Source organism: Trachypithecus francoisi, unplaced genomic scaffold (assembly GCF_009764315.1).
Source record: "Trachypithecus francoisi isolate TF-2019V2 unplaced genomic scaffold, Tfra_2.0 Lachesis_group2, whole genome shotgun sequence".
NCBI classification, from domain to species: domain Eukaryota; kingdom Metazoa; phylum Chordata; class Mammalia; order Primates; family Cercopithecidae; genus Trachypithecus; species Trachypithecus francoisi.
The window spans coordinates 158,252,220-158,322,414 of NW_022681465.1; the positions used below are offsets into that span (position 1 = coordinate 158,252,220).

A 70,195-nucleotide genomic window follows, 5' to 3' on the forward strand; every position below is an offset into this window, starting at 1 on the left:
CCACACTGTCTTCCACAATGATTGAACTAATTTACACTCCCATCAGCAGTGTAAAAGTGTTCTATTTCTCCACAGCCTCGCCAGCATCTGTTGTTTCCTGACTTTTTTTTTTTTTTTTTTTTTTGAGACGGAGTCTCGCTCTAGCCCGGGCTGGAGTGCAGTGGCCGGATCTCAGCTCACTGCAAGCTCCGCCTCCCGGGTTTACGCCATTCTCCTGCCTCAGCCTCCGGAGTAGCTGGGACTACAGGCGCCCGCCACCTCGCCCGGCTAGTTTTTTTGTATTTTTTTAGTAGAGACGGGGTTTCACCGTGTTAGCCAGGATGGTCTCGATCTCCTGACCTCGTGATCCGCCCGTCTCAGCCTCCCAAAGTGCTGGGATTACAGGCTTGAGCCACCGCGCCCGGCCGTTTCCTGACTTTTTAATAATCACCATTCTAACTGGTGTGAGGGGCTTGTCATTTTTACAGTTGAATGCAAAGACTTTTATAAGAAACTGATGAAGGCTGGATGTCTCATTTGCATAAGGCACACATTTCTGGTACCTCCACCCCCATCCTCCTAGTGCTCATGTGGGCCCTTAACTTGAGTTTCTCCATATTGCTTTGTTCCACTTCCTGAGCATGCGTTAGGGGATGGAATTTTCCATTGTGGGGAGGTAGGACTTTTAAGAGATGTTTAGGTCATTAGGGCAGAGCCCTCATGAATGGCTTAATGCCATTATCTTGTTATTTTGGGAAATGGGTTGCCTTCCTCTTTCTTTCTCTCTCTCTTTCTTTGCCCTTCTGCCAAGTGATACTCTTCCACTATGGGATGATACACAAGAAGGCCCTCACCAGATGGCAGCATCTTAATATCAAACTTCGCAACCTCTAGAAATGTATGCCAATAAATTTCTGTTTATTATAAATTACTCAGTTTGTGGTATTGTTATAGCAGTACAAAATGAATGAAAACGTGGATGTAAATAATAATTTTCTGAATTGATTTTTTCAACACCCCAGGGAGCTGGTGTTTACAGCAGCCACATCCTGAACTTCTTTCCATGATATTATGTAAGATCACAGCCTTTCAGCTGGGCACAGTGGCTCACGCCTGTAATCCCAGCACTTTGCGAGGCTGACGTGGGCAGATCACCTGAGGTCAGGAGTTCAAGACCAGCCTGACCAACATGGAGAAACCCTGTCTCTACTAAAAATACAAAATTAGCTGAGCAAGGTAGCACATGCCTGTAATCCCAGCTACTCGGGAGGCTGAGGCAGAAGAATCACTTGAAGCTGGGAGGCAGAGGTTGTGGTGAGCCAAGATTGCACCATTGCACTCCAGCCTGGGCAACAGAGTGAGACTCTGTCTCAAAAAAAAAAAAAAAAAAGATCACAGCCTTTCTCTGAGCCTACTGCTCCAGTATTAGTTGGGTGCTTGTGAAAAATACAGGTGCCAGCCCCACCCCAGAAGTATTAATGGAGAATCTCCAGGGGTTAGGGGCTAGGCACCCCCACGTGCACACCCCAGCAGCCATGCAGGTGATTCTCAGGTGCACCACATTTTGCAGTAAGGTATCATCACCTTTCCATTTCTATGCTTTAAGCTGGAAATTTCTTGGGCTGGTTTTTCCTTTAAGACACCCTATGTCTCTTAAGACCTCAGTAGCTTTATTTCCCCAGAAGGCTTTTTTTTTTTTCCCTTTTTTTTTTAAAGACAAGGTCTCAATACTATGCAGCCATAAAAAAGAATGAGTTCATGTCCTTTGCAAGGACATGGATGAAGCTGGAAACCATCATTCTCAGCAAACTATCGCAAGGACAGAAAACTAAACACCACATGTTCTCACTCATAGATGAGAATTGAACAATGAGAACACTTGGACACAGGGCGGGGAACATCACACCTTGGGGCCTGTCGGCAGGTTGGGGACTAGGGGAGGGATAGCATTAGGAGAAATACCTAATGTAAATGATGAGTTAATGGATGCAGCAAAGCAACATGGCACATGTATACCTATATATCAAAACTGCACGTTGTGTACATGTACCCTAGAACTTAAACTATTAAAAAAAAAAAAAAAAGACAAGGTCTCATACAGGCTGGAGTGCAGTGGTGCGATCACAGCTCACTGTAGTCTTGACCTTCTGGGGCTCAGGTGATCCACCCAGGGCTCAAGTGATCCTCCCACTTCAGCTTCCCGAGTAGCTGGGACTACAGTTGCACACCACCATGCCTGGCTATTTTTTTTTTTTTTGTATTTTTTGTAGAGACAAGGTCTCTTTATATTTCCCAGGCTGGTCTCAAACTCCTGGGTTCAAGCAATCCTCCCACCTCGGCCTCCCAAAGTTCTGGGATTACAGGAGTGAGCCACCATGCCTGGCCTCCCCAGAAGGCTTTGTAAAGAAGCCTGTTGCATAATCCCTGAAAAATGCAGCATGTTTATATACCTTTTGAGGCTTGTGGAGAGGTTATATGGCCCAGGGCCTTATGACTGGGCAGGATGACACTGAAGCCACACCAGGTAGGGAGGAAGCAAAGCTGGATTCTCTTCCTCTTCAGATTTACTGTGTACAGAATTGGGAAGTTTATGTTTGGGGTGTAGGGAGACAAGGGGTGGGGTCCTTGGCTGTGGTGATGGGGAGGAGCCTTTAGCACAGTTAAGGGGAAGCAAATATTTCCTCAGGGGTGAAGAGGAGCTGGGGAGGGGTGAGTGGGGGAGTCATGGAAGAACCTGTTTTGTAACAAGTTGGGTGGCAGGCTGCTAGGTTTAGATTTAACCTGAAACTTTTGGACTTTGAGAGGCATCTGAGGCTGTTGCTGCCTCTGACTACGCTGGCTCTGGCAGGAAAGGCTGCATCTGTGGCTTGGCGAAACAGTGGCATTAGAAAAAGGTGGGACTCGGCCGGGCGCGGTGGCTCAAGCCTGTAATCCCAGCACTTGGGAGGCCGAGACGGGCGGATCACGAGGTCAGGAGATCGAGACCATCCTGGCTAACATGGTGAAACCCGTCTCTACTAAAAAAATACAAAAAACTAGCCGGGCGACATGGCGGGCGCCTGTAGTCCCAGCTGCTTGGGAGGCTGAGGCAGGAGAATGGCATAAACCCGGGAGGCGGAGCTTGCAGTGAGCTGAGACCCGGCCACTGCACTCCAGCCTGGGCGGCAGAGCGAGACTCCGTCTCAAAAAAAAAAAAAAAAAAAAAAAAAAAAAAAAAAAAAAGAAAAAGGTGGGACTTAATGAGTTTTAGGAAAGCTGTGATATTTCCAGAGAAAATCCTGATGGTCAGACTACCCCTCCCCACACAGACTCTCTTCCAGCAGGAAAGGCTAGAGAGTAGGTCATGGGGGGTATGAAAGGATGGGGTGAGGACAAAGGCAGGGACACTTGCAGGCTCATTGGCCAACCTGGGTATTAATTTATTGTGTACCTACCTGTCAATGCCCATGTCAGAGAGAAAGTCCTTCCTGGCAACCAGGACAGAGGAGGAGGTGTTGGTGTGGGGCCAATGAGGAAGCAAGTCCCCTCCAGATTCAGAAGGAGGCTAGAGAAATAAGAGCCCATAGGCAGTGTGGTCTCAGCCAGGCCAGGTGCTTGGTCTGACACCAGGCCTCAGTCAGCCAGGAGAACCAGTCCTCATTCAGGTGCATGTATGTGTGCATGTGATGGGGCTGGGGCAGCTGTGGGATAGTGCAATGTTAGAGTTGTTGTAGCCCTAGGTAGAGGAATGTGGCTTCTGTTATGTTATTGCTTGGAAGGATAGGCGGTAGGGAAATAAATACTCCATTTTTTGTTTGTTTGTTTGTTTTGTTTGTTTGAGCCAGAGTCTTGCTCTGTCACCCAGGCTAGATCACAGTGGTACGATCATGGCTCACTGCAGCCTTAATCTCCTGGATTTAAGTAATCCACCCACTTCAGCCTCCTGAGTAGCTGGGACTACAGGTGTTCACCACCATAACTGGCTATTTTTTTTTTTTCATAGAGACAGGGTCTCACTATGTTTCCCAGGCTGGTCTTGAACTCCTGGACTTAAGCAATCTTCCTGCCTCAGACTCCCAAAGTGCTGGGTTTACAGGTGGGAGCTACTGCAGCTGGCCAAAGTTGTGGTTTTTGCAGTCTTTTGTGATCATTCTTGTAATTAGGTGTACGTGTAGCAGAACCTTCCCTTGACAGCCCTCCCTGTGTCTACTTGTAGGGGTTTTTTGTTGTTGTTGTTTGCGTGTTTTTTTTGTTAACACAAATGACTCCATTTTCATTCCAACACCTTCACACATTTTATAAGTCATTGAAGGGACTCAGTGCGATCTTGATTCTCCTAACGGTTACATTTTATTACAGGGGAAGGATGTAGGTTAAAATCAGCCAAGCAGGGAGATGCATAGGGCAGAGTCAAGGAGGGTTCCAAACACAGAGCTTCCATTGTCCTTTCCTGACGGAGGCATATGGAGGGTGTGCATTCCTCCTGGTGATGATGTGTGGCAGTACACATAGAATCTTGCCAACCAGGAAAATTCACCTGAGCCTTGGGACTTAGAGTTTTTACTGGGGCTCCTTGGTCAAATGCCCACAGGGCTGACATCGTCTCCATTCTCCGGAGATCCAGCTGAGTGTGCTTGACTCAAAGTCCTCACCCTGAATCACATTTTAGTTTATCCGATGTGGCCAACCCCACCCTAAATCACATTGTTTGTTTATCTGGTGTGGCCAGCCTCCGCCCTAAATATCCTCCTATCCAGTATGATATTGCAAGGGTTTACAGATTACCTTCTGGAAGCTGAGGGCAAAGGTCAGGCCTCTCCTTGGGCAAGGTTAAATTATTTACTCCACAGACAGATTAAACAGGCCCCAGCCCACGCCAAGGCTGTGAGTCCATTGTTTCTCACAGATTGACAACCCAAGAGGCAAGGCATGATTGCTAGCTGTCCCTAAGGTGTGTGATGTGGTTTGGATATGTGTCTCCTCCAAATCTCATGTTGGAATGTGAGCCCCAGTGTTGGAGGTGGGGCCTGGTGGGAGGTGTTTGGCTCATGGGGCAGATCCTTCGTGAATGGCTTGGTGCCCTCCCCAAGGTAATGAGCGAGTTCATGCTCTGTTAGTTCATGCTAGAGCTGGTTGTTTGAAGGAATCTGGGACCTCCTCCTTCTCTCTCTTGCTCCTGCTCTTGCCACATGTTGTACCTGCTTCTTCTTGGCTTTCTGCCGTGATTGGAAGCTTCCTCATTAGGAGTCACTCGCAGCCTTCACCAGAAGCTGAGCAGATGCCTGCACCATGCTTTTTGTGCAGCCTGCAGAAGAACCATGAGCCAATTAAACCTCTTTTCTTTAGAAATTACCCAGCCTCAGATATTTCTTCATGGCAACACAAACACGGACTAACACAATGTGCAACCTGCACAGGGGGGTGATAAGCCCCTCCACGTCAGTCACCTGCCTTTATGCCACACATCATTCATCATCTATTCAGTTATTTCTTTTTTTTTTTTTGAGACGGAGTCTCGCTCAGTCGCCCAAGCTGGAGTGCAGTGGCCGGATCGGTTCTCAGCTCACTGCAAGCTCCGCCTCCCGGGTTCACGCTATTCTCCTGCCTCAGCCTCCCGAGTAGCTGGGACTACAGGCGCCCGCCACCTCGCCCGGCTAGTTTTTTGTACTTTTTAGTAGAGACGGGGTTTCACCGTGTTAGCCAGGATGGTCTCGATCTCCTGACCTTGTGATCCGCCCGCCTCAGCCTCCCAAAGTGCTGGGATTACAGGCTTGAGCCACCACGCCCGGCCTCAGTTATTTCTTATCTCACCATTTACTAATACCTAAGATGTGGCAGCCACTCTGGAAAGGACACAAGCATGGACAAAGCAGAGCCAGTCCTGGCCTCACGTCCTCACTTTAGTGAGAAAGCCAGAGCAAACCAATGATGAAATACTTTTCTTTTTGAGATGCGGTTTCGCTCTTGTTGCCCAGGCTTTAGTGTTGATGGCGTGATCTTGGCTCATTGCAACCTCTACCTCCCGAGTTCAAGTGATTCTTCTGCCTCAGCCTCCCAAGTAGCTGGGATTACAGGCATGTGCCACTACACCTGACTAATTTTGTATTTTTAGTAGAGATGGCATTTTTCCATGTTGGTCAGGCTGGTCTCGAACTCCTGACCTCAGGTGATTCATCTGCCTCAGCCTCCCAAAGTGGTGGGATTACAGGCATGAGCCACCATGCCCGGCTTGAAATACTTATAAATTGCTACAAGCTATGAAGGAAACAGAAGGCTGAGCTCAGAATAAGGAAGGAGAGGAGAAAAGAACCTGTGTTAGATTTTGTGGCAGGGAAGGTAAATTCAAGAAGGTCCCATTTAAGCAGAGGCCAGAGAATGAGAAGGCACCAGCCATCTGGGAAGAACATGCCCAGGAAAGGGGCACATGGGCCTGGCTGCCCTGCCTCCTACAGACTGAAAGCAGAAACACAGCCCTTTCCTTGTGGCTGACATAGTCTGGTCAGGATCCAAGGCTTTGCAAGCCGTGCATGGCCAGGGTCTCAGCCCTACACATCCCCTGTGCTGATACAGTGTGTAAGCCACACAACCCTACACAGCAGGTTTGGACAGACAGTGCCCGAAAGCCAGCACCCTGTGCAGCTCTACCAGACTGGCACCAAGATGGCAGGCCATTTTAATTACATCTGGCCTCATCCACATTTTATTTTTATTTTTTAATTTTTCATGCTCCCTGTCCCTGCATTGGTCCACATTTTAAATAATAAAAAACAAAGTGGTGCCCATTAGCAAAGGCCATGGTGACAGAAACTGGGACATTCTTCAGTCCCAGCCACATAGCATAAATGCAAGCCAAGTGGAAGAGACAGCTCCATTTTTGGCTTAAGGAAAAACTGCTTGGGTCCACTCACTGGTGGGGCCTGGAGAAGGGGTTCCATGTCCCTTCCAATACAAAGGGATCCCAGCCTAATTTTTTCCTGCTTTTCTTTAATCTTTATCAGGGACCAGAGTATGCTGAACAAAGGGGGAAGCCCTTGCCTTCTCAAGTCAGAGTTTTCTGGTGGGATTCCAGCCCCAGGCCAGTTCTCCTTACAATACCCACTCCCTATCACAGCCATGTGCACAGGCACACACAGTCCCTCTCAGAGAACATCACAGGTACCAGCACTGGGCCAGAGTTTGCCATACAATAATAATGAGATCTGCACTTACCCCAAATTGCAATCTGTCTTATGCAGCAAGAATCCCTGCCTCTTTCCTGATTGTTTGATTTTAATACCACACTCGGCCTCCTTTAAAAGTTGGAGGCCTCCATTGAAAGTTAGAGGCCAGGTGTGGGGGCTCATGCCTATAATCCCAGCACTTTGGAAAGCCAAGATGGGTGGATTGCTTGAGCTTACAAGTTTGAGACTAGCCTGGGCAACATGGCAAAGCCCCATCTCTACAAAAAATACAAAAATTACCTGGGTGTGGTGGGACCTGCAGTCCCAGGTACTTGGGAGGCTGAGGTGGGAGGATGGCTTGAGTCCAGGAGGCAGAAGTTGCAGTGGGCCAAGATCATGCCACTACACTCCAGCCTGGGCAATAGATCCAGACCTTGTCTCAAAATATTTATTTATTTATTTAGAGATAGAATTTTGCTCTTGTCACCCAGGCTGGAGTGCAATGGTGTCCGGTCATAATATTTTTTTTTTTTTTTTTTTTTTTTGAGACGGAGTCTGGCTCTGTCGCCCAGGCTGGAGTGCAGTGGCCGGATCTCAGCTCACTGCAAGCTCCGCCTCCCGGGTTTACGCCATTCTCCTGCCTCAGCCTCCCGAGTAGCTGGGACTACAGGCGCCTGCCACCACGCCCGGCTAGTCATAAATATTTTTTTAGAAGTTAGAAAGCAGGAAGAATAAAAGAAAAAGGCCTACTGGGTGCAGTGGCTCATGCCTATAATCCCAGCACTTTGGGAGGCTGAGGCAGGTGGATCACCTGAGGTCAGGAATTCCAGACCAGCCTGGCCAACATAGTGAAAGCCTGTCTCTACTAAAAATACAAAGTTTGCTGGGCATGGTGGCATGCGCCTATAAGCCCAGCTACTTGGGAGGCTGAGGCAGGAGAATTACTTGAACCTGGGAGGCAGAGTTTGCAGTGAGCCGAGATCACTCTACTGTACTCTAGCCTGGGTGACTGAGTGAGACGAGACTCTGCATTAAGAAAAAAAAAGTGGGGGGCGGGCACAGTGGCTCACACCTGTAATCCCAGCACTTTGGGGAGGCCGAGGTGGGTGGATCATGAGGTCAGGAGATCGAGACCATCCTGACTAACATGGTGAAACCCTGTCTCTACTAAAAATACAAAAACTAGTCAGGCGTGGTGGCATGCGCCTGTAGTCTCAGCTACTTGGGAGGCTGAGGCAGGAGAATCGCTTGAACCTGGGAGGTGGAAGTTGCAGTGAGCTGAGATCACGCCATTGCACTCCAGCCTGGGTGACCCCGTCTCAAAAAAAAAAAAAAAAAAAAAAAAGAAAAGCGATTCAAAATAGGAAAAAACAAATCGTTCAAATGATTCTCCTACCTCAGCCTCCCGAATAGCTGGGATTACAGGTGCTCCTTACAACCTTGCCATTTGCCTTAGCTTATCCAGGCTGTTTTGGCAAAATGCCATAGACCGGGTGGCTTACAAACAATAAAGTGATTTCTCACAGTTCTGGAGGCTGGAAGTTCAAGATCAATGTACTAGAAGATTCAGTGTGTGTTGTGGGCTTGCTCTCTGGTTCATAGATGGCACTTTATTTTTCTTTTTTTTTTGAGACGAAGTCTTGCTCTGTCGCCGGGGCTGGAGTGCAGTGGCCGGATCTCAGCTCACTGCAAGCTCCGCCTCCCGGGTTTACACCATTCTTCTGCCTCAGCCTCTCGAGTAGCTGGGACTACAGACGCCCGCCACCTCACCCGGCTAGTTTTTTTTTTTGTATTTTTTAGTAGAGACGGGGTTTCACAGTGTTCGCCAGGATGGTCTCGATCTCCTGACCTCGTGATCCGCCCGTCTCGGCCTCCCAAAGTGCTGGGATTACAGGCTTGAGCCACCGCGCCCGGCCTATTTTTCTTTTTTCAATTTTTCTTTTAGATTCAGGGGTTACATGTGCAGATTTGTTACAAGGGTATATTGCATGGTGCTGAGGTTTGGGGTATGATTGAATCTGTCATCCAGGTATTGAGCATAGTACACAACAGGTAGTTTTTCAACCCTTACCCCCCCCACCTTGTAGTCCACAGTGCCTATTGTTCCCATATCTATGTCCATGTGTACCCAATGTTTAGCTCCCGCTTATAAGTGAGAACACACAGTATTTAGTTTTCTGTTCCCACATTATTTTGCTTAGAATAATGGCCTCTAGCTGCATCCTTGTTGCTGCAAAGGACATGGTTTCATTATTTTTTATGACTGTGTAGTATTCCGTCATATATATGTATCACATTTTCTTTATTCCATCCACCACTGATGGGCACCTGGGTTGACTCCATGTCTCCCGCTATTGTGAATCACGCTGTGACAAACGTACATGTGCATGTATCTTTTTGGTAGAATGATTTGTTTTCTTTTTTTGAGATGAAGTCTCACTCTGTTGCCCAAGCTGCAGTGCAGTGGCACGATCTCGGCTCGCTGCAACCTCCACCTCCCGGGTTCAAGAGATTCTCCTGCCTCAGCCTCCCGAGTAGCTGAGACTACAGGCATGCACCACCACGCCTGGCTAATTTTTGTATTTTTAGTAGAGATGGGGTTTCACTATGTTAGCTAGGCTAGTCTTGAACTCCTGACCTCGTAAACCATCCGCCTCGGCCTCCCAAAATGTCGGGATTACAGGCGTGAGCCACCACGCCCAGCCATGATTTATTTACCTTTGGGTGGAATGGTAGTTCTATTTGTAGTTCTTTGAGAAATATCCAAACTGCTCTCCACACTGGTAGAACTAATTTACGTTCCCACTAGCAGTGTATAAGCATCCCCTTTTCTCCGCAGCCTCTCCAACATCTATTTTTTAACTTTTATTTTATTTTTGTTTATTTTTTAATTTAATTTAATTTAATTTAATTTAATTTTTTTGAGACGGAGTCTGGCTCTGTCGCCCAGGCTGGAGTGCGGTGGCCGGATCTCAGCTCACTGCAAGCTCCGCCTCCCGGGTTTACGCCATTCTCCTGCCTCCGCCTCTCAAGTAGCTGGGACTACAGGCGCCCGCCTCGTCGCCCGGCTAGTTTTTTGTGTTCTTTTTTTTTTTTTGAGACGGAGTCTCGCTCTGTCGCCCAGGCTGGAGTGCAGTGGCCGGATCTCAGCTCACTGCAAGCTCCGCCTCCCGGGTTTACGCCATTCTCTCGCCTCAGCCTCCCGAGTAGCTGGGACTACAGGCGCCCGCCATCTCGCCCGGCTAATTTTTTGTATTTTTTTAGTAGAGACGGGGTTTCACCGTGTTAGCCAGGATGGTCTCGATCTCCTGACCTCGTGATCCGCCCGTCTCGGCCTCCCAAAGTGCTGGGATTACAGGCTTGAGCCACCGCGCCCGGCCTTGTGTTCTTTAGTAGAGACGGGGTTTCACCCTATTAGCCAAGATGGTCTCGATCTCCTGACCTTGTGATCCGCCCGTCTCGGCCTCCCAAAGTGCTGGGATTACAGGCTTGAGCCACCGCGCCCGGCCACAATGATGGTCTTAGCGTGGGTTCCCAGCAGCAGATCAAGGGGGGTGGAATAGGTTTATGATTCTTATCGCATATAGCCTAATTGCTTTTCAGAAGGATTGTATCACTTTACACATGTCCTGATGAACCTCATATGACTTTCTTAAAGCTGAAAAAAGTTCGTTCTTTTTTTTCTTTCTTTCTTTTTTGAGACGGAGTCTCACTCTGTCGCTCAGGCTGGAGTGCAATGGCGGGATCCCGGCTCATTGCAACTCCGCCTCCCAGGTTCACACCATTCTCCTGCCTCAGCCTCCTGAGTAGCTGGGACTACAGGCGTCCGCCACCATGCCCAGGTAATTTCTTCTGTATTGTTTAGTGGAGACGGGGTTTCACCGTGTTAACCAGGATTGTCTTGATCGCCTGACCTTGTGATCTGCCCACCTCGGCCTCCCAAAGTGCTGGGATTACAGGCATGAGCCACCGCGCCCGGCCTGCTCTTTTTATAATCAAGGTATTATGTCCTCATTAAAGCATATTTGGAGGCTTTTTATAATCAAGGTATTATGTCCTCATTAAAGCATATTTAAAAATCATAGTTATGATGTTGGAACTTCTTGGAATTGTTTTAGACTAGATTTAGGACACCTCATGTTTTGGGATATGCAGGAGAACATTATTGATTGTGTTTATCTTGGGATGGTTTCTGTCCTGTTTCCCCAAGTGATTACTGCTGCCACTCAGAACCTGGAGGCCTGGCTGGGTCCTTCCCTGGATGCTGAGTGTCAGGGCACAATGCCAGAGATCCTTGACCACAAATATGCCATCTTGATTCTTCCTACTCAAACTCTAGTCTGAGGAGTTCGCTGGAAAATGATCGGAAGGCTAGGTTTTATGACAATGCAACTTTATAATCCAATTAATTGATGCTGATTACAAGCAGAGTATTTTCTCTTTAAAAATTAATTTACATAAGTTACTCCCATTTCTGCCTTCATGAACTTCATCTTCAAGCTCTGGTACTTGGCATAGACAATGCTAACAAACCACACAGAAATCCAGGCTCTGAAAACAGAAGAGTTGGGAGTGTTTCAACCTATGTTCTTGAAAGGGTAATTGGCTGCTTTCCACTTTGATAAATATCTACAGTAGAAACCCTAAGGCTGTAAGTTAGAGACAAGAAAAAAACCAAAAACTCCCTAAAATGAAACAGTCTTACATTGGTAACCCGTTCCAATATTAACAATAAAAGAAAAATCTCATTTTTCCCTGGATGCTTTACATTGTTCTACTTGAAGGTGTTTGGACGAACAGAGGCAAGATGGCGCACTTCCGGGTTCTTCATCCCCCCCCCCAACTTTTCCCGCGCGTGCGAAAATGCAGCCGACACCCGGGACGGTGCAGACCAACTGGGCATGCGCCAGGTGACGTCAATCTGAAGAGACCAAGATTTACCTGGTCGCACCTGCGGAACGCCCCCGGACACGCCCGTGCCCCGCCTATCGCCCTCCCACTCCCAGAAAAGCCGCTCCGGACCAGTGCCACGCGCGGACTTCCCAGCTTCCCCACTGCGGTCGGGACTGCCGGAACTCCGTCCGAGGGCAGCATGGAGAACTCTGTGGCCTCAGTTGCCGGAGGCCAACAGACCTCTCCTTACCCACCTTCTTCCCCTGAAGCTAGGTGACCAAAATAAACTTGCAGTTTTGCTCCTACCCTTGCCTAGTCGCTGGTTCCTTTGCGCCCGCTCTAGTGGTCTTAGAAAAACAAGTCAGAAGGGAGGAGAGGAACTGAGTTAGCATCTGGAAGAAAACAATTCAAACTGGACTAGGCAAAATAGGAATCCGTTGGCTCAGGCAGCTGGTAAGTATAGGTTGTAGGCTCAGGAATGGCTAGATTCAGGACCTCATCTCTGCCTTTCTCTTATGGGCTGACTTCATTTTCAGGGAAAGTCTTCGTTTCGGTAGCCCCAGGAATTCTCATCTGGTCTCATTGGTCCATCCCTGTGGGGCGGGGCTGGGTTGGGGGCGGGGAGGCAGGGGCAGGAGAGGTATACAGGGCTCTAATTGGTCAGGCTGGGCCATGAGGCCACTCCCAGGAAGGCTTTGGAGTCAGAGATGGAGTCAGCTCCATGAAAGTTTGCTGACGGTAAGGAGAGGGAAACAGAGAAAAACTGACGTTGGGATTGTCCTGTCCTCACAAACCTCCTTCTCCACCCATCAAGATTTGACTGTCTTCACCAGGGACTTGCTCTAGCTGGGTCAAGCTCAAGTAGGGTTATTGAAGTGGCATAGGGAAACCTACACATAACAAGAACAGGGGAGCACTCAAGGAACAAGGGCCCACAGCCACTCTCTGCAACAGCTGCTCCATTCTCTGCTCTGTGAAATGCCCTCGTTAGTTTCCCAACGCGGACAGGGATGCCAGACCCAGGTCTACCCAAGCGCCTTGAAAGCTCCCGCATTTTCCCCTCTGCCGTACTCATCTCTGGGTTTCTCAGTTCAGATTTGCAAGAGAGGATCTGATTGACCTGGCTTGGGTCAGGGGCCCAACCCCGGCCCAATCAGCTGTGGCAGATGGAGTGGAGATGGAGGGGATTCCCCTCTCCCTCAGCGTTGTGGTGGGTCAATGGATTCTAGTGATTATGGGACCTGCAGATCTCAGCTGATTTTCTCTTTAAAAAAAATTACTAGTACTATTTCTTGAGACAGGAACTCGCTCTGTGGTCCAGGCTGGAGCGCAGTGGTGGAATGCTAGCTCACTGCACCTCAAACTTCTGGCCTCAAGCCATCCTACCTCCTTGGCCTCCCAAACAGTTGGGATTACCCACGTGTGCCTCCAAGCCTGGCCCAGTTACTGAGTGCCTACTCTTTTTTTTTTTTGAGGCAGAGTTTCACTCTTGTTGCCCAGGCTGGAGTGCGATGGCAAGATCTCGGTTCACTGCAACCTCCGCCTCTCGGATTCAAGCAATTCTCCTGCCTCAGCTTAACCAGTAGCTGGGATTACAGGCATGTGCCACCACGCCTGGCCAATTTTTGTATTTTTAGTAGAGACAGGATTTCTCCATGTTGGTCAGGCTGGTCTCGAACTTCCGACCTCAGGTGATCCGCCCTCCTCGGCCTCCAAAAGTACTGGGATCACAGGAGTGAGCCACCGCACCAGGCCAAGTGCCTACTCTTTATGTGTTCCATTTTAAACTTACACCAATACTCTGAAGCTGAGGCTCTGAGAGGCCAGCCTTCTTGCACGGGGTCACGCAGCCAGTAAGTGCATGGTTAATCCGAAACTAGCACCTAGGGGAGCTGGTGAAGGGGCCCAGTGTAGCAGAGGCCATGGAAAACTCTCCCCAGGTTGTTTTTTGTTTGTTTGTTTTTTGAGACAGTCTCACTCTGTTACCCGGGCTGGAGTGCAGTGGCTCGATCTCAGCTCACTGCAACCTCCTCCTTCCACGTTCAAGCGATTCTCATGCCTCAGCCTCCTGAGTAGCTGGGACTGCAGGCGTACGCCACTGTGCCCGGCTAATTTTCGTATTTTTAGTAGAGACAGGGTTTTGCCATGTTGCCCAGGCTGGTCTCGAACTCTGTGGGGAGAAGATAGAGAGATCAGCCTGTTACTGTGTCTATATAGAAGGAAGTAGACATAAGAGACTCCATTTAGTTGTGTATTTGAAATGCTGTTAATCTGTGACCCTACCCCCAACCTTGTCCTTGTAAGAAATATGCGCTGTGGTGACTCAAGGTTTAATGGATATTGGGCTGTGCAGGATGTGTCTTTGTTAAACAAGTACCTGAAGGCAGCTTGCTGGTTAAAAATCCTGCCCGTCCCTGGGCAATGGAACATCTCCAGGTAAAACCCATTGTGTGCTTTGTTTACTGAGCAAGGAGAAAACCGCCTTTAGGAATAAGGTGGGGCTTGCTGGAGCAATACTGCTAAAAGGTTTATGGAGATGTTCGCATATGCATCTCAAGGCACAGCATTTTCCTTTAAACTTATTCATGTTACAAGGATTTTTGGTCGTATGTCTTACTGCTGATTTCCTCCCTACAATGATCCTATTGTCCAGCCACTCCCTTATCTTTTTGATGGTAATTATCAATAAATACTAAGGGAACTCAGAGGCTGGTGTGGGTCCTCTGTAAGCTGAGCACCGGTCCCCTGGGCCCCGCTTTTCTTTCTCTATACTTTGTCTCTGTGTCTTACTCCTTTTCTCAAGCCTCTTGTTCCACCTAACGAGAAACACCCACAAGTGTGGAGGGACAGGCCACCCCTTCAGAACTCCTGGCCTCAAGTAATCTGCCCGCCTCGGCCTCCCAAAGTGCTAGGATTACAGGCATGAGCCACTGCACCCGGCCCAGACTGGTTCTTGAAAGCAGAATTGAGAGGTGGCTCTGGAGGGGAGGAAGCTCTTCGAAATTTGCTTCCAGCCTCAAAACTGGGCTGCACTAGCATCTGTTCCTAGCCCAGTGAGGTTCTTGGAGACCCGCCTTGTCCCACCCGGCCTCCCTGAGTTCTTGTCCTCCCCCTGCCCACCAGTCTCTGTGTGTGGGGTGGGGACCACCAGGCTGGGAAGCCCAGAGTCCCCAGGCAACTCCTGGGCCTGGGAGGGTCATAGAATCCGTCCTACACTCCCTAGGATCTTGAAGGGGGCTCTTCCTTACATTCCCAGTCACCCCTCCCCCAGCCCCTACATAGGGCCTGGGCACCCTGTCTGCACCCCACTTCCACTCTGTATCAGCTGCCCTCTTCCTCAGCACCCTATCCCACTGGAACAACTTTTCTAACTCGAGTCGCCACGTTCACACTTAATCTGCCGCCTCTTTCCAGCAGCCAGTCCTGATTGCCTCCTCCCCAGCCCCAGTTGCCTACTGCTTTAGCTAGTGTCGCTGCTGGCTGTGAGGAGTGTCCTGATTCTGTAACCCGGCACCTCCTCCACAGGGCCCTAGACGCCTCAGGCATTCGAGGACGTTTGTTGATCAAAGGCGAAGGGTGTGCAGAAGCTTCGTCCGTCTACGAATTAATTCTCGAAACCTGCTTCAAGTGGGCCTCGCGCGGAACACTGGGGACACTCAGTGGTAAACGAGACCACTCGCTTAGGCCTAGCAGGGAGAAGGTGACCGTTCACTCAACACATACTAACTGGGTCCCACAAGAGCACAGGCCCCGGCTGGTCGCGGGTTCCCCGGGGTGCCCTCAGCCGGCCGGCCCGCCAGAACCGGCGTGATTTCCTCGCGCCGAGAGACCCAGCAGGAGCCTCGCAAAACCCAATTCACGTTTTATTTTATTATTTTGCCTCTCAAATGCATGGAAATTGGCTGTTAGTAGCTTTGCTACAGGAGAAAATCGCTAATCTGCGGTGCAAAATCGGCACACTGGGGTTTTCTCAGCGATTATCTAGACGCCATGCGGGCGGGTCGGAGGCGCCAGACACATTGTATCCGGGGCGCGGAGCTCTGGAGCAACAGTCGCCGCTGCTACTCAGTATCTGCGCGCCCCCAGCGCCCAGTGTCCGCGCTGGGCCTGAGACTGACCTCGGGGGATGGGGCCCACCCGGGCTTTGATGGGGGGCCGGGAGTCACTTCGTCCACCCAGGCAAGGCTCGAGTCCAGCGCCGGCCACATCAACTCCCGGGGGATCTAGCAGCGCGGAGGCCAACCAGGAGGCCCAGAAGCCCCGCGCGTCTTCCATTAGCGCAGGGACCTCCGGGCCACCGCTCAGAGAATCGGAAGGCCTCCTCCCCCTTCCCGAGCGCTGCCACTGGGGCCGAGGTTTCCAGCAAGAACCCGCGTGTCCCTGCGCACGCACACACGGTGCACACGTCAGTCCGGCGCCTCCCCATGCCCGGGCTCACGCAGGTCCTCCCGCGCGCCCGCAACGCGCCCGCAGGCTCCTGTGTCTGATGCCGGGGCCGCGGGGCCCGGAAGGGTAAGAACGCGACTAGCGAGTGGGATGGTGACCCAGGCCCGGCCCGGACGCTGTCCCGGGCGGGGCCTGGGGGCGGAGCGCGCCGGGCCTGGCGCGCAGTAGGGGAGGCGGGTCCGCGCCGCCGCCGTCCGCGCCGCCCCGCCCTCGGCCCCGCCGCTTGCTCGGCTCCGCTCCCTGCCTCCGCGCCGCAGCCCCCGCTGTAGCCGCCTCCAAGCCCGCCGCCACCGCCTCTGAGGTAGGCGCAGCGGAAAAGGACCCCGGCTCCCTTGCGCCCTGGACGGCGGGAGCCGGGCCCCTGGGGAACTGAGAGGGAGGCGCTGAGGGAGGAGCGGGCGAGGGGCCTCGGGAGTCCGGCCCCGGGGAGGGAGCCCGAGCGGCCAGTGCGGGCCTGGCTGGTTAGCAGGTGGGCAGAGAAGGCCGCGCAGGCGGGCGCCGAACGGGTCCGGGCTGGGGACCGCGAGGCCGAGGGTCCGGAGACGCTTGCGGCTGGCGGTGAGAGGCGGCCCGAGCTTGCGGGCGGAAGGGCAGGGGCGGCCGCGTGGAGGCCCGGCGGGCCGCGCGTCTAGGTGACCTTCCCCGGCGGCGCCCTCTGGCCCTGGATCCCACCAGCGTGGATCCGGCGGGGACCCGTTCGCCGCCCACGCTCGCTGGACCAGGCCAACAGGCGGGTGCCGGCCACGCTGCAGCCGCGGGGATGAGCTCACGTGACGACCGTGGCCCTGCGTCCCCAGGCCCACGGGTCGTGGCCGGCCCACGCCCGCAGAAGCTGGCGCCCGGCACCGTCCGCCTGTGCCAGAGCCTTCTAGGGCGGAACCCTCCGGCCGAGAGTCGACTTAGGCCATAGAGGCCGGAGCTCCGGCCTGGGCTGGAGGTTTGGCCTCGGAAAAGGAGGCCCCACGGCGAAGGATGTGGCCTTCTTGGCCTTAGGAGTGATTCCTGGTTCGGTTGTTCATTCATTTGCCAAACGCGGCAGTGCATTTGGGAAACTGTTTCGGAGCCTGACGTTGGATCAGAGGCCCGCAGTCCTAGTCATTTGTACAAGGTCACACAGCTGGGAAGACCGCAAACCTTCGTTTTCTCATCTGTAGGATGGGAACAATTATACCTCTCCTTCGTTGAGTTTTGGGGAAGAATAAAATGAATTAATTAACATGAAACCTTTAGAACAGTGCCGGTATGGAGAAGGGCTAAGTAGAAACCCTGGCACCCTTGGGGCTTTTTGGGTGAATCCAGCCCATCCCCTGCAGACCATTTTGCTACTACACGTGGCGTTGTGGAAAGGGTTCAATAAATGTAGCTCCTGTTTTCAAGCATTTTTGTGCTATTATTGACAAGCATTTGTATACCAGGTATTGAGTAACTTTCACGTTAATTTATGAAAGTCTTGTAAGTTTACAGATGGACATTGTCAAGCTCGAGCAGTAAGTTTGCATGTGGAGACCTTGAATGCAGGAGCAGACCCTGATTTAGAGGCCCGATCCGCCCGGGGTCCCTGTCCCCTTGACTGGCCTCTCCTCTCCTGGGGAGATAAGGGAAAGGGCTCTTCTGTTGCCTAAACTTCTCCATTGAGGCAGGGGAAGGCCAGGGCAGACTACCGAGGGCCTGCCTTCATTCTGCCCACCCCAGCTCTGGACCGACTCAGCTCTTAAGGGTCAGACTGAGGCACTGAGGCCTTGTGCTGCTTTGTCTTCAGTGCCTGGCGTGATGCTGCCTGGCACACAGTAGGTGCTTGAGAACGGTCTGTAGGGGTAAATGCACTCTTGTATCAGAATTCACCCACCTTTATTGACAGAGTTTTACTATTCCAGTACATGGTACATAGTAGGTGCTTATTAGGTATTTGTGGAATTTTTGAATGGGCATATGAAGGGCTGCAGGCCCAGACCATAGTCCTTTGATCCTGAACGTTTTTTCTTTTTCTTTTTTTTGAGACGGGGTCTTGCTCTGTTGCCGGAGTGCAGTGGCACCATATTGGCTCATGGCAGCTTCTATCTCCTGGGCTCAATCAATCCTCCCACCACAGCCTCCCAGAGTATCTGGGATCCTAGGCACACACTACCACGCCTGTCTAATTTTTGTATTATTAGTAGAGTGGGGTTTCACCATGTTGGCCAGGCCGATCTCAAACTTCTGGCCTCAAGCAATCCACCTGCCTCAGCCTCCCAAAGTGCTGGGATTACAGGTGTGAGCCACCACGCCCGGTCCTGGACATCCTTTTGAGGGACACAGACATCTCACTTGTGGAAAACAGCCTCACCTAGCAGAGAGTCACAGATATTTAAAGAACTGTAACAGTCTGTATAGTCTCTTGAAGTAAGTGCTTTAAACACATTGTCTTCATTCTCTGGTTTTCCAAGTCCCGAGGGAAACTTGTTGAACTGGTGTTTCTGGGCTTGCAGGGAGGGTGACGTGGGTGATTGGGATTCTACAGAAGGGGTTGGGTCTGTTACCCCTTCCTTCGTGATGGGTGGATGGACAGCTTATGCTGGGGTTGTCCTGAGTAGGGTGCCTGCCTCTGGGTAGTAGGGACTATTCATTGTTGATTATTTAGTTTTATTTCTGCTATTCTAGAATGGGGCTGTAGGCAGGGGTTATTTGTAGCACAGAAAGTGGGGGACCATACAGGGATGAGGTGCCTGTGAGCCCCTGGCCTTGCTGAACACTAGGCGGGTGTGGACAGTGAACTCCATGCTGGGGTGGTGAAGGGCATCCACCATCTACCCTTACCAGGAAGATGCTCCTGAAGCACTGAAGTCCACTTCGCCCTTGATGGAATTTCCCATGGTGCAGTGTCTTCAGTGGTAGTGACTGGGAGAGGAGCATGTATGGCTGAGGACCAGCCCAAGCCTGGAGGCAGCGCCTCCCAGTGCTCCAAGATTCTGTAGTCTGCGGCTTTGGGTTTTCCATGGACTCCTGTGGTAGCCACTGAGAAAAGGTGACCAGTGGGCTTCTCAGCTGGGTCTGGGCACATACCTCCATTTTACCGTGTACTCAGGGGATTTGGGATGAGTGGGACTTGAAGTTATTTACTCAGAACTGTGCTGCAAAGAGCACTGGAGAGTAGCTTGGGCCCACACTACAGGTCTAATGAGCCACAGGGTCTGTCTCATACAGGTCAAGTCACTTTCTTGTGCATCAGTTTCTCTGTCTCTGTTTTTTTTTTTTTGAGATGGAGTCTCACTCTGTCGCCCAGGCTGGAGTGCAGTGGCATGATCTTGGCTCCCTGCAGTCTCCATCTCTCGAGTTCAAGCAATTCTCTGCCTCACGCTCCTGAGTAACTGGGATTACAGGTGCCTGCCACCATGCCCGGCTAATTTTTTTGTATTTTTTAGTGGAGACGGGGTTTCACCATCTTGGCCAGGTTGGTCTTGAACTCCTGACCTCGTGATCCATCTGCCTCGGCCTCCTAAAGTACTGGGATTGCTGGTGTGAGCCACTGTGCCTGGCCCAGTCTTGCTGCTATAAAAGTATGATTGTCATCATCACAGTGATTGCTGATTGAGGGCTTGCTCAGCACCTTTCTGGGGGCTCAATGAACGTTCTGTGATGTTGAGTTCACCACCCTATACCCTGGGAGAGAGGTAATGTGTTTCCATTTCACAGGTCAGCAAACGAGCACAGAGAAGTGAGGTAACCACTCTGAGGTAACACAGCCTGGCAGGAGTGGAGTTGGGATTGAAGGCCTGATCTGAATGGTGGTGCTCTCACATTGCAGTTGCCCTCCCAGGGACCCTTGCAAGGTGCTAATAGATGTGAATGCTTTTTGGAAAGTCAAAATTGGTGTTCAGATGAGAGACATTATTATTCTTCCACACCAATCAGAGTGAACTTGTGCATGACTGAGTGTGGGCCAACTGGCAGTGGACAATGGAGTCACCTCTATTTCTTGCAAGGACAGTGGTGCTGAGTGTCTATTATAAGGGTCAGTTTTCCCTGGGATCTGGTGGGAGGCGTTCTTCCAGGACCTGGTCAGCTAAACAATGCCTCATTATGGACATGAAGGACTCTGGACCCTGTGGTTCAGGGTGACCTTTTGAACATGCTCAGCAGCCATTATTATAATAAATACACAAAATGAAAATGTGTGATAAAATACTGTGTGTGTTCCCTGCTTACCATGCACCAGCCACTGTACCAAGTGTATATTAACGAGCTAATTCAGTCCTCGCGGTGTCACCAATCCAGGCTGTCTTTCTCCATATTAGAGCTGAAGAAAAAGGAGTGGAGAGGTTGCGACTTGCCCAAGCTCACATATCTAGAAAGTGGTAGGATGGGTTAGAACTCAGATCTATTTGATTCCCGAGGCTACCTGCCCAAGCACTGTCTGTCTTAAGCCTACCTGGTCAGGCCAAGCAGTGAGGCTGCAGGGAACTTGAGGTGCCTGAGGTCAGGCAGGAGCCCCGAGTGTGCCTGGGATCCAGACCATAGTGTACTGGCTGCCAACCCAGGCCATCTCCCCTTGATAGGTGTGTGGGCAGGCTGCCCTGAGTCAGCAACCTTCTCCTGAGCCTAGGAGCTCAGCATGGAACTCAGCTGTGCTGGTGGTGGCCCAGCTGCCAGGGTGTTTGAAAATAGAAGCTACCCCTGGAAAGCTCTACTGCCCACTGCACGACTGTTGTGGGAGGATGGAGGGGAGAACAGCTGCATTGGGTACACAGACTTGCTACCAGAGCACAGGGCCATCGGCCTTTGCCAGCATCCTGGAGTTCGAACCAGGAACTGTTCCCCTGGGCTGTTTCTTCCTGGCAAGAAAGAGAAAGTGCTGGAGTGTATGTGTGTGTGTGCATGTGTATGAGCGAGCTGCTGACTGTGTTCGCCCCCACGTTGGCTTTTAGAGCTAGGGTTGCCTTCTGCTGGGGAAGTTGCTTTTCCTGGTCCTCAGGGCTAGGAAGAGGTGCTGTTGGTGTGATCCCTGGCTGGTCTGATACCCTCCTATAGGCTGGCCTAGTTCTGCCCTGACAAACCACCTAGAATGGTGTTGGTGAAACAGCGGGACCAGAGACTTTTCCATAGTTTTCTCTTCCTCAGCAGAATCATAAGATGATGGCAATGATGGTGATGATGATTGTGATTGCTCTGTTGGTTAGGGTCCTTGCAGGGATCTGGTGCACACTTACACTTGGTAATCCAAAAGAGTTTAAGGAAGACATCATTTGCAAAGCCGTGGACAGGGTGTCAGGTCTGGTCTGTCACCCTGAGGCCTACAAGAGAGGGAGCTTCTTGGCAGGAGCTGTGGCCTTGGGTAGAGGAAGGTGGCCATTACCTATCTGAGGCCCAGCAGGGAGGGAGACTCGGGGTGACTGCTCCGACTTCATTCTTCCCTAAACTCTCATCTTCTGCAAGTACCTCACATTGATAGGCTAAGCCCAATCCTAAACCCACGGATAGCAGTCCATAATGATCAGTTCTGGGGGCACAGAGCAGGGTGAAAGGGAGGAGAATGGATCTGGAGGGGCAGACAGAGTATCCAGTGTAGTGGATTATGGTTACCACTGCCATTTGTCGAACACTTAACCCCATGCCAGATACTTCTGCTGTTCTGTGTGTTTCACTTATTTCTTGTAACACCTTCCTTAGGCCTAAGGCCTTTCCTTCCAGCTGTTCTTAGCTGAGTCTTGGAGACCCATGGGCACCCTGCTCCCTGTATCAACCATTGCAGTAGTTGTTGGCTCTCCCGGGATGCAAAGCTCGCCTGCCTGCATCCTTCTATTGTTACTATTTATTTCTGTATATTTTTTATTTAAAAGAGACAGAGTCTGACTATATTGCCCAGGCTGGTCTCGAACTCCTGCATTCAGGCGATCCTCCTGCTTTGGCCTCCCAGAGTGTGGGATTAGAGGCATGAGCCACCATGCCCGGCACATGCCTGAATCCTCTTGAGGGAGCCTCTGCAGAGAAAAGAGCATATTTCTACCAGATGGGGGCCTAGTAGGTGCTTAGTGCAGGGACCACCCTGAGCTGCTGCTTCTCAGTGGCACCTGGGGCAGCCCTGCCTGTTAGGCACAGGCTGAGAGGTAGGGCAGGAGGAGTTCCACCTCCTCTGGCAGGCTCTTCTTGGACAAGTGCCTCCGGTGATTCTTGTGCACACTGAAGTTAGGGAGCTCCGCCCTGCTCATGATTTCTGGCAAAGTGGCCAAGCCACTAGTGGTCACCTGGGAGTGAAATGTGCCCCAACGTATCTTGCCTGATAGCTCTTCTATCTCAGTGTAGTTTAAATCTGTTCTTGCAATCTGTATGGACACTCGAGGTAGCCTTCTGGCATCGCTACTGTAGCAGCCTTGGAACATGACTTGGGACACAACACAGCTCAATTTCAGGCACAGTGGTTGGCTTTTAAAATGCTTTTTTTTTTTTTTTTGAGAGGGAGTCTAGCTCTGTCACCCACGCTGGAGTGCAGTAGCACGATCTCGGCTCACTGCAACCTTTGCGTCCGGGTTCAAGTGAGTCTCATGCCTCAGCCTCCCAAATAGCTGGGATTACAGGCACTTACCACCATATCTGGCTAATTTTGTATTAAAATTCTTTATCCTTAAACAAATTATCAGTATACACAAACAGTTTAAATATTGAAGCAGAACAAAAAAATGAAAATTCGATTTGAAGTCCATTCCTAAAACTTCTTCTCCAGAAGCATATCTAAGCCAGCCCCAATTTGCAGATTGGCTTGTATCCTTCCACATGCTTTCCCATCCATTCATGAACATAGAAAGATGTGTGAAAGGTTTTCCTCCAATTACACGGAATTACAAATTTTCTGACTTTTTTCATTTAACTGTATCTTAGCTGTCTTTCAATGCCACCACATATATCCACTTTATTCTTTTTTTTTTTTTTTGGTGAGACAGTCTTTCTCTGTCATCCAGGCTGGAGTGCAGTGGCATGATCTTGGCTCACTGCAACCTCTGCCTCCTGGTTTAAGCTCGTGCCTCAGCCTCTCAAGTAGCTGGCATTACAGGTGTGCACCATCACACCTGGCTGATTTTTTTTTTTGTATTTTTAGTACAGATGGGGTTTTGCCATGTTGGCCAGGCCGATCTTGAACTCCTGGCCTTAAGTGATCCACCCACCTCAGCCTCCCAAAGTGCTGGGATTACAGGCATGAGCCACCCACCTTATACTTTTTGATTACCATGTGGTACGCCTTAGTTTGCAAGTATAGTACCTTAATTTCTTTTTCATTCGTTTTCCCTTTGATGGACTTCTAGTTTGCTTCTGGGTTGTGTGTTACCAATACTGCTACAGTGAGCATCCTGATGTACATGTCTTCGAGTGCCTTAGTTGCTACGGTGGAACAGCTTCCTAGGAGTGGAATTACCACTAGGGTTAAGGCTGGGTTAATTGCTTTCCAAAAAGAGTGTACCTGTAGTACTCCCACTTGGCATGAACGAGAGTGACTGTTCTCCACACCCTCACTGACACTGGATATTATTTATGTTTTTGCCAGTCTGCTGGTTAAGTGAGCTTCTGAAACACAGATGTGGCAGTCACTCAACAGTGGCTCTTGGTGGCCCTTAGAATAAAATCCATGCATGGTATTGAGGTCAGAAGCAACCAGTGCTTCTGAAGGTACTTGGTCTCCTCAACCTGAGTTCAGCTCTCCTTAGGCCGAGGTGGGAGCAGGCAGAGAGAGTGGGGGTCATTGCTAGTTGAGGGTCTCCCCAACTCCCCCACTCTTGGTGGTGCTGCAACAGTGGCACTGCAGAGGGAGCTCTTACTTCCTGGTTGCATTATAATGAGTTCCTATTGTCAGATTCCAAGTTTCAACTTTTTCCCCCACTAGTCAGTAATACTTTGATGCTCATTTCTCATTCACTCATCAAACACATTTATATTGAATGCCTATTATATGCCAGCCAGGCCTTAGCATCTTTATATACATAGCTTTTTCCATATTTTGGGGTGCTTTGAGTTCAAAGGTGTGATTTGGGGGTAGGTGTATGAGGTAGGGTGGGGTGGGGGCACGGTGAGCAGAGCAGCTGTCATTGCCATGCAGCTGATGAGCCGGGAAGGATGTGTACCCCCAAGACAGAGGTTACGTAAGTATTATGCAGCCTGCGCTGGGTGATAGATACACTATCCTTCCCTCTGAGCTTCCAGTATGGGCCAGATTTTCATTCCTCAGCTGGAATGGGGCTTGCATAATTTGTTCAAGGTCAGCCAAGGAAAGGTTGGGTAGGTAGACTGGCAGGCTGTGGAGGGGAACCAGGGACTCCTGTATCCTGGCGTGGCTTGCTGGTCCTTCTCAAAGTCTTCAGTGACTGCAGGCAGGTCTGCTCAGCCTGGCCCTACCCATCCCTGTCTTTCCTACCAACCAGTGGGAACGAAGCCCCCAGGCTCTGCCCTGAAGCCATCAGTCAGGCAGAGAGGCCTGTGGTTTTGTCTCCCCCAGGACGCCCTCTGACTTCTGTCTCTCCAGAGCTAGTCGCTTTGCTGATGTCAGACTGCCCTGCTTCATATGCAGCCTCTAGAGGCTTGGCTTGTGAAGGCCCCTGGGGAGTGGATGCTGCAGAGACAGCTGTGTGTCAGTAGCCAACTATACAGACTCCGATTTGGAGCAGATCTGGGTGGAAGGAGTGACTGGGAGGGGTGGGGGCCAGGGTTCAGCCTTCAAGTCAGCGCCCTGGCAGGGTGTTAAGTGAAAGCAGTTTGCCCACTTTTCTTTCCTCCAGTCATTGCCTTAGAAAACGAATGCAGATTATCTCTGAAATGGGTTCAAGAGCTGTGTAAAAATGGGCATTTTGGGGGTGCTGTTTGTAGCTATAAGAAAGCTGAACTTCTTAGGGAGTGGCCAAACTGGCTCAGGCCTTTCTTAGTTCCGTCAGATCAGTGCAGCAGGGGATGGGCTGAAGTGCACAAAAAGCAGGAGGGGGAGCTACCACTAGCTGGCAGTTGGGGGCCTTTAGTGAAGGGGCGAGTCATCCTTTTGCTGTCCTCGGTGGTGTCACTTCAGGCCCAGGAGTGGACTTGACTCCATTCAGCCAGCGGTTTCTGTGCATCTTCCCTGCCAGGTGCTGTGCTGGGGAGAATGCTTACCTGGGGGTCCAGAATGGGGGAGATTATGCTTCATTGTCTGTGTTCAAGGAGATGGGGAAGAGAGCATGACACACAGAAGAGAAAGCCAGCATCCAGCATCCAGTGTGTTTACAGTGAGGTGTTGGATAGTTCACTTGCATGCTGCTGGTACCAACTACGTGGTTGTTGTGGGACTCCACAGCCCCAAAAGAGCTTGGCCATGTTGGAGCTCCCAGAGGCCCCAGGAGGGGTCCGGTCTGCTCTTCTGAGCTCTGCTGTCTGAGTCCCTTGTCCTTGGGTGGTAATCTCCTTAGTGGCCTTGTACTTTAGGCTGATGTTTGCTGTGGGTGGGGTGTTTTTTGACAGGTGGCTGTGCTTGTTGGGTTTTGGGGATTAGCGATGAGAGAAGGCATTTGGGGAACATTAAGTGGATGAGTGTTCTGCCTTTATCCTGAGCGGGGACCAGTCCAGATGTGAAGGCTACTGTGTCTGGGAGGCATCTCTTCTGTGGGGTCGGGAGAGTCATGGGGAAGGCTCTGGCTCCTAAGGTCCAGGGAGGTCTTAGCTGACCCACAGATATTACCACGGGGCTGCTTCTCGTCCTGCCTCCCTAGCCCCAACCCCGAGCTGAGTTTGTAGCCTAGCTGGGAGGGATAGCACTGAAGGAGGGTGCTTGATTCAGTGATGGTTTGTTAACCCTGTCCGGTGGAGAATGTTCTGGCCATTTGCTGTTATGTTCTGTGTCTGCCTGGGGTTACATTGCCTCAGCTTTCAATCCAGAGTTGTTCTCCTAGGAAGGGGTCAGGCAAAGGATATTTCTTGAGGATCTGGTGGATGGTTTCCTGGTCTATCCCAGGGGAATGTACCTACAGGGTTAGTTTGGGAGGGAGGAACAGGTGGGAAGAGGGGAGCCCCCAGACTTGAAAGAGCCAGTGGCGGGCAGTGTAAAATGGTTCTTCCCCCCTCATCGCTCTTCCGTGATCCTAATGTGGGCTGACCTGTCCATGGTTCCAGCCTGATCATGTGCAAGAAATAACACAGCAGCGACAAAAATAGGACAGAGTAAACAGCTCGCTGCTCTTCTGTCTCTGCTGTGACACAAAAGTGAGCTGGGATAAAATTAACAAAAGCATCTGGAAAAAGTAAAGTAGGACCTGGACCACAACTTCACAATTTAAAATTGTAGAAGTTATACTGTTTCTTTTGCAAGGTACTCAGTGAGTCTGTGGCCTCCTGCAATGCCTTTGAAATTGAAGCTTTGGCCAATAATGCAACTTCCATTTGTTATATTGTTCCCCCAGGATCACTTGAACCACTTTTTTTTTTAGTAGGCTCCCTCCCACTTACCAGGAGCAAGTCATACATGTGTTTACTTGTGTGAGTATATATACAAGTAACTTCAGATGGTGTATATGCAGATGCATTTTGATAATTTAGGTATACTGTGTTTTAAAACAAATGGAATGGTCCTTCTGGTTGAGACTAATGATTCTGGGAATGGAGAAGGTGCAGGAGATGAGAGTTTCTCATGCTTGACCCCCTCTGCTCATGGGCAGAGCACACTGTACATTCCCAGATGAGGATATTAATCCTGTGTACACGGCATATACAGCATGCTAAAGCAAAGCCTTCCAGGAATGCAGTGTGGTCCTCAGGGCAAAGACTATTTGAGTTACTCTCCTTCCTTGAGCACTGAGGTGCTTAATAAATGTTTGTTGATTGACTTAGTGATATGCAGCAATCCCAAGTAGTCCTTTGATGGTTGGTTTTGAAAATAAAGTTACACTGGAGCTTAAAAAAATGTTTGTTTAAATTAATTTATTTGTAGGATGTATTTGGGTTTTTTCCACGTGAAGAGCTGCCAAATTGGTTAGGTTTTACTGGATTTTCTATGAGAAATAGGAAGTGGGTTCCCATAAAGTCCAAAAGTTTTGTGAAAAGTTGGTCCCATCCTGGCATATAGTAGGTACTCTATAAATATTTGTTGAATGAATGAAATCAGAGCCACATGGAAAATGATGTTCCCATGAAAAGCTCTTATTTCTGTTCGGTGCATTTAATGTCCTAGTAGCTGGCATTTTGTAAGAGGATATGTTTTATTGGCAACAGTCCTACAATTCAGTAAAGTCATTGGCTCATGGGAATGTGTCTTTGACAGTTTATTCATTAAGCAAATATTTCCTGACTCCTACTCTGTTCTGGACCTGGGCTCAGTCCTGGGGATGCTGAGGAGGAGAGGTCTAAATTGTTGATCCTCTGTCAACAAAGACTCATTGAGTGTCTCAAGCTCTGGCCACAAAATGAAGTACAAGACAGCAAGGGCTTCTTGGCCCATCTGGGAGGATAAGCTACCTGGAAGTTTTAGTGCTAGGTGATTTTTATTGGTTGCTAATTACATCTAATAATTGTTATTGATGGAAAGCTAATTTCCCTAATTACCAATGCATTTATTCTGGTGATTCTTTTATCGTAGCAGAAGATGGCTGTGCCACCCACGTATGCCGATCTTGGCAAATCTGCCAGGGATGTCTTCACCAAGGGCTATGGTGAGTGTTGCAGAGAGGGGGTGCCTTTCAGCTCCCAAACTGAGTTGGCACGTTTGAGACTTTACCGATAACTGTTTAGGAGACCTGGGTAGGTCAGCTGTTCTGAACTTTCACGTGAAGGAAAAAAGAAGCTTTCATTTGTGTGGCAAATGAAGCAGTTTTGGTTGTGCCCCCAGTTGGACAGGCTCCTGCATTGATTGATGCTGTCAAGTGGGTATTCCTGTTTTCTCTTTCAAGTGTGGAGCAGCCCTGTGGAAGCTGCTACAGTGGAGCGCGGCTTCTATATTTAGCCTGTGCTTAGGCACATGCCCACGAGGCCTGATGACTGTGTCTCTGCCAGCTGTCAGGCATCTTCTTCTCAGACCCTGCTGGGAGTGCAGGTGGGACCCAGGTGGGCCTGTGCCCATTCTGTCTGCTGCTGTTCCATGGCAGCTGAACTCCCCCCATGAGCAGCAGCAGAGACTGGGTGCCCTCAGCCCGTGTGGCAGTAGTGTGCTTCTTCTAAAAAAGCATTTCGAAGCAACCGTGAGGGAGGCAGAGGTGCTGTTCTCTAGATAGTTATTTAACCTATTAACAGTTGTCTTCTTCTTTCTTTAGGATTTGGCTTAATAAAGCTTGATTTGAAAACAAAATCTGAGAATGGATTGGTAAGTTGTCCAACCTATATGGAACATGAGTATTTATTTATTTTTATTTTATTTTATTTATTTATTTTTGAGATGGAGTTGCGCTGTTGTCACCCAGGCTCGAGTGCAATGGCATGATCTCAGCCCACCGCAACCTCCACCTCCTGGGTTCAAGCGATTCTCCTCTCTCAGCCTACCGAGTAGCTGGGATTATAGGCGCATGCCACCATGCCTGGCTAACTTTGTATTTTCAGTAGAGACGGGGTTTCTACATGTTGGTCAGTCTGGTCTTGAACTCCCAACTTCAGATGATCCGCCCGCCTTGGCCTCCCAAAGTGCTGGAATTATAGGCATGAGCCACCACACCTGGCTTATTTCTATTTTGAGAAAAGATTTTAGATTCAGGCTGTACGTGTCCAGGTTTGTTACATGGATGTATTGTGTAACAGTGAGGTTTGGGCTTCTAGTGTACCCATTACCCAAATGGTGACCATTGTATGGAACATGGGAATTTGTTGTAGATCAATAAATAACTGTCATGACCTGGCCGACAAAGCCAAAAGAAGGTACTTTTTTTTTTTTTTTTTAGTTCTGGCAGTTTGTGGTTTTCACGTTCAGTCCATTTTCTACATGATGGGTGGTCCAGGGGAACCATGCCAATAGAGCCCCAGTTCAGCAGCGGGTAATACTCAGAGGAGAAGAGGGCAGGTCTCAGTTTCAGTTTTCCTTGTGCTTCTTATTTTCAAGTTCACCTGTGTTCAACCACATAAGTGTTTTTTTTTTTTTTGAGACGGAGTCTCGCTCTGTCGCCCAGGCTGGAGTGCAGTGGCCGGATCTCAGCTCACTGCAAGCTCTGCCTCCCGGGTTTCCGCCATTCTCCCGCCTCAGCCTCCCGAGTAGCTGGGACTACAAGCGCCCACCACCTTGCCCGGCTAGTTTTTTATATATTTTTTTTTGGTAGAGACGGGGTTTCACCGGGTTAGCCAGGATGGTCTCGATCTCCTGACCTTGTGATACGCCCGTCTTGGCCTCCCAAAGTGCTGGGATTACAGGCTTGAGCCACCGCGCCCGGCCCCACATAGGTGTTTTTAAAGTAATCTTAGTAGTCCCTTTTAAATTGTGTGTGCAGTAATTGTTGGAAGGAAGAAGCTTTGGGTTTGAGTTACTGCTGTGTCAGCTTTAGCTCGGTGCTTTTTGTCTGTACCGGGCTGGAGCCAGGATGGAGGGGAGATGCTTTCCTGTCCAGACTGAGGAGTTACAGGGAGGAAGGAAGCTGTCTGCTGACAACGAATTCCCCATAAGATTTCTTTACATAGCAGGCTCCTTTACTCCCATCTGTACTTGAAATATCTATTTGAATTGTCGAGTTAGCCTTGGCCCCGCCACATTCAGGGTCTTGCCTCTTGCAGAAAGGCAAGTGTAGTGTTTAGGAGTGGAGTGAAGCCAAGTGAGTGCTGTGGTGCAGGCTGTGACTCTCTCTCTCCTTTGAAGGAATTTACAAGCTCAGGCTCAGCCAACACTGAGACCACCAAAGTAACGGGCAGTCTGGAAACCAAGTACAGATGGGCTGAGTACGGCCTGACGTTCACAGAGAAATGGAACACCGACAATACACTAGGCACCGAGATTACTGTGGAGGACCAGGTAATGGCTGCCGCGAAAGAGCGGATTTGCTGATTCACATCCGCCGGCCCACCTTGTGACTAAACCTACTGGCAACTTTCTTTTCTGTTCAGCTTGCACGTGGACTGAAGCTGACCTTCGATTCATCCTTCTCACCTAACACTGGGTAAGATTCTCATCTGTTTTCTCCACGAGGATGTCCTCTCATGTTGCAGGTGGTGGAAGCCCTTTGTGACAAAATGTTTTAGAGGCTGATAGCACCTAAAATATGGCCTCCAAGACCTGGCGATTTAAGTCCTCTGGTTTTTTTTTTTTTTTTTTGAGCCGGAGTCTGGCTCTGTCGCCCAGGCTGGAGTGCAGTGGCCGAATCTCAGCTCACTGCAAGCTCCGCCTCCCGGGTTCACGCCATTCTCCTGCCTCAGCCTCCCGAGTAGCTGGGACTACAGGCGCCCGCCTCGTCGCCCGGCTAGTTTTTTGTATTTTTAAGTAGAGACAGGGTTTCACCGTATTAGCCAGGATGGTCTCGATCTCCTGACCTCGTGATCCGCCCGTCTCGGCCTCCCAAAGTACTGGGATTACAGGCTTGAGCCACCGCGCCTGGCCAAGTCCTCTGGTTTTAATTTGGTCCCGGGGTCGTACCCACATCTATGCATTAACAGACTGTGCTATAATAAGCACTTCCTAATTCAGAGTTGGTGTTTACCCAACAAATGTTTTCTAAGTGCCGCCTGTGCTTGGCCCTGCGCCCATCTGGAGATCTAAGGATGCCCAGGCCATGATTGTTACTACCCCCAAGGAGCTCACTTTCTAATAGAGGATTCAGAGCAGTGTTTAGCAGTGTTTCGTAATAAGATTCTGCATTTTGTTAGTGTTCTCCTGGCTTCAGCCATGGAGGCTGCAGGATTTCTGGTTCAGTAATAGCCATTTCATGTGAGTTAGGCTGTTGGTGATATAAGTGGCCATGGCCAAATGGGAGTGGGTGACATTTGGAAGCAGGGCCTAACTGGTCACTGTCGCCAGCCTCATTTCTTCAGGTGTGGAAGTCCTTCTCCCAACTTTTTGCTTAGGGACACTGAGACCCTGTGGGTGTAACTGCAAGGTGGCTCCTGAGGCTGTACTTTCTCCAGGCCTTCCGGCCACAGATGTATTAGGCTTGTTACTTCTTAACCCATCAGTTGGCAAGATAGCATGGCGGTCTGCCTCAATTCCTGGGTGCTTTTCAAAGTACCTAGAAGGAATTACTCCCTTTTCGAATACACCCTTGTTTTTTTCCATTCATATTGGTGGGTCTTCTAAACCTGGGGAAGACTGTTTTATAACTGATGATGGGATCAAGGGCATGTACTGAATTTCAGTTTTCAAAAATCATGACCTGGGCGTGGTGGCTCACGCCTGTAATTCCAACACTTTGGGAGGCTGAGGCAGGCAAATCACCTGAGGTCGGAAGTTTGAGACCAGCCTGACCAAAGTGGAGAAACTCTGTCTCTACTAAACATAAAAATTAGCTGGGCATGGTGGGCGCATGCCTGTAAGCCCAGCTACTTGGGAGGCTGAGGCAGGAGAATTGCTTGAACCTGGGAGGCAGAGGTTGCCGTGAGCCTAGATGGCGCCATTGCATTGCAGCCTGGGCAAGAAGAGTGAAACTCCATCTCAAAAAAAAAAAGGGTCGGATGCAGTGGCTCATGCCTGTAATCCTAACACTTTGGGAGGCTGAGGTGGGTGGATTGCTTGAGGTCAGGAGTTTGAGACCAGCCTGGGCAACATGGCAAAACCCCATCTCTAATAAAAATAAAAAATTAGCCAGGCATGGTGGTGCAAGCCTGTAGTCCCAGCTACTTGGGATGTTGACGCACGAGAATTGCTTGAACCCAGGAGACAGAGGTTGCAGTGAATTGAGATCGCACCACTGCACTCCAGCCTGGGCTACAGAGAGAGACTGTGTCTCCAAAAAAAAAACTGTGGTAAGATATACATATAAAACTTAACATCTTGGCCGGGTGCGGTGGCTCAAGCCTGTAATCCCAGCACTTTGGGAGGCCGAGACGGGCGGATCACGAGGTCAGGAGATCGAGACCATTCTGGCTAACACGGTGAAACCCCGTCTCTACTAAAAAAATACAAAAAATGTAGCCGGGCGAGGTGGCGGGCACCTGTAGTCCCAGCTACTCCGGAGGCTGAGGCAGGAGAATGGCGTAAACCCGGGAGGCGGAGCTTGCAGTGAGCTGAGATCCGGCCACTGCACTCCAGCCCGGGCTACAGAGCGAGACTCCGTCTCAAAAAAAAAAAAAAACATCTTTAAGTGGTGTAGTTAAATGGCATTATGAATTTTTCAGTTTTGCCATTTCATATGTATTGTTTTTTTCTTCCTTTTTTCCTTTCCAACAAATATTTATTAGAGGGAGGATCTACCAAGTCCAGACCTGTGCTGGGTGTGTGGTCCACACAAGTGACTGGGCACACAGGGTTCCTGCCCTCTGGAGATGTCTTCTTATAGCCTGGCTACAGATGATCTGAAGAGACCATTGTTAAGGGGCTGATTTACTCTCATTCCTCCCCTCTGCTGTAGTTTGTTCTGTAAGACCACTGCCTTCTTGCAGTGCTGTGTACTTTCCCCCCAGGAACTCTGCCATGATATCAGGGAGAGGTTATCCAGAAAGATCCTGGGATAGGATGAGGGGCTGGAGGATGTGCCCACATGCTTGAATTTGCTGCCTTGGACTTTGCCTGCTGCCCTGGGATAGCACACTTTGGAATTTGTAGGTAATTTCCTTCCCATTACCTTAGGGAGCTTTGCAGAGGTCTCCAGGCCCTGCAGTATAAAACGCAAAGGAAAGTTTATTTGCTTTTTTTTTGGGGGTGTAGGGGGGACGGAGTCTTGCTCTGTTGCCCAGGCTGGAGTGCAGTGGTGTGATCTTGGCTCACTGCAACCTCCTCCTCCTGGGTTCAAGTGATTCTTCTGCCTCAGCCTCCCAAGTAGTTGGGACTACAGACATGGGCCACCACACCTGGCTAATTTTTGTATTTTTAGTGGAGACGGGGGTTTCGCCATATTGGCTAGGCTGGTCTCGAACTTCTGACCTCGTAATCTGCCTGCCTTGACCTTCCAAAGTGCTGGGTAGGTTCACGTGTTTCTTCTGCCTCAGCCTCCCGAGTAGCTGGGATTACAGGAATGCGCCACCACAGCCAGCTAATTTTGTATTTTTAGTAGAGACGGGGTTTCTTCATGTTGGTCTTGAACTCCTGACTTCAGGTGATGTGCTTGCCTCAGCCTCCCAAAGTGCTGGGATTACAGGTGTGAGCCACCGCACCCATGCTTTTTTTAAAAAAATTTACTTTTTATTTCAAAGTAATTTTTTTTTTTTTTTTTTTGAGACAGAGTCTCGCTCTGTCGCCCAGGCTGGAGTGCAGTGGCCGGATCTCAGCTCACTGCAAGCTCCGCCTCCCGGGTTTACGCCATTCTCCTGCCTCAGCCTCCCGAGTAGCTGGGACTACAGGCGCTGCCACCTCGCCCGGCTAGTTTTTGTATTTTTTAGTAGCGACGGGGTTTCACCGTGTTCACCAGGATGGTCTCGAACTCCTGACCTCGTGATCCGCCCGTCTCGGCCTCCCAAAGTGCTGGGATTACAGGCTTGAGCCACTGCGCCCGGCCTCAAAGTAATTTTATACTTAGAAAAATGTGGTAAAGGCCGGGCGCGGTGGCTCAAGCCTGTAATCCCAGCACTTTGGGAGGCCGAGACGGGCGGATCACGAGGTCAGGAGATCGAGACCATCCTGGCTAACACGGTGAAACCCCGTCTCTACTAAAAAAATACAAAAAACTAGCCGGGCGCGGTGGCGGGCGCCTGTAGTCCCAGCTACTCCGGAGGCTGAGGCAGGAGAATGGCGTGAACCCGGGAGGCGGAGCTTGCAGTGAGCTGAGATCCGGCCACTGCACTCCAGCCTGGGCAACAGAGCGAGACTCCGTCTCAAAAAAAAAAAAAGAAAAGAAAAGAAAAATGTGGTAAAAATAGTATGCAGAGTTCTCCTGTGTTCTTCCCCCAGCTTCCCCTAATGTTAATGGCTTATATAACTATAATGATCAGAATCAGCAAGTTAATGTTGATATCATACACTTAATCTATTGTCACAATGACGTCTTTTTTCTGATCTGTGATCCAGGTCAGGATCCTAAATTGCATCTAATTTTTTTTTTTTTTTTTTTTTTTTTTTTTTTTTTTTTGAGACGAGGTCTCTCTCTGTTGCCAGACTGGAGTGCTGTGGCATGATCTTGGCTCACTGTAACCTCCAACTCCCTGGTTCAAGCGATTCTCTTTCCTCAGCCTCCCAAGTAGCTGGGATTACAGGCATGTGCCACCATGCCAGGCTAATTTTTGTATTTTTAGTAGAGATGGGGTTTCACCATGTTGGCCAGGATGGTCTCGAACTCCTGACCTCGTGATCCGCCCACCTCAGCCTCCCAAAGTGCTGGGATTACATGCATGAGCCACTGCACTCGGCCAATTGCATCTAATTGTTAAGTCTTCCCTAATCTGGAATATTTTCTGACCCTGACACTTTTGAAAAAGAGTGGCTAATTATTTTGTTAAGATGTCCCTCAGTTTGGATTTGTCTGATGCTTCCTTATGATTAAATTTAGGTTTTACATTTTTGGCAACCATAGAAGTTATTGTGTTGTATTCTTCTTAGCACGTGATGTTAGGAAAAATATTATCAATATGCCTCATTTTTGGTGATCAGTTTTGAAGTGGTGTCTGCCAACTCTCTTCACTGTAAAGCTACTATTTTTCTCTTTGTAATTAGTAAGTATCTTGTGGGTAGACACTTTGAGATATGCAAATATTCTATTTCTCATCACACCTTTGCTGACAAATAGTAACATCCATTGGTGATTCTTGCCTGCAACAGTTATGCTTGGCAAATGGTGACTGGAGTGCAGTGGTGTGATCCTGGCTCACTGCAACCTCTGCCTCCTGGGCTCCAGCAGTCCTCCTTCCTCAGCCTCCCAAGAAGCTGAGACCACAGGCGCCTGCCACTAAGCCCAGCTAATGTTTGTGTTTTTGGTAGAGATGAGGTTTCACCATGTTGGCCAGGCTGGTCTGGAACTCCTGAGCTCAAGTGATCCACCTTTCTCAGCCTCCCAAATTGCTGGGATTATAGGTGTGAGCCACCACACCCGGCTACAAATGGTGATTTTCTTTTCTTTTTTGGTTTTTTGAGGTGGGGTATCACTGTCACCCAGGCTGGAGTACAGTGGTGTGATCTCGGCTCATTGCAACCTCTGCCTCCCCGGCTCAAGGGATCCTCCCTCCTCAGCCTCCCCAGTAGCTGGGACTACAGGTGCCTGCCACCACCCCTGGCTGATTTTTATATTTTTGGTAGAGACAGTGTTTCACCATGTTGCTCAGTCTGCTCTCGAATTCCTGAGCTCAAGTGATCTGCCTACCTTGGCCTCCCAAAATGTTGGGATTACAGGTGTGAGCCACCACACCCAACCTCAAATGGTGATTTCCTGTTGCCATCCTTCCTTCACTTGTTACTTGGTATTCTACTGTAAGGAAGAGCTATTCCTTCTTTCCCATGTATTAATTCAATCAATTATTTATATTAGTATAGATGCATGGATGTTTAATCTATGGGCTATAATCCACAGTGTCATTTATTTTGTTGCTCAAGTTGTCCCAGATATGGCCTTTGGGAGAATACATCCTGTGTGCTTTTTGACAAACCTCTGTCTTTTTTCAAAGCATGTCTTTATTTCTGGTTTCAGAAAATGTACGATGCTCATCTAATACTTGTTTTTCCCCAGTCCTGCTATATGCCATTTCTCCAGGGAACCTTGGAGAATGTTTATGTTGGAGAATGATGTTTAGAAACTAAGATTGTGGGCCTGGTGTGGTGGCTCATGCCTGCAATCCCGGCACTTTGGCATGCCGAGGCAGGTGGATCACGAGGACAGGCGATTGAGACCAGCCTGGCCAATGTGGTGAAACCCTGTCTTTACTAAAAATACAAAAATTAGCTGGCTGTGATGGCACACACCTGTAATCCCAGCTACTCAGGAGGCTGAGGCAGGAGAATTGCTTGAACCCAGGAGGTGGAGGTTGCAGTGAGCTGAGATCATACCACTGCACTCCAATGTGGGTGACAGAGCAAGACTCCGTCTCAAAAAACAAACAAACAAAAAACCCTAAAATTCTGGGTGCCAGGTGTACATATTGCTACTGGGTATTTGAGCAAAGTTCTGGTGATGCATGATGGAGATTAGAAATGAAAGCTGGCTTTCCAAAGTGACTGAGGGTATAGCCTGGGAAAACACCTGGCTTCCAGGAGGAGCTGAGTGTAGAACACATCTGGATGAGGCTGCAGACCTCAATAAGGACCAGCACCCACACTGAGTATCTACCACAAATAAAGCTTGCTTGTTAACCACAAATCAGTCAGGCCTCTCTCGGGTGCTTGTCAAATTAGCACTACTGTTGAAATAGCTTAAAAATAAATCCCAATAATATCTGAAAAAGGAAGACTCCACAGACATAGTGTGCAGTGTTAGAAAGAGACCTGGAGAGAAGCCTGAGCACTCCCCAGTGCTGCCCTTTCTCTTGGGGATCGTGGGCCCTGGCCAGAATCCAGTGAGACAGTGGGTGGGGGTGCCATGTAAACTGGTGCAGGTGGTACACACCACTGGTCAGAGGCCCTGCCATAGGCATCATAGTTTGTGATCATCAGCAGCTTTTTATTAAAAATTAAAAAAGAAGATGGTTAGAAGATGCGTGATTTTATATTTCTTGGTCTTTTTGCCTTTCTAAATGGCAGCCTCTCAGCAGCTGTCTAATCATCAGTCATCTCAGCCAGCCTGGTGCAATCACATACTTGTTCGAAACCCAGGCTTCTTTCCCCAGAGAGCAGGCAGATGAAGATAGGGTTCTTTTTTTTGCTGAGACAGCCTCACTCTATCGCCTAGGCTGGAGTACAGTGATGTGATTTCAGCTCACTGCAACTTCCACCTCCTGGGTTCAAGCAGTTCTCGTGCCTCAGCCTCCTGAATAGCTGGGATTACCGGCACATGCCACCATGTCCTGCTAATTTTTGTATTTTTAGTAGAGACAGGGTTTTCCCATGTTGGCTAGGCTGGTCTCCAACTCCTGACCTCAAGTGATCTGCCCCCCGTTGGAGTGCTGAGATTACAAGTGTGAGCCACTGAGCCTGACCAGTTTTGGATTTTTCTTATTGAGAGATAATTTAGTTTTTACTCCTTTCCTTCAAACCTTGCCAAAATGTATAGAAGTAACTTAAACAAAGTTGAGGTTCCAAGGCATAAGTCTCATTGTCACTTGTTCTGTTGGTGAGCAGGTCTGTGCACACCTACCGCCCAACTGCTGAGGGAGCTGAGCAGCCAAAGAAAGAGACTGACAAATCCAGGTTCTCGGAAAGAAACATTTAATAGAGACTTGCAAAAAGAAGCAATGTCTCAAGCAGCCAAGAGACAGTGGATCCTTGCACTTATCCTCCAGAAAGTATTCTTTTTTTTTTTTGAGATGGAGTATCGCTCTGTCACCCAGGCTGGAGTGCAGTGGCCAGACCTCAGCTCACTGCAAGCTCCGCCTCCCGGGTTCACGCCATTCTCCTGCCTCAGCCTCCCGAGTAGCTGGGACTACAGGCGCCGCCACCTCGCCCGGCTAGTTTTTTTTTTTTTTGTATTTTTAGTAGAGACGGGGTTTCACCGTGTTAGCCAGGATGGTCTCGATCTCCTGACCTCGTGATCCGCCCATCTCGGCCTCCCAAAGTGCTGGGATTACAGGCTTGAGCCACCGCGCCCGGCCAGAAAGTATTCTTTATGTAGCAAGCTTTTAGAGTAAAGACGTGTGCATATCTTAGACCATCTTGTAAAAAACTTGCAAAACTTGTGACCATAGGGAGGTTAGATAAGCATCTTTACTTTTTTTATTTTTATTTATTTATTTTTTTGAGACAGAGTCTCACTCTGTCACCCAGGCTAGAATACAGCAGCATGATCTTGACTCACTGCAACCTCTGCCTCCCGGGCTCCAGTGATTCTCTTTACTCAGCCTCCTGAATGTCTGGGACTACAGGTGCGTGCCACCACACCCAGCTAAGAGATGGAGTTTTGTCATGTTGGCCAGGCTGGTCTTGAACTCCTGACCTCAAGTGATCCACCTGCCTTGGCCTCTAAAAGTGTTAGGATTACAGGTGTGAGCCACTGTGCCTGGCTGGCATTGTTTCTTTTATGGGATTGTCTGTGATGTATTTCTTGATTGTCATGGCTGTATTAGGCTGTTCTTGTATTGCTCTAAAGAAATACCTGGTCAGACGAGGTGGCTCACGCCTGTCATCCCAGCATTTTCGGAGGCTGAGGCAGGCAGATTGCTTGAGCCCAGGAGTTGGAGACCAGCCTAGGCAACATGGTGAAACCCCGTCTACACACACAGGCATGCACACACTAGCTGGGCGTGGTGGTGCGCACCTATAGTCAGTTCCAGCTACCTGGGAGGCTGAGGTGGGAGGATCACCTGAGCTCAGGAGGTAGGGGCTGTAGTGAACCATGATCACACCACTGCACTCCCGCCTGGACAACAGAGTGAGACCATGTCTCAAAAAAAAGGAAAAAATACCTGAGGATAGGTAATTTATGAAGAAAAGAGGTTCAATTGGCTCATGGTTCTGTAGGGTGTACAAGCATAGCACAGGCATCTGCTCGGCTTCTGGGAAGGCCTCAGGAAGCTTTTAGTCATGGCGATTGATGAAGCAGGAGCAGGCACATCACATGGCAAGAGCAGGAGGGAGAGAGAGAGTGGTGGGGAGGTGCCACACTCAAACAACCAGATCTCATGCAAGGACAGCACCAATCCATGGGTGATCCACCCCCATGATCTAATCACCACCCAGCAGGTCCGACAGTGGGGACTGCATTTCAACATGAGATTTAGAGGGTACAACATGCAAACTGTATCATTGGTGGTTTTGCTTCAAGATGGTGTCACTCTTGCCATGAAACAGGCTATTTTCCTTCATCACTTGGGAGGGGGGTTCTGGCCTTATTTTCAACTACGACCTCTAAAATTCTTGTCTCATTGAGAATTTGGAATGTTTAGCCTTTATTTATTTATTTTTTAAATGAGAAATCTGAAACATACAAAAACATACAAAAAAATATGTTTAGTCCTCATTCTATTCCTATCACACAGCTTTGATGGTTACCAACCCTGTGGCCAATCATGTTTTATTTATACAGCCATAAATATAGCACTCCTCCATGCCCATATTATTTTAAATAAATAACAGCACGTTAATTTCATCTGTAAACATTTTATTATGTATCTTTAAATGGCAAGATTCCATTTTAAAGGAGCATAACCATGGTATTTATTATTATATTGAAAAAAGTTGATATTTCTTTTTTTCTTTTTTCTTTTTTTTTTTTTTAGATGGAGTTTCACTCTTGTTGCCCAGGCTGGAGTGCAATGGCACAATCTCAGCTCACCGCAACCTCCGCCTCCCGGGTTCAAGTGATTCTCCTGCCTCAGCCTCCCAAGTAGCTGGGATTACAGGCATGCGCTACCACACCCGGCTAATTTTGTATTTTTAGTAGAGATGGGGTTTCTCCGTGTTGGTCAGGCTGGTCTCGAACTCCCGACCTCAGGTGATCCACCTGCCTTGGCCTCCCAAAGTGCTGGGATTACAGGCATGAGCTACCGCGCCTGGTGGATCATTTTAAAATATTGTCAAACCTCTAGTCTGTTCAAATTTACATGATTGTTTCATGATTTTTTTTTTTTTTTTTGAGACTGAATTTTATTGTTGCTACCCAGGCTAGAGTACAGTGGCGCGATCTTGGCTCACTGCAACCTCCACCTCCCAGGTTCAAGTGATTCTCCTGCCTCAGCTTCCTGAGTAGATGAGATTACCGGTGCGCGCCACCACGCCCAGCTAATTTTTGTATTTTCAGTAGAGATGGGATTTTGCCATGTTGGCCAGGCTGGCTTTGAACTCCTGACCCATCCGCCTCAGCCTCCTAAAGTGTTGGGATTATAGGTATAAGCCACCACACCCAGCCTTTTGCTCTTTTTAAAATAACAGGTTGGTTCTCTAGTCTCTAAAGATGACAGCTATGTGATTTGAGTGTTATTTTATTTATTTATTTATTTATTTATTTTGAGATGGAGTCTTACTCTGTTGCCCAGGCTGGAGTGCAGTGGCGCAATCTTGGCTCACTGCAGCCTCTGCCTCCTGGGTTGAAATAATTCTCCTGCCTCAGGCTCCTGAGTAACTGGGATTACACATGCCCGCTACCACGCTCAGCTAATTTTTGTATTTTTAGTAGAGACAGTGTTTCACCATGTTGGCCAGGTTGGTCTCAAACTCCTGACCTCGTGATCCACCCGCCTCAGCCTCCCAAAATGCTGGAATTACAGGCATGAGCCACCACGCCCGGCCCTGAGTGTCATTATAATGCCTAGAATAAACATATTGTTTAATATGTTTCAGCCTTTTGCTGATATTTTCTATATTGAGGCTCACATTGCTCCATTGTTGAATCCTTTGGGAGCCTCTTCAGGTTAGCTTGTCCTTTTGCCTCCACCCCAGTAGTCTTCAATAGCTTTGATAGATGTTTTAGGTCACTGTGTACATCTCCTGCCTAAGATCTATAGGCAGCCATTTCTCCAAGGAGCACTGGTTCCATTTAGGAGGAAATGGTCTGGGTGCTGAGGATGAAGCATTAATCTCAATGTGAATAAAGCTAGAAGTGAACAGTGCTGTGTAGTCCTTGAGGTTCTGAGTGGATCTGGTTCCTCCTGTGGTCTCTGCTGAGAATGCAGCTTCCTGTGGGAGATGTTGATCTTGTAACTGAATGATAGAAACAAGGAGATAAAAATGGCCCATGTTTTATTTGTTAGATGTGATCTTGTTCTCCAGTGGGTACTTTTGGTAAAAGACATGGTAATAATAGGTCTGCAGGTAACACTATTCACCTGCTCTTCCTAAGGGATGCTGGGTCTTGAGGAACAGGCAGTACAGACACTGAACTGCTTGTAGACTCACATCTGGTATCATCAGGTTGGACGTGCGTACTGTCTGGCTAGCTAACACTTCCTGGCGCCCATGTCTGCAGAGTTACAGCTTCTATATCAGTACCCGGTTCTCTGACATACATACTCATTGGGGTCTCATGAATATGGTATTGAAATCCATTTTACTGTTGTGTTCACTTGGAAGGAACGTAGCCTATGTTTCCTTACTTAACTGTGTGAGCCACAGAGTAAGAAGATAACCGTCTCTTTATTTATTTATTTATTTTTTTGAGGCAGAGTCTCGCTCTGTTGCCTGGACTGGAGTGCAGTGGCCGGATCTCAGCTCACTGCAAGCTCCGCCTCCCGGGTTTACGCCATTCTCCTGCCTCAGCCTCCCGAGTAGCTGGGACTACAGGCGCCCGCCACCTCACCCGGCTAGTTTTTGTATTTTTAGTAGAGACGGAGTTTCACCGTGTTAGCCAGGATGGTCTCGATCTCCTGACGTCGTGATCCGCCCGTCTCGGCCTCCCAAAGTGCTGGGATTACAGGCTTGAGCCACCGCGCCGGGCCGATAACCGTCTCTTTAAACGCTGCTATTTAGGTAGCTGTCTTCATGACAGATAAATCTCTTCCACAGGTTTGGAAAATATCAAAGATGCATCTGTCTCATAATTACGTGGTGGCTTTCTACCTAATGAATGCCTGTGTAGGCTGCTACATGAAGCATACAAAGAGGATAGGACAAGGAAGTTACTTCGTATTTATTTTGCAGGCTTTTCCTGTCTGTGTTCTCACTTCATTAGTGTGGGGTTTCTGCAGACTGGGTCGCGGTGGAAGAGAGGTTGTGTCGTGCTCATTGTGGTACAGCAGTGCCTTAAGGGAGAGCTGGAGCCCTGACTTCACCCCCATCCCACTCCCTTTATTTGACCTAGGATTTAAAAAAAAAAAAAGGCATTTCAAGGTGAGTTAGCTTCTGATCTTAATACAACTTCTTTTCCTTTAGGAAAAAAAATGCTAAAATCAAGACAGGGTACAAGCGGGAGCACATTAACCTGGGCTGCGACATGGATTTCGACATTGCTGGACCTTCCATCCGGGGTGCTCTAGTGCTGGGTTACGAGGGCTGGCTGGCGGGTTACCAGATGAATTTTGAGACTGCAAAATCCCGAGTGACCCAGAGCAACTTTGCAGTTGGCTACAAGACTGATGAATTCCAGCTTCACACTAATGTGTAAGTGTACATGGGGGCAGCGGGGTGAGGGGTGGGGTTGGAGTGTGTGTGGTAAGGGGATTGCTTTCATTAGTTTTTTTAAAGAAAGCCCAATTTTTAACCACTGTAAAGTGAGTTTGTTGGCATTAGATGAGCCAGATGGCCTGCTGCTATCATTTGTTTCCCACCTACCCATTTCCTAGAGTGTCTTACATCATTTCCACTCTACGAACAGTAAATATTGCAACAGGTACACAAAGTGGCTGATTAATTACAGCAGGGACATGGTGTCAGTCCAGAGTGGGTCCATTCCCTGCAGTTTTTGTTTTAGTGAACAAAACAGCTCTCAGCTCTCTTTCTCTGTCTAATGCCTGAGGATTAGCCTGCTGGGCTTGATGACATGCAGACATGGTAGACAAATTTAGGAGCTGATTGTCTGAGTTACAAAGTATCTTCTCTGTACAGTTAAACATGTAAAAGTAACTATTGGACAGTATGGTGAAGGGAAACAGTGATTATAGGTTAGGAGAGAGCCCCTTGAGAATTGAAGTAGATGGATGATTTAGGTTAAGGGAAACACATTTCATTCATGGGTCTTGTTTTATCATAAATCTTGTTTTATTCAGTTTCATGAGGAATTAACCTGTGACAGGCACAAGCTGGGTGCAGAGTTATCATGTTTATTTCTTTCCACTAGAGGTCACTAAAGGAGTAACTTCTTAAACTTAAGGCAAATCAATGGTATTAATGTGTAAACTAATATTATTTCCATTAATAAGTTTTTTGAGGAATTTTTATCATTAATTTGGAATCTGTTACAGCTAAAAAGTCACAGGAAAACAATAGAGATGGACAATCTAGTGGTTGGCAGGGGGTGGGGAGGGTATGGCTACAAAGTGGTGATTGAGGTAGTTTGCGGGAGGGAACTGTTCTATATCCTGACTGTGGTCATGGTTACATTAATCTGTATATGTGTGTTAAAATTCATAAAAATATATACCAAGAAAATAACCATTTTGGCCGGGCGCGGTGGCTCATGCCTGTAATCCCAGCACTCTGGGAGGCCGAGGCGAGTGGATCACGAGGTCAGGAGTTCAAGACCAGCCTGGCCGAGAAGGTGAAACCCCATCTCTACCAAAAATACAAAAATTAGCTGGGCGTGGTAGCGGGTGCCTGTAATCCCAGCTACTCAGGAGGCTGAGGCAGAGAATTGCCTGAACCTGGGAGGTGGAGGTTGCAGTGAGCTGAAATCACGTCACTGCACTCCAGCCTGGGCAACAGAGGGAGACTCCATCTCAAAAAAAAAAAAAGAAGAAAATACCAATGTTATGGTATGTTTAATTAAGAAAAGGTGAAACATACAAAAAAGGTATAGGAAGCATACCACATGCATAGAAATGTTTTTGAATGTAGAATTCTGATTGGCATGGGAAGTTTTTTCCTTAGTTTGAAATTGGGCATTGGTACCAATTCTAGGAGGAACAACGGCTGTTAGCCATTATCCCCCACATATCTGAGCTTCAACATTTTTAATAAGCAACAAGTGGGTATGGTTTATTTTTGGAACCAGCGTGAAGGCAGCGGACACAACTCATCTGGGTTGCCCTGGTGCTTGCAGGGACCCGGATGCATAACAGAAAGTCTTTGTGCTTCATATAGATGAATTTGAACAGTTCCAGCTGTTTATTTATTTAATAAATTTTTTTTTGGTGACAGGGTCTTGCTCTCTCACCCAGACTGGAGTGCAGTGGCACGATCTCTGCAGCCTCCGCCTCCCAGGATCAAGTGATTCTCCCGCCTCAGCCTTGCAAGTAGCTGGGACTACAGGTGCACACCACCACACCTGGCTACTTTTTGTATTTTTTGTAGAGGCAGGATTTCACCATGTTGCCCAGGTTGTTCTTGAACTCGTGAGCTGAAGCGATCTGCCTGCCTTGGCCTCCCAAATGCTGGGATTACAGATTACAGGCGTGAGCCACTACGTCTGGCCTCTTGTTTATGGTTTTTTTTTTTTTTTTTTTTTTTTTTTTTTTTGAGACGGAGTCTAGCTCTGTCGCCCAGGCTGGAGTGCAGTGGCGCGATCTCGGCTCACTGCAAGCTCCGCCTCCTGGGTTTACGCCATTCTCCTGCCTCAGCCTCCCAAGTAGCTGGGACTACAGGAGCCCGCCACGTCGCCCGGCTAGTTTTTTGTATTTTTTAGTAGAGACGGGGTTCACCGTGTTAGCCAGGATGGTCTCGATCTCCTGACCTCGTGATCCGCCCGTCTCGGCCTCCCAAAGTGCTGGGATTACAGGCTTGAGCCACCGCGCCCGGCCTTTTTTTTTTTTTTTTTTTTTTTGAGACGGAGTCTCGCTCTGTCACCCAGGCTGGAGTGCTGTGGCCGGATCTCAGCTCACTGCAAGCTCCGCCTCCCGGGTTCACGCCATTCTCCTGCCTCAGCCTCCCAGGTAGCTGGGACTACAGGAGCCCGCCACGTCGCCCGGCTAGTTTTTTTGTAGTTTTTAGTAGAGACGGGGTTTCACCGTGTTCACCAGGATGGTCTCGATCTCCTGACCTCGCGATCCGCCCGTCTCGGCCTCCCAAAGTGCTGGGATTACAGGCTTGAGCCACCGCGCCCGGCCTTGTTTATGGTTTTGAAAGCTCTGTATAGGAAGGCAATATTGTGTTCCTGGTTTTAGGATATTCTGAAAAGTCTGGCCTTTTTAAAAACATGTAAGCCCAAGAAACTTCCCCAACTGAATATATTACTAAAGTCATTAAAAAATCTGTTATTTTTGATAGGCTGCTGTTTTATTGTAGCATACTTGGGCTGTCTAAAGAAGACAGGATTCCCTGTGAATCAGGCAGTGCCTGGGTCTCCCTGTAGTCTCTAGAAGCATAATGTCTGTCTTGCTGAATTTCATGGGGAAGCGAGAATTTACAATGTGTGGCTCATATGTGTAATCCCAGCTACTTGGGAGGCTGAGGCGGGAGGATCACTTGAGGCCAGGAGTTTGGAACCAGCCCGGGAAACAGAAATACTGTGTCCTAAGAACATTTTTAAAAATTAGCTGGGCATGGTGGCAACATGCCTGTGATCACTTGAGCCCAGGAGTTTGAGGTTGCAGTGAGCTATGATTTTGCCACTGCTCTCCAGCCTGGGCAACAGAGCAAGATCTCATCTCGGGGAAAAAAAAATTTAGAATGTATTCTCTAATTTAGGGAGAGTGTCTTGTGAAATCTGGAGTTTTTGTTCTTAGGTCCTGAAGCCCTTTGCTGGATTCCAAAGTACATTGGCTCTGATGCACAGTTACCAATGCCATTTCCACTGGAAATGCCCACAATGATGAGGCAGAACTCAGACACTGATTTTATGTTAAAGATGTCTGAGAGAGTTTAGGCAGGCTTGAAGACCATCTGATGCAAGGAGGATGGTCATTCCTTTTTAAAAAATTGCAGCATTAAAATTTTTCTTAATTTTTTTAATCAAAGGAGTCTGAACCCATGGTTGTAAAATCAAACAGTACAGATGGGCTTATGAAAAGCAGTGATTCCAGCCTTTAGGGGTGGCAGTGACTACAGAGTTTGTACAGGCTGTTCAGCTGGGTGGGGCAGACTTTCAAATTCTGAGAGCTTAAGCAGGGCCCCCAAAGAGGAACAGGAGAATTATAATGACTGAAGAAGGGAAAGGGATATTCGCAGCAACTGGAGTCATTCAGTGTGTTTGTAAGAGAGGAGGGAGCTTGACCAGCTGGGGTTTCGTTCTGAATGTTTCTGAAAGAGCGAGACATTTTATGATGTAGCAAAAAACTCCCTTTCAAATCCTGCCGGGACCTTAGATGTTGCAGCATGGGTGAGGAGTATGCACAGGTGGACGAGACGAATTGTGGATTAAGCTCTTCTGAAGTGCTGCTCCTCCAAGAGGCTGGGTCAGTGCCAACCGTATCTCCCCAGCAGTGGCTGCAGCAGGTTGTGCCAAGGGCTCTAACTTGCCTTCTGAGGCATATGTGCAGCCCTGCCTTTCTTGCCATTTCTGGCTGTGTTCTTTTCTCATTTTCTTCTCTTTCCATACCATTTTTTATTTTTATTTTTATTTTTTGAGCCAGAGTCTCTGTTGCCCAGACTGGAGTGCAGTGGTGTGATCTCAGCTCACTGTAACCTCTGTCTCCTGGGTTCAGATGATTCTCCTGCCTCAGTCTCCCAGGTTGCTGGGATTACAGGCACCCGCCACCATGCCCAGCTAATTTTTATGTTTTTAGTAGAGACAGCGTTTCATCATCTTAGCCAGGCTGGTCTTGAACTCCTGACCTCAAATGATCCGCCTGCCTTCGCCTCCCAAAGTGCTGGGATTATAGGCATGAGCCACCGTACCCGGACTTCCATGCCGTTTTTCTGGTAGAATCGTTTATAAAAGTAATAATATCAGTAGCAGTAAAAATAAATCCCTCAGAATCTCAGTGCTCTACTTGCTTCTTTTCTTTTCTTTTTTTTTTTTGAGACGGAGTCTCGCTCTGTCGCCCAGGCTGGAGTGCAGTGGCGCGATCTCGGCTCACTGCAAGCTCTGCCACCTGGGTTCACACCATTCTCCTGCCTCAGCCTCCCGAGTAGCTGGGACTACAGGCGCCCGCCACCACGCCTGGCTAATTTTTTGTATTTTTAGTAGAGGCGGGGTTTCACTGTGTTAGTCAGGATGGTCTCGATCTTCTGACCTCGTGATCTGCCCGCCTTGGCCTCCCAAAGTGCTAGAATTACAGGCGTGAGCCACCTCGCCTGACCTGCTTCTGTTCTTTTCTTTTTCTTTTTCTTTTTTCCTTATAGAGACAGGATCTTGCTGTGTTGCCCAAGCTACATCCTGGGCTCAAGTGGTCCTCTTGCCTCGGCCTCTCAAAATGCTAGGATTACAGGCATGAGTCACCATGTGCCCCTTCTTCCCTGGCTTTTTCTTTTTTTGTTTGAGACAAAGTCTTGCTCTGTCACCCAGGCTGGAGTGTAGTGGCGAAATCTCGGCTCACTGCAACCTCCGCCTCCCAGGTTCAAGCAATTCTCCTGCCTCAGCCTCCTGAGTAGCTGGGATTACAAGTGTGTGGCACCAGCCCAGCCAAGTTTTGTATTTTTAGTAGAGACAGGGTTTCACCGTGTTGGCCAGGCTGGTCTCAAACTCCTGACCTCAAGTGATCTGCCCATCTTGGCCTCCCAAAGTGCTGGGATTACAGGCGTGAGCCAGTGTGCCTGGCCAGGTGCCTGTTCCATACTTATCAGACTTCCTGTAATTTAGTACCTGTTTTGTGAAATTTGGTGAACTTCTGACTTCCCTTAATATCAGTATTGGTTCAGTCCGTTTCTGGCATCCCTGTCTTCTGGGAGACTTGGGTGGATCTGTCTGGGCTGCAGCTCGCCTCCCTGGGAAGCTCAGCATCTGTGCTGTGCTTGTTTGCAGGAATGACGGGACAGAGTTTGGTGGCTCCATTTACCAGAAAGTGAACAAGAAGTTGGAGACCGCTGTCAATCTCGCCTGGACAGCAGGAAACAGTAACACGCGCTTCGGAATAGCAGCCAAGTATCAGATTGACCCTGACGCCTGCTTCTCGGTGGGTATCTGTGGAATCACGCATCTCACAGGCAGGCCCATCTGCTCTTTACGTTGGAGTCCTTCAGGTTTGCTGGAGTGCTGTGCTTCAGCTTATTCAAAGTGAGAGATGCTGCTGGGTGTGGTGGCTCACGCCTGTAATCCCAGCACTTTGGGAGGCCAAGGCAGGCATATCAGTTGAGGTCAGGAGTCTGAGACCAGCCTGGCCAACATGGTGAAACCCCGTCTCTACTAAAACTACAAAAATTAGCCGAGCGTGGTGGCAGGCGCCTGTAATCCCAGCTACTTGGGAGGCTGAGGCAGGAGAATTGCTTGAACCGGGGAGGCGGAGGTTGCAGTGAGCTGAGACCAAAAGACTCCGTCTCAAAAAACAAAAACAGAGAGATGTTCTCACTTTGAAAAGAGTTCCAAATGAGTACAGTGATCATACTACTAGTACTTCTTATGGGTACCAGGCACTGTGCAGAGCCTTTTATGTATAGACTACTGTGTTTAATCCCATTTGAAATAGGTGCTTTGTTTTTTTAATCATCTCTGGGTTTTTTTATTTCTTGTTTTTTTGAGACAGGGTCTTGCTTAGTTGCCCAGGTTGGATGCAGTGGTGTAATTGCAGCTCACTGCAGCCTCAACGTCCTGTGCTCAAGTAATCCTGCCACCTCAGCTTCCCACGTAGCTGGGACTACAGGCACACCACCATGCCTGGCTAACTAAAAAATTTTTTTAGTAGAGACAGTGTCTCGCTCTGTTGCCTGGACTGGTCTCAAACTCCTGGGCTCAAGCTGTCCTCCCACCTCAACCTCCAAATGTTGTTGGGATTACAGGCATGAGCCACCATCCCTGGCCAATCATCTCTGTTTTTTTTTTTTTTTTTTTTTTTTTTTTTTTTTTTTTTTGGAGACAGAGTCTCCCTCTGTTGCCCAGGCTGGAGTGCAAGTGGCACGATCTCGGCTTACTGTGCAACCTCTGTCCCCTAGGTTCAAGAGATTCTTCTGCCTCAGCCTCCCATGTAGCTGGGACCTACCACCACACCTGGCTAGTTTTTGTATTTTTAGTATAGATGGGGTTTCACCATGTTGGTCAGGCTGGTCTCGAACTCCTGACCTCAGGTGATCTGCCTACCTCGGCCTCCCAAAATGCTGGGATTACAGGCATGAGCCATGGCTCCCACCCAGTCATCTCTGTTTTTACAAATGAGGAACTAGAAGCTTAGAAAGGTGAGTAACTTGCCCAAAGGAACATAGCAGGAAAGAAATTTGAGCCAGATTGGCTTACTGTTGAACCTCTTCCATTAATACCAGTTCCTGTTCTATAATGCAGACTGTTAAAAGGGGCACTCTGGCCGGGCGCGGTGGCTCAAGCCTGTAATCCCAGCACTTTGGGAGGCCGAGACGGGCGGATCACGAGGTCAGGAGATCGAGACCATCCTGGCTAACATGGTGAAACCCCGTCTCTACTAAAAAATACAAAAAACTAGCCGGGCGACATGGCGGGCGCCTGTAGTCCCAGCTGCTTGGGAGGCTGAGGCAGGAGAATGGTGTAAACCCAGGAGGCGGAGCTTGCAATGAGCTGAGACCCGGCCACTGCACTCCAGCCTGGGCGGCAGAGCGAGACTCCGTCTCAAAAAAAAAAAAAAAAAAAAAAAAAGGGGCACTCTGAAATCTAGGGTTCTAATTGATAATTTCCCCCCACCTCACTTTTCATTCTCCTTTTCAGCTCCTGCATTGCATATTAAGAAATCAATAGTCAGTTGGCATCTTGCAGACTCTCCGGCATTGCTCACAGGCCCTCAAACTACTTCCCAGTTTTTGTAGTAAATCCTAATGGGCTCATTTCTCTTGTCACAGGGCACTGGAGGTTGTATCTCTTTGGGGTGGAATGAGGGAATCTCATGTTGCAGAATGGTGTCTGTACTGATTTCCGTAATTTATGGACAGCCCATTTTAAGTCTCCTAAACTAGAACCGAATTTGGCTCCCTTAACAGGCACTTAAAAACAAGAGAAAAGGAGCCTCATTATTTATATGAGCAAAAGGACACGGGCCCCTAAGAGGCCTTCCTTCTCTCTGCTTTGTTCTTATGAGGGGTGTCAGATCTCAGAACACCATTTGAACAGGAAAGTATGCACCTAAAATTGATATATTTTGTATTGAATTTAATGAATCTCATGAATAAGATGGTCATAAAAAAATTTGATTCTGAAGTCAAAGGTTGGTTGACCAAAAAGCTCTTATTAATTTTGGGGATGGAAGTGCAAAGTATTATACTTAATGTTTTCTCTGTTTGGTCATTTCCTTGACTAGGCTAAAGTGAACAACTCCAGCCTGATAGGTTTAGGATACACGCAGACTCTAAAGCCAGGTATGTGTTGCTTGTGTGTGAAATCGGTTCTTTGTCTTAAAAAAAATTGTGGTGCTGGTTTGCTGATTTATGTCATTGCTTATAAAATGTTTATATAATACAGTGGGTATATATAAAGTATAATTAAATGTTTATAAAGGAGTACGGGGTCATTATAAAACATTTGGAGAATATGAGATGTGGCAAGCAGGAGGAAAAAGGCTGAGGCTAACATATATTCTTTGCTATTTTCTTCCATCCTTTTTTCCAATGTGTACATAATGCTTGATACTTATTTCTGGCAGATTCTCAAAACTAACTTATAAATCAGTCCCACTGTAAAAAGACAAAGAAATAGGAAAAGTGGTTTGCAGGTTTCCTCTGCACAGTTGGCTAGGCCAGTCCATGGTGTATTATAGTTCTAGCATATAACCACCTTTGAACCCTGGAAATCTAAGATCACCAGCTACTTCCCGTATCAGGTTATTCCAGGGAAGGTCAGTTTGTTGTGTGCATCTGTGGATGTGCATGCACACTACCCATGTGTGTACACTGAACATGAACATGTAAGACCTTAGGTTGGATTCAGGATTGAGGTTTCATTTAAAGGGATGATTGCCAAAGAAGCTTACTGTATGCTACCAGTACTAGAGACTAATTGTACCAGGGGAACAGTGAGAGGAAAAAGGAAAGTGGGGTTCCAGAAGTAGATTTGGGTAGGCTCTCTGGGCGGTGGGATAATTAGTTGTTTTATAAGTCCACTCTAAGATACCTGTTGGTCAGATAGTGCTAAGTAACAAGGATTGAAGGGCCATGTAGTTTGGACCCTGGTGATAATATCTGGAACAGGTTCTGAATTTGTTGTTAATCTTTCTTGTCATTTCTTTCCTCCATTCCTCCTCCTTTCCTCTCCCTCATTTTTCTCCCTGCAGGTATCAAACTGACACTGTCAGCTCTTCTGGATGGCAAGAACGTCAATGCTGGTGGCCACAAGCTTGGTCTAGGACTGGAATTTCAAGCATAAATGAATACTGTACAATTGTTTAATTTTAAACTATTTTGCAGCATAGCTACCTTCAGAATTTAGTGTATCTTAATGTTGTATGTCTGGGATGCAAGTATTGCTAATATGTTAGCTCTCCAGGTTAAAGATGATTCAGCTTTAAGATGTTACCCTTCCAGAGGTACAGAAGAAACCCATTTCCAAAAAAGGTCCTTTCAGTGGTAGACTCGGGGGGAGCTTGGTGGCCCGTTTGAGATGCCAGGTTTCTTTTTTATCTAGAAATGGCTGCAAGTGGAAGCTGATAGTATGTAGGCACTTTGTAAATTCATATCGAGTAAATGAATGAAATTGTGATTTCCTGAGAATCGAACCTTGGTTTCCTAACCCTAATTGATGAGAGGCTTGCTGCTTGATGGTGCGTACAAACTCACCGGAATGGGACTTTTTTGGACAGATCTTCATGACCTGTTCCGACCCCAGTTCATCATCACCTCTTTTACACCAAAAGGTCTGCAGGGTGTGGTCACTGTTTCTTTTGTGCCATTTTGGGGTGGAGAAGGTGGATGTGATGAAGCCAGTAATTCAGGACTTATTCCTTCTTGTGTTGTGTTTTTTTTGCCCTTGCACCAGAGTATGAAATAGCTTCCAGGAGCTCCAGCTATAAGCTTGGAAGTGTCTGTGTGATCGTAATCACATGGTGACAACACTCAGAATCTAAATTGGACTTCTGTTGTATTCTCACCACTCAATTTGTTTTTTAGCAGTTTAATGGGTACATTTTAGAGTCTTCCATTTTGTGTGGAATTAGATCCTCCCCTTCAAATGCTGTAATTAACATCACTTAAAAAAACTTGAATAAAATATTGAAACCTCATCCTCCTTCTGTTGTCTTGATTAATATAAATAAACAGAGCATTTATTTAGATTTGTTTTCTGTCTCCATGCTCTGTGTATGTATTATATATTACTCGTTTTCACTTGCTGTATAACAGATTACCATAAATTTAGCTGCTTAAAACAACACTCATTTATTTTACAGTTCTGCAGGTCAAAGCTAGGCAGGTATGCATGCCTACCTGGGCTCTGCTTGGGTTCTCACAATGCTGAAATTAGGGTGTCGACTAGTCGGTCTTCTCATTTTATCTAGGGGCTTGGTGTCCTCTTCCAAGCTTAAGCGTTGTGGTGGAATTCAGTTATATTCAGTTGTAGGACAGAAGTCCCTATTTCTTTGTTGGCAGAGGCACTCTCAGTGCTTAGAGGACACCAGCATTCCTTGCCACGTGGTCCCCTACATCGCCAAAGCCAGAAACAAAAACTCCCTCATGTGAAATCCCTCTCACACTTCCAGTCTCCTCCAGGAAGAGCCCAAAACCTTTTAAGGACTCACCTGATGAGGTTAGCCCACCAAGGGTAATCCCTCTTTCTTCAAGTTCACTGCCAGGTAAAGTAACCTAATCACTGGTAATATGCTTTCATATTTGTAGGTCCCTCCATATGGGTTATGGGAAGAGGTGATTTTGGAATTCTCCCATATATTTATATATTTTTAATAACTTGATTGTGGGCCGGGCGCGGTGGCTCAAGCCTGTAATCCCAGCACTTTGGGAGGCCGAGACGGGCGGATCACGAGGTCAGGAGATCGAGACCATCCTGGCTAACACGGTGAAACCCCGTCTCTACTAAAAATACAAAAAAAAAAAACTAGCCGGGCGAGGTGGCGGGCGCCTGTGGTCCCAGCTACTCGGGAGGCTGAGGCAGGAGAATGGCGTGAACCCGGGAGGCGGAGCTTGCAGTGAGCTGAGATCCGGCCACTGCACTCCAGACCGGGCGACAGAGCAAGACTCCGTCTCAAAAAAAAAAAATAACTTGATTGTGGAATTTTTTTTTTTTTTTGAGACGGAGTCTTGCTCTATCGTCGGGGCTGGAGTGCAGTGGCCGGATCTCAGCTCACTGCAAGCTCCGCCTCCCGGGTTTATGCCATTCTCCTGCCTCAGGCTCCGGAGTAGCTGGGACTACAGGCGCCCGCCACTTCGCCCGGCTAGATTTTTGTATTTTTTTAGTAGAGACGGGGTTTCACCGTGCTAGCCAGGATGGTCTTGATCTCCCGACCTCGTGATCCGCCCGTCTCGGCCTCCCAAAGTGCTGGGATTACAGGCTTGAGCCACCGCGCCCGGCTTTTTTTTTTTTTTTTGAGACGGAGTTTCACTCTTGTTGCCCAGGCTGGAGTGCAATGGTGTGCAATGTTGGCTCACCGCAAGCTCCACCTCCTGGGTTCAAGCAATTCTCCTGCCTCAGCCTCCCGAGTAGCTGGGATTACAGGCATGTGCCACCACACCTGGCTAATTTTGTATTTTTAGTAGAGACGGGGTTTCTCCATGTTGGTCAGGCTGGTCTCGAACTCCTGACCTCAGGTGATCTGCCCGCCTTGGGCTCCCAAAGTACTGGGATTACAGGTGTGAGCCACCGCGCCTGGCCAATTGTGGAAATTTCAAACACAAAGAATAGTAATAAACTCTATGCATGATCCGGCTTCAACAAATACGAACATTTTTTTCCATTCATGATTTTTCAGCAGAATTCCTTTTTTTTCTATGTTTGAAAGTGACATTCAAAATAGGAACCGTCTATTTTTAGCATTTTATGCAACTGATCACCCAAAAACCGTGGGCCTCAGTATTGTCATACTGTCTTCAGGGACTTGCAACTATTTCTAAGTGAATGTTCATAGAATTTGTCCAGAGATTATGGCACATAGTGGTTGCTGGGTACATCTAGTCAGATGTCAGGTACAGTTTTTTTTTTTTTTTTTTTTTTTTTTTTTTTTTTTTTTTTTTTTTTTTTTTTTTTTTTTTTTGAGACGGAGTCTCGCTCTATCGCCCAGGCTGGAGTGCAGCGGCCGGATCTCAGCTCACTGCAAGCTCCGCCTCCCGGGTTCACACCATTCTCCTGCCTCAGCCTCCCGAGTAGCTGGGACTACAGGCGCCCGCCATCTCGCCCGGCTAGTTTTTTTGTATTTTTTAGTAGAGACGGGGTTTCACCGTCTAGGCCAGGATGGTCTCGATCTCCTGACCTCGTGATCCACCCGTCTCGGCCTCCCAAAGTGCTGGGATTACAGGCTTGAGCCACCGCGCCCGGCCAGTTTTTTTTTTTTGAGATGGAGTCTCGCTCTGTTGCCCAGGCTGGAGTGCAGTGGCGTGATCTCGGCTCACTGCAACCTCTGCCTCCCAGGTTCACGCCATCCTCCTGCCTCAGCCTCCTGAGTAGCTGGGACTACAGGCACCCGCCACCTCGCCTGGCTAATTTTTTGTATCTAGTAGATACAGGGTTTCACCATGTTAGCCAGGATGGTCTTGATCTCCTGACCTCGTGATCCGCCCGCCTCGGCCTCCCAGAGTATTGGGATTGCAGGCGTGAGCCACTGTGCCCGGCCAGGTACTGTATTAAAATATTTTACTTTTAGAGACAGTTTTACTCTGTCACCCAGGCTGAAGTGCAGTGGCATCATCATAGCTCACTGTAGCCTTGAACTCCTGGGCTCCAGTGATCCTCCCGTCTCAGCCTCCTGAGTGCTTGAGATTACAGGCACAAGCCACCATACCTGGCCCTAAAATGTTTAAAAATGTATAAAGGGTTCTCTTGAGTATGAGGGAATATTTCCCTCACTAGTTACTTATTGTCTGCCTGTGGCATGCAGCATGTTAGAATATCATTGTGCAAAATGCCTTGAGTTCATAATATCTCACCAGTTAAGAGAACTGAGACAATCTGGTATGAGGACACAAATGGACAAAGTGGACAATGAGTCAGGGAAGAGGACTGCAGTGTGTTTATTATAGATGAACTTTAAAGTCAACAAGCAGAAACTAAGATTGAGAAGCTCATTTGTTGAACTGAGTGGTTTTACAGACAACTTGAGTAGAGCTCAAAGAAGGGAAGCTCCTGGGGGACTGGGAGGACTTTGCACCTTGGCTGAGGTGGAGAGTTTCCAATAAGGACACCATTCAGTCTATGTGGGCTTCTGGGGGATTTCGGGAAATGTGCAGATGAATGACTTCTTAGTTTTCTTAACACAGAGTTTGTGTGTTTCTGAGCTGTCACCAGGGTGAGATAAAAGCTTAGGGGAAACCAGATTCAGGAGTAGAACACAGGCCCTTTAGAGAGGCAGCTCAGCTGTGTCTCTGTGGGATAACAGCAATCTTTGCAGGGAGTCATAGAGACCAGAGTGGTGAAGCTGTGGGTACAATAAATGTCTTGCTTAACGTCACATTGATTTTCCTGAAATTGATCAAATGGAACTTTTATGAATTGAAGCCTGTATCTGTTTATTAAGGAGACATTCACAGAACGTACACACAGAGCAAAGTATGGTGCCAGGGCCCTAGGTGAACTTCTTGGAAGTTTCTAAGTTTGCATTTTTATATACTGGGGATTTGAAGTAACAAAATTTAAAAAGAGAAGCTTATTTTAGGAAATCGAAATTACTTTCAATGGCAGCCAGCCCCTCACCCCTACTTCCTAGCTACCTACCTTTCCGCCACAATTTTTTTTTTTTTTTTTTTTTTGAGACAGTCTGTCTCTCTGTGGCCCAGGCTAGAGTGCAGTGGCATCTCGGCTCACTGCAGCCTCCATCTCCCGAGTTACAGCGATTCTCCTACCTCAGCCTCCTCAGTAGCTGCGATTACAGACACGCGCCACCATGCCTGGCTAATTTTTGTATTTTTAATAGAGACGGCGTTTCTGCATGTTGGCCAGGCTGGTCTCGAATTCCTGACCTCAGGTGATCCGCCTGCCTCGGCCTCCCAAAGTGCTGGGAGCCACTGCACTCGGGCCAGTCCATAATATCTTTGTCATCTTGCATAGTGTGTAATTTACACCACAGTCGCCCTCACAAGAAAATAAACTCTACCAAGGCTGGAGGTTCGTTTTGTTCACTGCTGTATCTTAAATAGGGAGAGGTGCTAAATCTTTTGTTGAAAAAAATAAATGACTGTGGGGAAAGAATTTTAAAAATTACTTATAATCCCATCACCCAAATAGGACTACCTAATATTTGTGTTTCTTTCGCCTTTGAGAGAGGAAGAGCAGTTACTTCGCTTTCGTGATCAGTCTATTCTACAGCTTGATTTTCCTTTTTAAAATGGCTAAAACGCTTTTTTTGGCTGTATAGTACCCAATCAAGAGCAGGCGGCAGGGAGGGGCTCGGTTTGGCCCTCTTCAGCATGTTACATTCTACCTTTAACCCGCAGCCAAGCGTGTGGCAACCCCCACACTCGCCTAGCTGCAACACCCTCCTCCCTGAAATCCTTCCTTTTTATTCCGGTTTCCAGAGCACGTCTCCAGGCTTCGACGACACCACGCTGGGACGTAAGTGCCGAGGGCCGCGGCGTCTGACGTCATGGCGTAGAGCCTAGCAACAGCGCAGGCTCCCAGCCGAGTCCGTTATGGCCGCTGTCGTCCTGAAGAGGATGAGGGGGCCAGAACAAGCGAAACTGCTGCCCGGGTCGGCCATCCAAGCCCTTGCGGGGTTGGCGCGGCCGCTGGTCTTGGCGCTCCTGCTTGTGTCCGCTGCTCTATCCAGTGGTAAAGGGGGCGCGGCGGCCGTGCGGGCTTAGCAAGGCTGGGAGGGCTCGGGGGCAGGCCAGGAGACAGGCCGGGCCAGGGAAAGGGCGCTTCCGAGTGTCAGGAGCAGACGGCGGTGTCTGGTTGGGGCAGGGTCTCTGCGGGCCTGAGAAAGGAGAGTATGGTGTCTGAAGGGGTCCAAGGTGGTAGGGTCTCCAAGGGGCCTGAGCAGTGGGGTCCCTGAGAGATGCAGGGACCCTGGGAGCAGGGAGCAGGATGTGTAGATGGACGGGAAGGGAGGAGTGGTGTTGGCGCCTAGAGATTGTTGAAGAATGGGCTGCCACCAGGAATGGCGGTGGTGGGGTCTCCAAAATTTCTTGGATCGGAAAGTTAGGAGACTCTAGAAGAGAGAGTAGCGACAGGGGCTGAGGAGATGGCCGGGGCTGGGGGTGTGGTGTCTGGAAAGGGTCCTGAGATTGGGGGACTCAGGAATCTTGCAGGACCAAGGAAAGGTGGGGGTTTTCCAGAATGGGAGAGGTCAGTGGTAAAGACCGAGGCGGGCAGGGGCAGTAATCCAGTGACTGGACTGAACCAATGGAATATTTTCGAGAGGGAAAGTGAAAGGGAAAGAGCTGTCTTCGGGTACCGGTGCATATTTGAGGCCTGGGAGGTTCTGGTGTTTGATAAAGATTCAGAGTACTGGGGCGTTGGGCCTCTGAAGGCTTGGGAGGCGGAGAGGAGTTTGGGGACAAGGGAGATCATGATTCCTCTTCCCTGTGTTCTGAGTTAACCAGGATAACCCTGCCTCATTTTAATGGATCTGTAGGATTTGATAGATAAAAGATTTCATTTCTTGCAAATGTTGCATGGTGAAATCAAGAGATTGAAAGTTTTTATTGAGCAATTAGGAAATCTGTAAACCAGTGCCTGATACTTGGTGGGAAAAATCCACTAATAAGAACTTGTAAGGATTAAACGGTATTTTGTTTAGTAGTTCCATTTTTCTTTCAGGCCAAGACACAATCCTGCGTTTCTCCCTAAAAGCTGAATTTTCAGCTGCAAAACAGTATGACCTGGTATAGTGTTTTCTTTCTTGCCAACAGGACCTGTCCAGCCCTACATTCGTCTGCTACAGTACTGTGGGTACATACTTATGTTTCCTCAGCAACATTTCAGTGTTGCTAACTGGACGCCCTCTCAGAAGTCTTTGCAGTCTCTGAGGAAGGACTGCTGTCCATTTCCCAAGGCCCTTTCATCATTAGTGAAATGTAATGAGGATTTCCCTGGTTGATGCAGATGTTTCCATTCCTAAAGAACTTAAGTAGCTTGTTTTGGCCATTTAATCATCCAAGAAAAATAAAATACAGACATTTATATTTCCTGCTGGAATGCTTAAGGGATATATATCTGGCAACTGTAGTTTCAGAAACAGCTTTTTTCCCCTAAGAGGTGGTTGAAAATTGGGCAAGCAGTGAGGCAGAATGTGGAGTGTTAAGTGTCCTTTAGTCTTTACTTTTATTTGTTAGAGACCTATAAATATTGTTCTAACTATACTGGGTCATTTTAGAGAATCTTTATCCTTTAAATTAAGTCTTTACATATACCAGTTTAAAATGTCATAAATTCAAATGATTCTATCCTGAAAAGAACCTAAATGAAAACGAACATACGTGGTTTTAATAAGCGAGCAGCTCCAGTGCACTAGTGTAGCTTGGGATATAAGTATTTTTTGTAAATATACCTTATAATTTCAAAGTAGTCATTCCTATAGTAAGAAAATTAGTCTAGAATGTGTTGAGTTCCAAATTTCAAGTGACTTTACAAAAGCAGATTGTAAACCACATTAGATTTATTTAAATTTGTTCCATATTAGGTTTTAAAAAATGTCAATGCTTGGTTATATGCTTGTCAGTCTGTAAGAATTTTTGTTTTATGTTTTTGTTTTGATAAAGTCTGAAAAATTAACATAAGCAGTTCAGATCACTGGGTGATTAACTCTTGGTCATGCCATTTCAAAAATGCCTGCTTCTCTCCATTTGCCATTATATTGTCCCCAGATGATCACCTAAACTTGATGTATAATGCATTTCATTTTTAAGGCATTGTTTCTCAAACCATTGTGTGAATGAGTTCTCGGGGGTCCTCTACATTCTTCAGTTTAATACATGCTGATATAGTTTTATTTTAGGGCAGTTTTTAAAAAGGGACCAGTGGAAGGGGAGAATGAAATTTAGAAAGATGTTTTTTTTTGAGTCTGTTGCCAGGCTGGAGTGCAGTGGCACGATCTCGGCTCATTGCAACCTCCACCTCCCGGGTTCAAGTGATTCTGCTGCCTCAGCCTCCTGAGTAGCTGGGACTACAGGTGTATGCCACACCTGGCTAGTTTTGTATTTTTAGTAGAGACGGGGTTTCATCGTGTTAGCAGGATGGTCTCCATCTCCTGACCTCGTGATCTGCCCGCTTTGGCCTCCCATAGTGCTGGAATTACAGGCCTGAGCCACCGTGCCCGGCCTTTTTTGTTTGTTTGAGACATGGTTTTGCTCTGTTGCCGAGGCTGGAGTGCAGTGGTACAAACTTGGCCCACTGCAACCTCTGATTCCTTGGCTCCAGCAGTCCTCCCACTTCAGCCCCCTGAATAGCTGGGACCACAGGTGCCTGCCACCGTGCCCAGCTAATTTTTGTATTTTTGTAGAAATGGGGTTTTGCCGTGTTGGCCAGGCTGGTCTTGAACTCCTGAGCTTAAGCGATCCGCCTGCCTCGGCCTCCCAAAATGCTGGGGTTACAGGTGTGAGCCACCATGTCCGTCCTAAGCTTTATTTTTAAAATGTCAAACTTCAACTAGAGAGGTAATATCAATTAGGAAAGGGAAGATTTAGAAGTCTTATTTATATGCTCGTAGAAAGTCAACAGTTAAATCCATAAAGTCAGAGTTGTACCTTTGTTCTGAATACTCTTTATATCTGACTTAATCAACTTAATCAACTTCTCTGATGGAGAGGAGTTTGAGGAATTTGATAGCCTTTGTGTTACATGTTTCAGATCAGTTATTTGTTTTTTCTTGTGCTGTATTTGTGTATTACTTTCAAGATTTTACTGCTTGACTAATACATATTCTGCTCCTACTTGGTGCTAGGTATTGGAGTTAAACAATGAATAGGGTGATATTGGAGGTATCCTTAGAAGAATGAGTGGCGTTTTGCTGGGAACCATGGGATGGCTTCTTGAGGGAGTGCAGTAGGTGCATAGATACTATGTGGGATGTGGTGTGGGATTTGTGGTGAAAGTTGAATCAAGAGCATATTTAATAAATATTGAGTGCCTGCTGTCTATTAAGTAGGTAAGTAAGATAATGAGAGTGAGGTAATGGGGGCCAGATCATGTAGGATCTTGAAGGCTGTTATAAAAACTTTCCCTTTTGAGAGAAATGGATGGCCCTGGAGGGTCTTAAGTACAGGAGTAACATCTGGTTTTTACAGAATGACTCTGGCTGCTGTGTTGCGTATAGACAGTAGAGGTTAGGGTGGAAGCAGGCAGATTAATTAGGAGGCTATTGTAATAATCCATGTGAGATAATGGTTACTTGGACCAGGCAGGAGCAGTGGAGAGTGAAAAGCCCTTAAATGCTGCATTTGTTAGAATAACAGATTGGATGTGGGATGTTAAAAAAATGACAACTCCAAGGTTTTTAGTTTTAGTAACTAGATATAGTTGCCATTAATCGAGATGGAGACTAGGTAGAACAAGTTTTTTTTTTTTGTTTTTTGAGTGGGTCATAGGAATTTATTTAAACTTTTTATTTTGAGATAATTATAGATTCACTTGCAGTTGTAAGAAATAGTATAGAGATCCTGCATATCCCCTACCCAGTTTTCCTAATAGTAACATCTTTCCAAACAATAGTGCAGTATCATGACCAGGATATTAACATCGGTACAGTCAAAATACGGGGCATTACCATCACCATAAGGGTATCTCAGATTGCCCTTACAAAGCCACCCCACTTCCTTCCTACCTCACCCCTCCTGAACTCCTGGCAACCACAAATTATCCATTTGTATAAGTTGGTAATTTTGAGAATCTTACATAAATGGAATCATACAGTATGTACTTTTGGGATTGACTCTTTTCACTCAGCATAATTCTCTGAAGATCCACCCAGGTTGTTGGATGTGTCAATAGTTTGTTCCTTTTTAAATTTTAATTTAATTTTAAAATTTTTTATTGTTATTATTATTACTTGACACAGAGTCTCGCTCTGCCGCCCAGGCTGGAGTGCAGTAGCGCTATCTCGGCTTACTGCAACCTCCGCCTCCTGGGTTCAAGCAGTTCTCCTGTCTCAGCCTCCTGAGTAGCTGGGATTATAGGTGCACACCACCACACCCGGCCAATTTTTGTATTTTTAGTAGACACGAAGTTTCACCATGTTGGCCAGGCTAGTCTCGAACTCCTAACCTTGTGATCCACCCGCCTCAGCCTCCCAAGTGCCCGGATTACAGGTGTGAGCCACGGGTCCTGGTCGTTTGTTCCTTTACATTGCTGAGTAATATTCTATGGTATAGATAGATTACACTTTGTTTATCTGTTGAAGGATGCCTGATTGTTTCCAGTTTTTGGCTGTTAAGAATAAAGCTGCTATAAATGTGTTTGTGCCACTGCACTTCAGCCTGGGTGACAAAGTGAGACCCTGTCTCAAAAAAATAATAAAATAAGCTTTCTGTGGATATCATATAGTTGAATCTGCCAATCTCTGTTTTTTAACTGATGTATTTAGGTTATTTATATTTAATGCACTGTGGATATGTTAGGGATGAAGTCTGCCATTTTATTTTTTGTCTTTAACCTGGGATATATGAGGTAAAAAGAAAAACCCAAGGAAGTCACCACCATGTTGTTTCACATATCCTGAGGTCTCTAACAGTTCTACCCAGTTCTTTCCAACTTTCAGAGTGTTCTTGTGTTATTTTATACATAATGTCTAGAGCTTTTAGTTGTTATTAGTGGGAGAAATAAGGAAGAGTGTGTTTGTCTTCCTGAAAGCCAGCCAGAATTCATTTTGAACATATTAATGTCAATGTAAGACATCCAAGAGGCGATGTCAAGTAGGTGGTTGGATTTATGAGTCTAGAATTCTGGTAGTTCTTGGAAGTTCTTTTAATTTTTCTCAGAAAAGTTAGGAAGTGATGTCATCAGTTGAAAATGAGGGTAACAGAGAAGACATTTGAAGTTTATGGATAGAGGAAAATGTGACTGGTGTCCTAAGAGAGTGGAAGGGTAAGTGGACTAGGAAAATATAATTGCCAACAATTTTAATTGCCAACAACTTTAAATGTATACCTGAATCTTTGGTGTTGAATTTAAAATGAAATGAAAACAGCATGGTTGTATATTTTTTCCAGCCATGTTCAGCTGTGCAGATGTGAGTAGTCAGAGAGCTTGATTTATTAATAAATAGGGATGAGTGTAGTCTCACCAAGTGAATGGGTCCAAGTGGACAAAGGGGAAGGGAATTGACGATGGATGTAAGAGAGTGATTATAAAGCAATTATAATAGCTGACACAGAATTGAATCTGAATAAAGAGATAAGAGAGTGTATTGGGCAAGGTTTGGTGGTGACCGTAAAAGAATGAAGAGGATTAGAGGGTTGGAGGTGTTGATGGATTGAGAATACCAGGGAATGAACTGGAAGGATAGGAGGTCATGTCAGCAAGTAGAATTCAAGAAATTGAGATTATGGAAGAGTTGTGATAATAGATAATGACTCTGGGAGTGAGTGGCTGAGGTAAAGAGGAGGGCTAGGTCATGAGAAGAGAGGAGGTCAAAGATTTTGAAATCAAGGCAGGAGTACTTTTCTTAGATAGAGTGAACTCTAGAGCCAGGAGCTAAAGATCATTAAGAATTAGGGGGCATGACCTTGGAGTTGGTGGATGAAAGTAAGTTAGTGGATGATAGCTTAAGATAAGAGAATCAAAGCTGGAGGCATTTAGGGAGGAGAATGGGAGAATGGTCTGAAAAGGGCAATGAGGAGGAGAGCTGTGCCTCCTCGAGACTCAGTGGTACAAGGATGTGGGAGAAAAACAGCTACTACTTAAACAGGCTGAAGGGAAAATGTGTCCTTAAGGGAGAGTCAGGTTCAGTAATAACAAGAAAGTGAAGGGTGAAAGAAGGGATTTGCTGATGACTGTGAATTCTGTACTGCGTGGTGGAAATTTCTTTATAATCATTCCTCCCCTAGCAGCGTGTGTCCTTTAAAGGTGCTCACCCATAGCAAAACTGTTCTTTTAAAAGTTTAGTTAGTTGGCTCTCAGTTATTTCAATTTTCAATTTTATTTTAAAACATGTTTTTTGTACTTTGGCAGGAAAATTAAATGTATCAGAAAACAATAATTTATAAATTCCTGAATTATAACTAAGTTGAAGTGATAAATGCAAAAATTATTTTCAGAAATTCCTGTTAGTAGTTTTCTGAGTAATGTACTCAGTTGTAGGTCCTGTTTATTTCTCTTTTCTTCAGTAAAAAATTTCAAGGAACTCAATTATTGAAAATGTTTTAAGAGTTTTACTGTAATCTCAGCACTTTGGGAGGCCAAGGGGGAGGATTTCTTGAGCCCTGGAATTCGAGATCAGCCTGGGCAACATGGCGAGATGCTGTCTCAAAAAAAAAAAAAAGAAAAAAATTGCATGTGACATTGGACAAATATATGAAAAATTTAAAAAGCTGGGCAGGGTGGCATGTGCCTGTGGTCCCAGCTACATGGGGGCTTGAACCCAGGAGGTCGAGGCTACAGTGAGCTATGTTTGTGCTGCTGTATTTCAGCCTGGGCAACAAAGTGAGACCCTATCAAAAAAAAAAAAAGGGGAGGGGAAAGAGTTTTACTAATTTATTGTTTGTTTGTTTTGTTTTGTTTTTTTGAGACGGAGTTTTGCTTTGTTGCCCAGACTGGAGTGCAGTGGCGCTGTCTGGGCTCACTGCAAGCTCCGCCTCCCGGGTTCACGCCTTCTCCTGCCTCAACCTCTGGAGTAGCTGGGACTACAGGCGCCCGCCATCACGCCCTGCTAATTTTTGGTATTTTTAAGTAGAGACGGGATTTCACCATGTTAGCCAGGAATGGTCTCGATCTCCTGACCTCGTGATCTGCCCACCTCGATCTCCTAAAGTGCTGGGATTACAGGCGTGAGCCACCGTGCCTGGCCTGTTTTTTTTTTTGTTGTTGTTGTTGTTTACTAACTTACTACATTATTTTTCTGAGATCCTCTGTTCATTACAATTGACACCAGCTATTTCTTTTTTTTTTCTACACAAAATAGATGTCAACTGTGATGCACAAACCAGAGTGTATTCACATGAAGAAAGGGTTGTCTGTTGGATTGTTAACTTGTGTGAATGCACATGTTTGTGAAAGCACTAGAATGACTTGGTTTAATCTTACCCCTATAAAATATATAATATATTTTATAGTTTCGGATGCTTCTCCTTTAGAAGTTTTTTCTTCTTTGTAAGGATCCTTCTTTTTTTTTTTTTTTTTAATTTAGGAGAGGGAGTCCTCTAGTTCAAGTATCACTTAGAATTACTGTCTACAGCTTGCTTTTAGCTTCCTCTGAATTTGTTATATTGTGTTGAAAGTATTTAGGTCCGCCGGGCGCGGTGGCTCAAGCCTGTAATCCCAGCACTTTGGGAGGCGAGACGGGCGGATCACGAGGTCAGGAGATCGAGACCATCCTGGCTAACACGGTGAAACCCCGTCGCTACTAAAAAATACAAAAAACTAGCCGGGCGAGGTGGCAGGCGCCTGTAGTCCCAGCTACTCGGGAGGCTGAGGCAGGAGAATGGCGTGAACTTGGGAGGCGGAGCTTGCAGTGAGCTGAGATACGGCCACAGCACTCCAGCCTGGGCGGCAGAGCGAGACTCCGTCTCAAAAAAAAAAAAAAAGAAAGTATTTAGGTCCAAACTCCATATCTTTTCTTGGACCTACTTGAGTGAGAATCAGCCACTTACTGTACTATTCTAGGGATCAGGTAGAGTCTGGGCAAGATAACTGAAGTCCACACTCTTTTTTTTTTTTTGAGACGGAGTCTCGGTCTGTCGCCCAGGCTGGAGTGCAGTGGCCGGATCTTGGCACACTGCAAGCTCCGCCTCCCGGGTTCACGCCATTCTCCTGCCTCAGCCTCCCCAGTAGCTGGGACTACAGGCGCCCGCCACCTAGCCCGGCTAGTTTTTTTGTATTTTTTAGTAGAGACGGGGTTTCACCTTGTTAGCCAGGATGGTCTCGATCTCCTGACCTCGTGATCCGCCCGTCTCGGCCTCCCAAAGTGCTGGGATTACAGGCTTGAGCCACCGCGCCCGGCCACCCCTATAAAATATTTTAGTTTAATGTGATAGACTTTAAAATATTGTCTGAGGCCGAGCACGGTGGCTCACGCTTGTAATCCCAGCACTTTGGGAGGCCGAGGCGGGCGGATCACGAGGTCAGGAGATCGAGACCAGCCTGGCCAACACTGTGAAACCCCATCTCCACAAAAAATACAAAAAATTAGCCGGGAGTGGTGTCGGGCGTGTGTAGTCCCAGCTACTCGGGAGGCTGAGACAGGAGAATGGCGTGAACCCGGGAGGCGGAGCTTGCAGCGAGCCGAGTTTGGGCCGCTGCACTCCAGCCTGGGCGACAGAGCAAGACTCTGTCTCAAAACAAATAAACAAACAAACAAATATATATATATAGTCTGAATATGTTTAGATCTCACATGACAGAGGTTTTTTTTTTTTCTTTGTTTTTTCTTTTTTCTTTTTTTAGTGTAGTAGAGATCCTTGAAGTTCTTCAACAGATACTACCTTAGATTATAAATTAGAGGCAGGGATTCCTCTGTTGAATCTTCCTCTGTTGACTCTTCTTGATAGAAGAATAATAAGAATTCTTCTTACGTAAATAATTTTGCCTTTAGTAAACTATGCTGAGTAGGTAGCAGCACAGGGAAATAAGAATGTGTGTGTATTTGGTGACATTTCCCATACCTACATGTCTTCCCCCATCTTTAAAATAGTCTAGTTGTCCCTTAGCTCTCAGGGATTATAGGCGTGAGCCACTGTGCCTGGCTAAAAACATAATGGATTCATGGTTTACAATTTTTGGTTCAGAAATAATATTGTGATGAACATTTCTGTGCTGTTACCAGTTTGCTGGATTACATGAGGCACGAGAGACATCTATAGGACAAGATACATCACATTGAGTGTGAGGGTACATGTTGGCACCGAACAGTCCCAGAGCTGAATAGTTAAGCCTTTTAAAATACTTAAAGGAGAAGCATCCAGTTTCGGATGCTTCTCCTTTAGAAGTTTTTTCTTCTTTGTAAGGATCCTTCTTTTTTTTTTTTTTAATTTAGGAGAGGGAGTCCTCTAGTTCAAGTATCACTTAGAATTACTGTCTACAGCTTGCTTTTAGCTTCCTCTGAATTTGTTATATTGTGTTGAAAGTATTTAGGTCCAAACTCCATATCTTTTCTTGGACCTACTTGAGTGAGAATCAGCCACTTACTGTACTGTTCTAGGGATCAGGTAGAGTCTGGGCAAGATAACTGAAGTCCACACTCTTTTTTTTTTTTTTTTTTGAGACGGAGTCTCGCTCTATCGCCCGGGCTGGAGTGCAGTGGCCGGATCTCAGCTCACTGCAAGCTCCGCCTCCCGAGTTTACGCCATTCTCCTGCCTCAGCCTCCCGAGTAGCTGGGACTACAGGCGCCCGCCACCTCGCCCGGCTAGTTTTTTGTATTTTTTAGTAGAGACGGGGTTTCACCGTGTTAGCCAGGATGGTCTCGATCTCCTGACCTCGTGATCCGCCCGTCTCGGCCTCCCAAAGTGCTGGGATTACAGGCTTGAGCCACCGTGCCCGGCCTAAGTCCACACTCTTTATGAAATGAAAACAGAGGGGATGGGTGATGTATGTGGACTTTGCCACCATGACCTAAAGTCAGACCTTTTTCTTTTCTTTTGGTGGCAGGCTGTATGATGCAGTAGGTCTTTTATGCTGCTTAAGTTGTTAGTATCTAGCAAAGCAGTTATCTGAAGAATAACTGACTAAGAAGAAATGTAACTGATTGCTGGCTATTGAGACTTAATAACTAGTTTTCGAGAAAGTTATAGGAATTTAGCAGAGAGAAATGCTTAGTGTAAAATTTGGGTAAATATGCTTTTAGCTTGGTGGAGATAAAGTTGGAGATTTCAGTTTAATATTCTTTGTTTCAGTTGTATCACGGACTGATTCACCGAGCCCAACTGTACTCAACTCAGCTATTTCTACCCCAAATGTGAATGCTTTAACACATGAAAACCAAACCAAACCTTCTATTTCCCAAATCAGTACCACCCTCCCTCCCACAACGAGTACCGAGAAAAGTGGAGGAGCATCTGTGGCCCCTCATCCCTCACCTACTTCCCTGTCTCAAGAGGAAGCTGATAACAATGAAGATCCTAGTATGGAGGAGGAGGATCTTCTCATGCTGAACAGTTCTCCATCCACAGCCAAAGACACGCTAGACAATGGCGATTATGGAGAACCAGATTATGACTGGACCACGGGCCCCAGGGATGACGACGAGTCTGATGACACCTTGGAAGAAAACAGGGGTTACATGGAAATTGAACAGTCAGTGAAATCTTTTAAGATGCCATCCTCAAATATAGAAGAGGAAGACAGCCATTTCTTTTTTCATCTTATTATTTTTGCTTTTTGCATTGCTGTTGTTTACATTACATATCACAACAAAAGGAAGGTAAGTTTGGGATTTTTTTAGCCCTTTATTTCAGTCATAATGCTTTTGATGATTCATGGTTCTTTCTTTTTGTTTTTGCAAAAAAATGTGTAGTGGGTTTCACTCTATCACCCAAGCTGGATTACAGTGGCACAATCACAGCTCACTGGAGTCTCCACCTGCTAGGCTTAAGTAATTCTCTTGCCTCAGCCTCTCAAGTAGGTGGGACTACAGATGCACACTACCACACCTGATTAATTTTTAAAAATTATTAAATTAAATTTTTAAAAATTATTATTATTTGTAGAGACGAGGTCTCGCTATGTTGCCCAGGCTGGTCTTGAACTCCCAGGCTCAAGCAGTCCTCCCACCTTAGCCTCCCAAAGTGTTGGGATTATAGACATGAGCCACCATGCCCAGCCCTCTTTCCTTTTTTTCAGTGAAGTTTAAATTCATAGTAAAATATTGAGATGTCTAATCAGCATGTAAATCTGTTGTGTATTTTAACACACTGCAGACAGAATGCTTGAATGTATGTACTTCTAAAAAAAGAAATAGTCCTATTTCTTAATGAGCAATACCAAAGCCCAGTGATTTTTTTTTTTAAGGGTTTATGTCTTAATTTGGCATCATTACTTCAGTAGGAATACTTGTGGAGGAAGTGTTAATACTTGTCTTTTAATTTATTAATATTGAACTTAATGATCTTTTAATTTTTTTTCTGGTTATAAAGTGTTACATGTTTATTTTAGGGAATTGAGAAAACAGAAGAGTTTAGAAAAGAAAATTTAAACTACTTTTCAGCATTATTAACATTTTGGTGTATTTCTGGTCTATAAATGTGCACATAATTTATACATATAGGTGTATGTTATAATTTTTAATGAATATTATCTCACAGTTTTTTTTTTTTTTTTTTTTTTTCGGAGATAGAGTCTTACTTTGTCTCCCAGGCTGGAGTACAGTGGTGCGATCTTGGCTCACTGCAACCTCCACCTCCCAGGTTCACCCAGGTTCAAGCAATTTTCGTGCCTCAGCCTCTTGAGTAACTGGGACTATAGGCGCGGGCCACTACGCCTGGCTAATTTTTGTATTTTCAGTAGAGACAGGATTTTGCCGTGTTGGCCAGGCTGGTCTCGAACTCCTGGCCTCAAGTGATCCACCCACTTCAGCCTCCCAAAGTGTTGGGATTATGGGCGTGAGCCACCGCACCCTGCCTATCTCATAGAGTTTTATGTCTTGAATTTTACCTGACCAATCATGAGCATTTTCCATATCCTTAATATTCTTTAAAAACATTATTTTTGCCGGGCGCGGTGGCTCAAGCCTGTAATCCCAGCACTTTGTGAGGCTGAGACGGGCGGATCACGAGGTCAGGAGATCGAGACCATCCTGGCTAACCCGGTGAAACCCCGTTTCTACTAAAAAATATAAAAAAAACTAGCCGGGCGAGGTGGCAGGCGCCTGTAGTCCCAGCTACTGGGGAGGCTGAGGCAGGAGAATGGTGTTAACCCGGGAGACGGAGCTTGCAGTGAGCCAAGATCCGGCCTCTGCACTCCAGCCTGGGCAACAGAGCGAGACTCCGTCTCAAAACAAACAAACAAACAAACAAACAAAAATTATTATTATTTTTTGAGACAGGATCTTGCTATGTTGTTCACACTGGTGAACTCCTGGCCTCAAATAATCCTCCCACTTCAGCCTCCCAAGTAGTTGGGATTATAGGCGTGAGCCACTGTGCCTGGCTAAAAACATAATGGATTCATGGTTTACAATTTTTGGTTCAGAAATAATATTGTGATGAACATTTCTGTGCTATTACCAGTTTGCTGGATTACATGAGGCATAGAGATATCTTTAGGACAGGATACATTCACACTGAGCGTGAGGGTACATGTTGGCACTGTACAGTCCCAGAGCTGAATAGGTAAGCCTTTTAAAATACTTAAAGGGAGATTAAATACACAATTCCTTTTTTAATACTTACTGGTCAGGAAGTTTCAGTTCTTGACTTTATTGTAACTTGCTTTGTAACCCTGAAAGCCACCTTCCCCTTCGGGTCCCTGATTTCCTTACCTGACAAATAGTGAAACTGGACCTGATAATTTCAAAATGCCTTCCAGCTTTGAGAATCGGTGAATCTAATAACAGTTCACAAAAAAGCAAACCAACCAACTGTTCTGGTTGTTTGTATTTAGTGATATATTGCTGGCTTTGTAAGTGTTTATGGGTAGACAGAACCTTGAGTGCTGCTGATATTATATCCCACTGTTTAGTGTTTGGCCATCTCTATTATGAACATCTAAGGGTCTTGTTAAACAAGTAGATTCCTGGGCTCTTCCTATGTATATTGAAATTCGAGAAGCACTGTTTAGCCTTGTTTACAAGATGGAAAGCAAAATAGCTTTTATTTATTTATTTTTTT

At 47.2% G+C, this 70,195-nt stretch overlaps 2 protein-coding genes across 5 annotated transcripts in view; both read left to right on the top strand.

Annotated features, from left to right (window-relative positions):
• The first annotated feature begins 15,814 nt into the window (after positions 1-15,814).
• VDAC1 (voltage dependent anion channel 1) lies at positions 15,815-52,346 on the top strand. 4 transcript variants are annotated; one of them, XM_033181224.1, is made up of 9 exons: positions 15,815-16,758; positions 28,009-28,081; positions 28,679-28,728; positions 30,199-30,351; positions 30,444-30,496; positions 42,361-42,588; positions 47,984-48,134; positions 50,433-50,490; positions 51,402-52,346. In XM_033181224.1, exons 2-9 carry the CDS (start codon positions 28,015-28,017, stop codon positions 51,491-51,493), a joined length of 852 nt encoding a protein of 283 aa, XP_033037115.1. In that variant the 5' UTR covers positions 15,815-16,758; positions 28,009-28,014; the 3' UTR covers positions 51,494-52,346. The 4 variants fall into 4 exon arrangements, with proteins under 4 accessions (XP_033037115.1, XP_033037117.1, XP_033037118.1 ...); XM_033181226.1 differs by having other exon boundaries at positions 15,815-16,523; XM_033181227.1 differs by having other exon boundaries at positions 15,815-16,523; positions 28,012-28,081.
• A 3,843-nt stretch (positions 52,347-56,189) lies between these two features.
• Positions 56,190-70,195, top strand: part of CUNH5orf15 (chromosome unknown C5orf15 homolog) — a 15,859-nt gene continuing 1,853 nt past the window's right edge. The window contains exons 1-2 of the mRNA XM_033181228.1: positions 56,190-57,052; positions 67,265-67,791. Of these exons, the coding sequence (XP_033037119.1) occupies positions 56,914-57,052; positions 67,265-67,791 (666 nt within the window). The 5' untranslated portion in view covers positions 56,190-56,913. The remainder of the gene's footprint in view (positions 57,053-67,264; positions 67,792-70,195) is intronic.

What these genes read in the sequence shown, in the direction of transcription:
- VDAC1 (XM_033181224.1), top strand. Translation starts at nt 28,015, where the DNA reads ATGGCTGTGCCACCCACGTATGCCGATCTTGGCAAATCTGCCAGGGAT. An exon ending in TCCTTCTCACCTAACACTGG is followed by an intron (nt 30,497 to 42,360) that starts GTAAGATTCTCA and finishes CTTTTCCTTTAG; the next exon opens with GAAAAAAAATGCTAAAATCA. An exon ending in TTCCAGCTTCACACTAATGT is followed by an intron (nt 42,589 to 47,983) that starts GTAAGTGTACAT and finishes GCTTGTTTGCAG; the next exon opens with GAATGACGGGACAGAGTTTG.